Source organism: Capra hircus, chromosome 29 (assembly GCF_001704415.2).
Source record: "Capra hircus breed San Clemente chromosome 29, ASM170441v1, whole genome shotgun sequence".
NCBI classification, from domain to species: domain Eukaryota; kingdom Metazoa; phylum Chordata; class Mammalia; order Artiodactyla; family Bovidae; genus Capra; species Capra hircus.
The window spans coordinates 37,535,116-37,607,204 of NC_030836.1; the positions used below are offsets into that span (position 1 = coordinate 37,535,116).

Sequence of the window (72,089 nt, forward strand, 5' to 3'; positions counted from 1 at the left end):
CCAAATACTCACATCTCTGATGTTTCTCAGTGGGTGGATAGTTAGATTTGAACCACGAAAAGAAATCTGGGACAGTCTGTAAGCATGCTCCTTCAAGACATTGTTCAGCATGTTTTTTCCACGGAGGGTTTTTCTCATGGTCTTCACTCTCCTTACAGGTATTCTTTCATTGAACATTTGACAAAAATACAAAGAAGATGCAACAATTAGCTGTCAGTGTTAATGTATAACTGTCATTGTAATGGATCTGTGTGTTTTCTAATCATTTTTATGAGACAAATTATTTTCAGAATTTTATGCATATACCATGACAAAGACATAGATTTGAATACAGGTTCTTTTCTGCAATATTGGGTAAGCCATATGACCATGTGGTGTCTGTGTCCCCTTTGGCAAAATGGTGGAATGTAACAATACAAACATTCCAAATAGAATATCTTGGGGATAAGTGAAGTGATGGATATAAGGTACCTGATAAATAGGAGTTCTCAACAATGACAGCCATTAGCATTGCTGTTGCTATCCCACTCATTCCCTCTCAAAGAACCTCAAGGAAGGAGATAGAAGGGGGACTCATTCTATTTTACAAGGGAGAAAATTGAAATGCAAGAGGTTTCTGAGTTGGGTGTTGTCACACTGCTTGTCAGATATAAGACAGTTTATCTTTCTCCATGCTGAAAGAGAAGAGAGAGTTGAAAGTAAAATCCATGATATAGGGAACAAGGAAGGGAAATTCAGAGGCTTGAGAAGGAAGGATGGGTAAATTAAAAAATTAAAAGCAAACAACATAAAGAGAAATACACTCCCAGTGACTTCCAAAGAGATGTAGAGATAAATGACAGTGATATAGACATGCAGACATAGGCATATACACACTGAAATAGACAGGGAAAAAGGAGGACATGTTGAAAAAAATGTAGAAAAGTGCTATTCCATAAGACCACATCAAGATCTGCATAGACTGTGCAATGAACAGTTGCAAGGAGTTGCAACTTCAACAGGACATGACATGACTGGACCCCAAGTGTTGTGCAACACAAATCTACACCAGGACCTTGGGATCCACAGTTCTTATAGCAAGTTACTTATAAATAAATCAGAGTTGAACTGTAACACTCTTACAGTAATATTCCTTTCCATTCTAAATCTGATGGTTGGAAGAATAATCAGATGAAAAGAAAAATCCGAGAAAGGAATATTATGTGACATACAGTCCCCATACTTACTTGACTATGCACTCTGTGAAGGCCACCAGCCCGAGGAGCACAAGCCACTTCATGCTTCGTTTCTGGCTCCAAGTACTCAGGGATGTTTAGGTTCTTAGTGTGTAGTGGTGACCAGGAGCCCCTAGTTATATATGCTCTGACCTACCCTAGTTTTCCCCTTCAGGCCACTAAAATATCTGAAAAAAAATAACAACACAAAGGTCTTGACTAAAAACTTTACCTTCATCAGTGTCCTTGGCGAATGGACTTTGAAGCTTTTCAGAATACAGAGAATTGAGCTGTAATCTCTTCCTTGAATCTTGGCTGGAAAATCAAGCTGATCTGCATGGACATCTAAGAAGATGGAAAACCTTGCCTACTTGGAGAAAAAACTGTTAACAACATCATGAACAATGGATATTAGGGGCCATGCTCGACATGTGTGGTTTCATGTCATCTTCCTATGCATTGCCCTCTTTGTTGCCGAGGACATTGCTAGGATGATAAGTTGTCAAATGGCAAAGTGAAGACTTCAGGGACAGCCCAGGGACATACAACTGGCTTTAGGTAGGGGGTCTAATGGCAGACTTAGGGGCACTTATGATGCCAGGCTGCATCAAAGATTTAGGGCAGAGAAGTACTTCAATTGCATGGTTTCTATATTGGAAGAAATGTCAGATGCATCCACAAGATATTTTCTATCATCCAACAACTGTACAAGGAAGAACTGTGTGCTAGGTTCTGGGTTAAAGGCTTCGAAGTCAAAGTTGATCAATACAAAGGTAGTCTTTATCTTAAGAGAGCTAGAAGTCTAGTTCTTACAAAGTCATGGCCCCAGGAGGCAGGAGATATTATACTAGGACTAGGTGGCCGTGTTGGAATCTGGGCAGCACAGGCCTTACCTCTGTTAACAGCCTTTTCTCCACTTCATCCATGCTCGAAAAGCAGGCCAGTTGGCCAAGTTTTGAAGAAAATCAGAAGTTTGGATATTTATGTACAATCTACTGATTTTAATGTTAGCAACTAATTTTATTTTCCCCCCCAAAAAAGTGGGAACAAAATCTCCCCAGCGATGTGCTGGAATCAGCCTTCAGTCTGCATGGTTTTGTTTCTGGCCTAGAGTCGGGAGTGCAGTGGGAACAGAAATGAATTAAATTCATGTTGGTTGATTTTAAAAGAGACTGAATGCATACTAAACATGCTGATTCATTGGAAAAGACCCTGATATTAGGAAAAATTGAAGGCAAGAGGAGAAGTGGAAGACATGATGAGATGGTTGGATAACAACACCAAGTCGATGGACATGAGCTTTAGAAAGCTCCGGGAGTTGGTGATGGATAGGGAAGCCTTGCTTGTTTCAGTCTATGGCGTTGCAATGAGACGGACACAACTGAATTCCTGAACTGAACTAAACAAATTGAGAACAAAGAATAATAAATCTAATTCCATCAAGTTGTTGACTACCTACCTATAACAACACATTACTAAAGTGGCTTTAAAATTCAGACTTATGACTCTACATTCAGAGTGGAATATCTTCTAAGGAAAAACAAAAATCCTGCCCATCAAAACAAAACCGAAGGAAGCCAAAAGAAAAAAAGGAAAGAAATCTGACACTATATTCAACAACTTCAGTTCAGTTAAGTTGCTCAGTCATGTTCAACTCTTGTGAGCCCATGAACGGCAGCACACAAGGCCTCCTTGTCCATCACCAACCTGGAGTCCACACATATTCATGTCTCTTGAGTTGGTGATGCCATCCAACCATCTCATCCTCTGTCATCCCCTTCTCCTCCTGCCCTCAATCTTTCCCAACATAAGGTCCTTTTCAAATGAGTCAGCTCTTTGCTTCAGGTGGCCAAATATTGGAGTTTCAGCTTCAGCATCAGTTCTTCCAGTGAACATTCAGGACTGATTTCCTTTAGGATGACTAGTTGTATCTCCTTGCAGTCCAAGGGACACTCAAGATTCTTCCCCAACACCACCGTTCAAAAGTCCAGTTCTAACTGCTGCCTCCTGACCTGCATACAGGTTTCTCAAGAGGCAATTCAGGTGGTTTTGTATTTCCATCTATTTCAGAATTTTCCACATTTTACTGTGATCCACACAGTCAAACACTTTGGCATAGTCGGTAGAGCAGAAGTAGGTGTTTATCTGGAATTTCTTGCTTTTATAATAATCCATCAGATGTTGGCAATACGATCTTTGGTTCCTCTGCCTTTTCTACAACCAGCTTGATCATCTGGAAGTTCATGATTCACGTATTGCTGAAGCCTGGCTTGGAGAATTTTTAGCATTACTTTACTAGTGTGTGAGATGCGTGCAATGTGTGGTAGTTAGAGCAATCATTGGCAGTGCCTTTCTTTGGGATTGCAACGAAAACTGACCTTGTCCAGACCTGTGACCACTGCTGAGTTTTCCAAATTTGCTAGCATATTGAGTGCAGCATTTTCACAGCATCATCTTTCAGGATTTGAAATAGCTCAACTGGAATTCCATCACCTCCACTGGCTTTGTTCATAGTGATGCTTTCTAAGGCCCATTGACTTCACATTCTAGGATGTCTGGCTCTAGATGAGTGATCACACCATCGTGATTATCTGGGTTGTGAAGATCTTTTCTGTACAGTTCCTCTGTGTATTCTTGCTACCTCTTCTTAATATCTTCTGCTTCTGTTAGGTCCATACCATTTCTGTCCTTTATTGAGCTCATCTTTGCTGGACATATTCCCTTGGTATCTCTACTTTTCTTGAAGTGATCTCTAGTCCTTCCCATTCTGTTGTTTTCCTCTATTTCTTTGCATTGCTCACTAGGGAGTCATTTGTGTCTCTCCTTGCTATTCTTCAGAACTCTGCATTCAAGTGGGTAAATCTTTGCTTTTCTCATTGCTTTTTGCTTTAATTCTTTTCACAGCTATCTGTAAGGCCTCCTCAGACAGCCATTTGGCTTTTTGGATTTCTTTTCCTTGGGGATGGTCTTGATTCCTGTCTCCTGTACAATGTCATGAACCTCTATCCATCGTTCATCAGGCACTCTGTCTATTAGATCTAGTCCCTTAAATCTATTTCTCACTTCCACTGTATAGTTCAAGGGATTTGATTTAGGTCATACCTGAATGGTCTAGTGCTTTGCTCCACTTTCTTCTATTTCACTCTGAATTTGCCAATAAGAAGTTCATGATCTGAGCCACCATCAACTCCCAGTCTTGTTTTTCCTGACTATATAGAGCTTCTCCATCTTGGCTGCAAAGAATATAATCAATCTGATTTTGGTGCCAACCATCTGGTGATGTCCATGTGTAGAGTCTTCTCTTGTGCTGTTGGAAGAGGGTATTTGCTATGACCAGTACGTTCTATTGGCAGAATGCCTTTGCGCTACTTCATTTTGCACTCCAAGTCCAAATTTGCATGTTACTCCTGGTGTTTCTTGACTCCTACTTTTGCATTTCAGTCCCCTACAATGAAAATGACGTCTGTTTTAGGTGTTAGTTCTAGAAGGTCTTATAGGTCTTCATAGAACTCTTGAGCTTCAGCTTCTTCAGCCTTATTGATCAGGGTATAGGCTTGGATTATCGTGGTATTGAATGGCTTGCCTTGGAACAGAGATCATACTCTCGTTTTTGAGACTGCATCCAAGTACTGCATTTCAGACTCTTCTGTTGACCATGATGTCTACTCCATTTCTTCTAAGGGATTCCTGCCCACAGTAGTAGATATAATGGTCATCTGAGTTAAATTGACCCATTCCAGTCCATCTAAGTTCGTTTTCCTAGAATGTCTGTGTTCACTCTTGTCATCTCCTGTTTGACCACTTTCAATTTGCCTTGATTCGTGGACCTAACAATCCAGGTTCCTATGCAGTATTGCTCTCTACAGCATCAAATCTTGCTTCTATCACCAGTCTCACCCACAGCTCTGTGTTGTCTTTGCTTTTCCTTTATTATTTCTGGAGTAATTTCTCCATTGATCTCTAGTAGCATATTGGGCACCTACTGACCTGGGGAGTTCATCTTTCAGTGTTTTATCTTTTTGCTTATCATACTGTTCATGGGGTTCTCAAGGCAAGAATATTGAAATGGTTTGCCATTCCCTTCTCCAGTGGACCACATTCTGTCAGACCTCTCCACCATGACACATCCATCTAGGGTAGCCCCACATGGCATGGCTTAGTTTTACTGAGTTAGACAAGGCTGTGGTCCGTGTGCCAGATTGGCTAGTTTTCTGTGCATGTGATTTCACTCTGTCTGCCCTCTGATGCCCTCTCTCAGCGCCTACCATCTTACTTGGATTTTTCTCACCTTGGACGTGGGGTATCACTTCACTGCTCTCCAAAAAGCACAGCCGCTGTTCTTTACCTTGGAAGTAGGGTAGCTCCTCTTGATTGCTGCCCCTGATTTAGACATGAGGTAGTTCCTCTCTGCCACACTTCTGCGCTGCCGTTGTAGCCGCCATGCATCTGCACTGCCATTGCAGCTGAGGCGAGCAAAAATTCAACCACTTATTGTTCCTCATGTTGTTTCTGTTATTGTGATAGAATCATATGTATGTTAACAGATAAAAGCAAGATGATAATTAAAACTAATGTTTTAAAGCAAGCCTTTTGGTGGCTAGGAAAAAAGGTTCACACATAACAAAGAGGTTTAATTCAAACCCTGCTGTCTTAAATCTTGAACTAAAAGCATAAGTTTGTACCAACTAATTATATTCATTTTAATTTTAATTTTGAAGGAAAATGGGTACTTACTCCTCCAACCATTGTAAAGCCTAGAAGTAGTAACAAATTCATGACAGTGCCTATTCTGTGGTTTAACATGTAGCTTCTAAGTACATTTTCCATCAGAAGATCTTAAAAAGATGGCTAAATTCAGGACTGGGTAGAGAAATGCACAAAATAATCTTGGGAATCATGAAGGACCAGAAAACTGAGGGACTTCAAAGACCAGTGAGGACTGGGCAGAATGTTTAGGAATCCAAATGAAAAGGCCAGACATCTACCAGTCTGTTGGGCAGAATGATGCTTCTGCTTTTCAACACATTGTTTATGTTTCTCATAGCTTTCCTGCCAAGAAACTAATGTCTTCTGATTTCATGGCTGCAGGCACCATCCACAGTGGTTTTAGAAGCTAAGATGAAGAAATCTGTCAGTGCTTCCACATTTTCTCCTTCTATTTGCCATGAAGGATGTGGCTGAATCCCATGATCTTTGTTTTTTAATATTGAATTTCAAGCTGGCTGAACGTGTCCAAATGTTAATAGGAAACATGTAATTTGTCACTGTGATAGACTGCTAGGACACCAACTCACCATTCTGAGCACTGAGAAAGGAAAATAATCATAAATATTTAAGCTATTTTTGTTTCTACTAAGCATAGGTTATGTAACTGCAAGCAGTTCCAGGAAAACAAGCTAGACTTCCCCTTCTGGGGGTGATGAGAAAGTGATGGGGAGCAGCTATAATACAGATGAAGCCTCACTCACTAGACTGCAGCTCACCTCCTTCTGTGGACATCTGTTTCCCAGTAGACCAAGGACTGGTACTGGTCCTGACCCACTGTGCTGGTATTGTGGACTCCTGCTCTAAAACCAATAGTGGGACATTCTGTAAGACAAACCACCATGCTTCCACCCAGCTTCTGAACAAATGAATGGCATTAAAATTGGGAGAAGAACAGTCATTTATTCCTAAGGGAGAACAACCAAATGCAACATGTGACTACATTCTTTCAATAAACTATGAAAAGACATCAGTTTTTTCAGCATCAGGGAAATTTGTACATAGACTGGATATAAAATGTTCATTTTTTTTTTGGGGGGGGGAAAGAACGTTTTTTTCATATCCTAACATTCTACCTCAGATACTCATTATGTAGATTTGGTGAAATATTCATCTTGTCCCTAAAATACTTCAGGGAAAATGAATAAGCATTCAAACAAAGAGAATGAAACGATGGCCTGTCTTGATTTAAAAACTGATAGCTATTATGCTATGCATAGCTGCTATGGATTGTATTGTGTCTACACTTGACTGCCAATGTGATGGTATTAGGAAGTAGGGCATTTGGGAGGTACCCAGGTTGACATGGAGTTTTGATGGGATTAGCCTCTCCCTTTTCTCTCTTATTCTCCTTCTTCTTCCTTCCCTTCTGCCACCACATGTGAGAACATAGCAAGAAGAAAAAGACTGATGCAAGTCAAGAATGTCTTCTCTGGGATCTCAGTTGGCCACGACCTTGATGTTGCATAGTCTTCAGTCTATGACAGCCTGTGGGACTAAGAGAATAGCTTTGTGGTTATTGATGCCAAATGATGAAATATAGGGTTCATGACACTCTTCTTTCTTATATTTGTTATGTTTGAAATTTGTTGCATAAGAGGTTTATGGAAAGTCCATTTTGAAGGTTCTGTCTTAGTGATACCCTGAGGAGTCCAAGAATACAGATTTAGGCAGGTCCCCAATGAATGAGTGGTTGGAGGACCACATGCTCCTTACTCCAACTCATCTCTTGTCATCTGAAAACTGTCCCCCACAACTGACACCCTTACCACCCCCTTCCCCAATCTGCATCTCCATTCCTTTCCTAAGCTCAGTCATCTAGCTGAAGATGTTGATGACTCAGGACAGGGTCTGGAAGCAGAAGGAATGTGGACATTTTTAGGAAGAATGTACTGGGAAGACCCGTCTTGGTTTTCCCTCCTTTAGTGCGATTTGCAGGTAAGGGATTGGGCCTGGGTAGGGAGGGAGCCACAAGTGAGACTGCCTAGATATCTACAAGTGAAGGGCAGAAAAATTCAGAACCCTGTAACCACGAAGTGGGCAGTATGCACAGGACCGAGGAGGGAAGGAAGAAACACTGGGAAAAGAATAGCGCCTACCAGAGGGCCAGACCTTCCTGAGTCTTCTGGTTAAACTTGAAAGTCACATCCTTCCTGCTAGAATTCCTGCTCCAGATGTGGAGGAGAGAGAGCTCTACTCACTCCTAATGAGTCAAAGAGAGAGGGACAGTTTTCCCCAGAGGTCCTTTGATTCCACTCTAACTGTGGGTATCATCCCAAGCCAGAGACCAAATGGAGGGCCATCCAAAAGATGATCTACTTTAAAAAATCTTAAAAGTACTACAAAATTTGTCTAAGAGTCCTGGCATAACTAGTTCCCAGAGTTTTTTTGGAGACGTGATTCATCACCCAAATTTGGGTTTCTGCTGAGAAATCTCCATGCTTCCCCATTGGTAACTCCTGAATTATAACTACCTGATCTCATCCCACAGAACCCAAATGATGGTAAGTTCCAGGGGGCAAGGCCTCTAAGGTCCTCGATGGCACAGCAGCTGTGTGCCAAGTAGTCTACATCTCTCAGTCCTGAGACCAGGACCCATGAACATCACCAGACAGTTACATCCCCCTGCCCACCAGAGGCAACCTCATCATCCTCAGCAACAGCCAACTCTGAGCCACATGTCCACTGATTGGCATTGAGCCTCATTCTGGAACAAGTGTTCTGGAGCATGTCCAGACTCCCTCATCCAAAAAATGGGAAACTGAACCCTGGGGTGTGTGACTCACCTTAGCTGTAGGTAGGTCAGTGAAGATGTGGGACCCAGGAACTCCGGTTCCCAGGCTAGGAGACTTCCAGGAAGGGAACGATGAGAGAAAACTCCATTGTATTCACTTCTGGGTAGCTCTCAGATGTCTGCAAGCACCAGAGTGGAAGTTTCTTTCACGTTGACCATTAAGTCTGGTTCTGATTTTATTAGCAGACCTGCCTCCCTGGAGCAGCAGGAATGCAATATTCAGAGCTGTTTCTTCTAGATTCCAGGCACATTGGGAGAGCCGCAGCTGTAGTGACCCTAGGAGGCTGTCATGCTGGTGGACACTGACTCACTCCCAACTCAGAATCCCCAGAATTCCCAATCCTCACTCAGACAACACAGACCTTTGGTTGACTGGGTAACATGAGCCTGAATTCACGGCGAGAAGCATTCTCTTCTCAGCCTTCTGGCAACTTAGATGTGTGCCTTTTGTTTCCTCAGGGAACCATTGGCTGAGCGAGGTCAGGGTCTGAGACTAGCCTGGATGCAGGGGATATGTTCCCACTTTGATGCTCTAAATAGACCTGGGAGATCCAAAGGCCTTGAGAGAATTACAATCACCCTAATATTTTGTAGGTACTTTGCTTTATGAATCTGGTTGGAGAAAAAGGACAGAACCACAGGACAAGCCTGGACATCTCTGGGTCTCAGCTGACTGTGACTAGAGTTCTAGCCACCAGGCTTCACAGTCAGGTGCTGATGTTATTCACAAGCCACCTTTGAAGAAGCACAAGAGGAGAGAGTTTTGGGCAGAGAGCATTGTTGTCAAAGGACCATGGGAATCACACGGGCAAGATGAAACAAGAATCATTCCTTGTTTCTTTGCTCTATCAGTTCCTTGGCTTTTCTACTCCTGAGAACAAGTACTTGGAGACAGTCAGAGCATTGGTGGTGCTCCTGGCACCTGATGCTCCTGGTGATAACCAGTTTATGGACAAGTCACTGAGTCCAGAGCATATTCAGCCTCATGATAGCCCTAGGTTCTCCCTTCTTGGGAAGGCTGATATGGCTCATCGCTGCTAACTCACAATTGAAGCATGGAATGAGGTCATGGTGATTGACCTGTGTATCAACTTCCCAGCATGGAAGGAAGATTGGCAGTGGAAGGGTAGCCATTTATTAAACTTGTTTACCTTGGTCCTTAGCAGGGTCGTCTTCCCTTATCTAGAAAGTCTTTCTACCACATTTTTGCATGGCCAGGTCCCTCTTCACATTCAGCATCATATCAAATGAGTCTCTCTCAAGCTTGCTTTCCCTGGCCACTCCACTCTCACAAGCACAGACCCTGATCCATAAAGTGCCTATACACACTTCCCTCCATCAAAACAGTAAGTATAATTACCAATGTTGAAAGGTGGCAGAGGGATAAATTGAGAGTTTGAGATTAATATATGTATACTTCTTTATTTAATAGAAAATTAACTATACAGCACAGGAATTCTGCTCAATAGTCAGTAATATCCTGTATGGGAAAAGAATCTAAGAAACAATGGATACATGTGTATGTATAAGGAAATTAATTTCCCATACAACTAAGATTAATGCAATGTTGCAAATCAACTACACTCCTATATAAATTAAAACCTGAATTTTAAAAAAATCCTTACGTGTAGAGACCCATGGAGTTCTTCAGACTCTCAGGAATCCAGATATGATGTTGGGGATGGCAGAAAAGGTGGAGAAATATAGACATTATCTGAGTTTGCATTTTCCTGAGCTTTGGTGCCTTTTGCTTCTAGTGTATTTTTTGATTTGTCTTGGGAGGATCTAATACAAGGGCTTGGAGACACCAGCTGCAGACACTAGTTGAAGGAAGAGAGGGAGGCACTAGTGGGAGTGTGAAATCCCAGCTCCGTAGCCTTGGGTTGGGACATGTTTGAGGCACAACTTATATCCCAAGTTCCCTGTGAAAACAGGCTGTAGCTTCCCTCTCCATGACTTGCTGATATCAGACCCAGCCTGTTTTCATCCTTTTTCATGTCCTGCTTCCCCTGAGACCTCACTGATTTTTCTGGGAGAATCTTTTTTTTTTTTTTTCCTTTTGCCAGCACTAGGTCTTCATTGCAGAGAAAGCAATGGCACCCCACTCCAGTACTCTTGCCTGGAAAATCCCATGAGCGCAGGAGCCTGGAAGCCTGCTGTGCATGGGGTTGCTGAGGATCAGGCAAGAAGGAACGAATTCACTTTCACGCATTGGAGAAGGAAATGACAACCCATACCACTGTTCTTGCCTGGAGAATCCCAGGGACGGGGGAGCCTGGTGGGCTGCCATCTATGGGGACTCACAGAGTCAGACACGACTAAAATGACTTAGCGGCGGCAGCAGGTCTTCATTGCTGCTCAAGACTTCTATATTGTCAGCAAGGAAGGACTACTCTGTAATCGCAGTGCACTGGCTTTTCAATCCTGTGCTTCTCTTAATGTAGATCACAGGCCCTAGGTCACGCAGGCTCAGTAGCTGTGGGTCACCAGCTTAGTTGCCCTGAAGCATTTGAAATCATCCCAAACCAGGTCTCAAACGCACATGTTAAGACTGGATCTAAAGTGAAAACACTCTGGAAGGAATTTGAAATAACTCACTACTACATGAAACTTAGCACCATGGCCTATTTATGAGGAGACTGATAGAGGATTGCCCCTGCTTCAAGCAATCCTCCTGAGATAAGGACTGATTAAGGTTCCCATCCCAAGGGTTCCTACAGGATCATGAATCTCTCCTTTCATGTGGCTTTGTTCTTGCTTCAGTTTCCGAATCCCATGCTAGAGCAAAGCTTCCAGAGGGCAGGGCTGTCACTTGACTCACTTCTAAGTATACATCAGTAGATATTGTCTCATCCAGACCCTAATGTCAAGACAAGGCTAACACAAAGATCAGTTATTCTGACTTTTAGGTTACAAGTTCAACGACTATAATCAAAACCTAAATAACATTGTCTTAAATACAATACAACTTCAATTCTCTGTCATATAATGTTAGTACAGGTCTCTCCACAGAGATGAGGGTCCACTTCTTTCTTGTCACATCTTACACCTGTGCTGCTTACCTTTGTTCTAACATGGCTACTCCAGCTCCTGTCATTATATCCGCATTCCAGCTAGTGGGACAGAAAATAATACTTCCATTTGGAAGTGATATATCAACTCTACTCAAATTCCACTGGCCAAAGTATCTTCCATGGTCATGGCAACCTGGGGGTGATGGGCACATAGAAGGGCAGGGGAATATGATCCTACCACAGAACACTCATGATGAGTAACAAGGGCCACCACCCTTCATTCATGTCTCTGTAATTCATTCTTTTTTGGTTCTCCCCACAGAGCTCTCAGTCTGCTTTACCCTGCAGATATGAATATGGATGAGGTTATAAGAGAGGACATGGCCCAGGCTGTACAATATGGAGAAAACAAGAAAGGACAGAAGATAAGAAAGTATAAAAATCAAAAATCAGAAAGAAAGCATGCTTATAATCATAATTTTGCATTTATACAACTTAGGTATAATGGCTGATGAATCTATTTATAAAATGAAAAATTAGAGAAATGTAGAAGATAAATATATTCACTAAACCGAATAAAATAATAAGGCTATATCGTATTAAACACATAGTAGTATCAGGATTAAGTTTGGATGCACAATGCAAAAAACTAAAACAACTATAACTTTAGCAAGATAAACTTGATTTTTCTCTCCCTCTGAAACAAAGCTGGGGGTGGGCAACCAGAGCTACAGTTGTATCCATCTCCTAGGTTACATGATGGTCCAATAAATCTGCAGTACTTCCAGTCATCACAACTAATATCCAGATATCAGTTAAGAAGAAAGTAAGGAAGAGAAGAGTCCCATCTCTCAGCTAAATCAGCTCCTTGAATGCAGTCTTCCAAGAAATCCCTCTTACAGATCTTCTTGCATCTTTGAGTCACCAGTCATGACTAAGGCACGGGTGTATAGGAAGGGCAGTCCTGTAGCTACTGGGCTCATGGCTATATAACAAACTATTTTCACTTTTGAAAGAGAAGCAGAGAATTGATCATTTTGTAGGTAGCCTGCAGCACCTGCCTTAAAGAACAACAACAACAACATGAATGGAATAGGCTGAACGGTTGGCCACAGTGTCGGAACCAGGAGAAAGGAACAGCAATGAGAAACAGCTAGATGGATCTGAACTGTGCTCCAGAAAATAGAGGCAGACTGGTCAGTAGAAATCTTCTAAGAAATGAAGTTAGGATTACACATACCACATGACCCAAGTTGTTTGGAAAACTGCTTTTCTGACTCAGGCCCCAAATCTCTCTCAATTTTTCAGCTTCTAAATATCTTGTCTTTGTTACCTCACATTCTGACCTACCTGTTTCAACTCCTTATTTTTGTTCGCATCACTTCTGCAATAGTCCACCAGCATTACAAGATCCAGTATTCAAAATTTAGCAACACTTTCTAGAAGTGGGTAGAAACGCAATGACTATTTCTAATTTAGTGTTTGTTTGTCCTGATCAAGGTCTTTTGAAAAGACTGAAATGGCTAGAATTACGGAGATCTCACGTTTCCTCTAAAATCCCAACCAAGAATGTGACTTCCTTGGACTTGGAGGGGAGGCATTCACTTTTGTTATCCACAGATTTTAGCAGAACAAGTCCCCTGTATATGAACAAGTTACACTTGAAAGGTGGGTTCAAAAATCCCAATTTCTTCATAAATCCAGGAAAGATACTTAGGTAGCCAACTAAGACAATTGGCTATATATTACTCTAGTTTAATAGCTTTATGATGCTTTTCACACAAATAATACATTAAAAAAAAACCACACAAACAATTGAAGAAACATTTTAAATTTGTGTACCTGGATAGGTCATGGAAACCCACTCCAGTATTCTTGTCTGGAGAATCCCCATGGCAAGAGGAGCCTGGCGGACTGCAGTCCATATGCTGAAAATTCAGACACAGCTGAGCAACTAAGCACACCTTTAACAATAGAATAGTAGTAGCATCTACATTACCACTGCATTTATGCTTCCTCTCAGACAGTATAGGCTTGAAAGAAAAGTCCTGCACTATTGTACTCCATGCAGTTCTGTACAGTAAAATACACAAATGTACACCAACTTGTCTTGGATGTGCCCACGACAATGTGTGTCATATCTGTGAATTAACTGATGTGATTGCACATGAAAATGCACTTTTACATGTTTGAAAGTTTTCGACTTGAACGTTTGTATGTAACAAACTTGCTACACAGGTTTTCAGTGAATGTATGTAGTGAAGGAACAAGAGAGGAGAGTAAGGAGCTGCCTGTTCTTTCCCTTTTTGCGTGTATTATGGCCACTCTGAATAGGAATTTCATTGGGTGTAACTGAGGCCCAGTGTATGGGAACATGACTGCAAGTGACAGAGGACCAAGATCCCAGGAGGCAGGACAAGAGCTGTGCTTGGTTGAAAAGAGCCAAGGGTGAGAAATAGGAGGAAACAAGTTTTCACCAGTTTATGTGAAAGACGCGGCAAATATCATCAGGCTTTGTGTGTAGTGCTTGAGCTGTGGTTTAGAGGAGCAGTCCCTGTTGCCCAGGATGAGAAAGAGAGGAGACTGTACCGTGAAAATCAAACATATATGTCTAGTATTGTCTATGTATGTCAAGTATGTCTAGTATTGAAGAGATATAATTCCTGTCAATTTATCTGCTCCTTCCTGGGCAGAATTAGTGTTGTAAAAGTGGGAAGGTCTGCACTATGCTAGCACCTTCTTCTTCTGTCCAGTGAACATTGATTTCTAATGCTATTTCTTTATAAACAGAAGTGTACTTTGTATGATTGAAGTCATCTAAATAACTGTTCCTTATAAACTTTTGGTGCTCTTCTGTGCCCAGGCACATGGGGCCCTGGAGCCTGGCAGGCTCTGTTTCAGCTTCACAGTGCAGTGTATGGGGATCTGCTGTTGTCTGGGGCCTGGGTTGTATCTCAGTCTGGGTTCACATCTGAGGGGTTAACTCTATTTGGGTTTAATTCTATCATCTTGCTCTTTATCTTCAGTTTGTCCCATGTTCTTTCTTCCCATGTCTCTTTTAATCCCTGACTTCTTTGTGACTGAGTAGTTTTTATGATTTCCTTTTATAGACTTTGTCACTTTATTAACTGTAACTTTTTTTAAGTAGTTTTAAGATCCATGGTATGCATCATTAACTTTCCAGTCTATCATTATTAATTATGATAATTATTAATAATTATTAAATTGTATATTTATCTATCATTTCTTTGGATGTGTTGGGTCTTAGTGTGGCATGCAGGGTCTTCCTGTGGTAGGGACTCTTTATTTGAGGAGGGCAAGCTCAGTACTTGCAGTTTGTAAACTCTATTTGAGACATGCAGGCCTAGTTGCTCAGTGGCATGTAGGATTTTATTCCTCTGGCAAAGAAACAAACCGGCATCCCCTGCATTGCAAAACAGATCTTTAAGTACTGGACCACTGGAAACTCACTATAATTACCTTTTAATACATATTACATGTTGATCATTTGGCTACTGTTCCTTCATTCTGTATATCCAGATTTCCCCTTCCTTTTAAATTCCTTCTGAATTGAGATCTTTTATAAAACATTTATTACATTGGTCTATTGGTGGTGATGCAGTCTTATAATTGTTGTATGTCTGAGAAAGAATTTTATCTTGTTTTTGATATGTATTTTTCTTGGGTGTGGAATTGGGAGTCAATTCTATTTCTCTCAACACTCTAAGAAGTGGTGCCAGTGTCCTCTGGCTAACATTGCTTCCTATGCCTAATCTGCTGTCATTCCCATTTTTTGTTCTGTTGTGTCTGTTTTTCCTTCTGGTTACATTTCTTTGGTTGATTGTTTTCAGCAATGAATTATGATGTGCCTCTGTATACTTGTCATACTTCTTGTCCTTGAGTTACTTGAGCTTCTGTGTTTGTGGGTTTAAAGCTTTCATCATATCTGGAGATTTTTCAGCCAGTAATTATGAAGTTTTTTCTCTATTCTCCTGTCTCTAACTTCCTGTTGGATTCCATCTACATATATTGTAGTATTCTTAAAGTTGTTTCAAAGTTCTGTGATGGACAATTAATTTTTCCCCACATTTTTTTCCATTACTATTTTCCATGTCTCTATTTAACATACTCAATATTCTTCAGCTTCATGAATATAAGGATTATTGCTGTAGTAAGCATTTTAATGTCCTTCCTTGCTAATTATGTAATGTACATTTTTAACTGTGCTTTTACTAATTGACTTTTCCATCCTTATGAATATTTTCTTGCTTCTTTGGACATCTGGAATTTTTTTCTTTTTAAAATTATTTATCTTAATTTGAGGATAACTACTTTACAATATACTGATGGAACTAGGACATCACTGAAAGTGACAGAGGACCAAGATTCCAGGACGGGGCACAAGAGCCACAGTTGGTTGAAACGAGCCAGAAGTGTAAAAGAGGAGGAAACCATTTTCACTGGTGTATGTGAAAGACTTGACAAATATCATCCGGATTTGTTTGCAGTGATTGAGCATGTTTTTACCAATTGATATTCCCCTCATTTTGGATATTTTCTTGCTTCTTTGGACATCTGGAACTTTTTTCTTTTTAAATTTATATATCTCAGTTAGAGGATAATTATTTTACAATATTGTGAAGGAACTAGGATAAATACTTTCACAATTTATGTGGAAATTTTAAATTGGATGTTGAATGTGGTCACTTTTACTCTTTGGATGCTGAATGTTTTTTAATTATTATAAATTATTCTTGGCACTGTTTGCAAACATTGTTAATTTCTTGGAAACATTCGTACTTTTTGAAGGCTTGCTGTTCAGTTTTTTTAAGTTGAGACCAGACTTGAGACCAGGTTTATTATTCCCCACTAGCATGGCAACCCAATCCAGTGTTCTTACCTGAAGAATCCCCGGGATGGTGGAGCCTGGTGGGCTGCCATCAATGGGGTCGCACAGAGTCGGACACGACTGAAGTGACTTAGCAGCAGCAACAGCAAGGCAATATTGTCTTCAAGGCCCTACGTATGCCATGGGAATTATGAATAATTTCCACTCTGGTGGGTGAGGACACAACTAGACTTGGCTCAATTTCAGGCTCAAGGGTTGTTCCCTATAATTCTTACCATTACTATCAAATCTCCACTGAAAAATCGAGGGATATCATCTTTACCTTCCCTTCTATCTGTGTAGTTTTCTCCTGTGAACTCTTAATTATCTAGAGTCTCAAATCTCTATTCTTGGGGAGACAGTTTGTCTCTGCCTAGATACCCCTTTCATGTATATGTTGGAAAATATTTCTAGAGATGGGGCAATTGTAGAACTCACCTTGCTGGCTCCCCTCCCCGCTACCCCAGGAATCCATTGTTGCTGCCAGATATTTGATGTAAAAAACTAGTCTTTCATTTATCTTTCTATTTTGGAGTTGTTTGTGACAAGAGGATAAATGTATCCTTTGTTCCTCTATGCCTGCAATCAAAACTCACTGAATGCCTTGTGAATGCTAGTCACTGACTTCTGTGCATGGGTGCAGACTTGATTTGGGATAATTGTTGGGGCCTTGGGAGCCCCAGTCTTGCTGGAGAAACATGCCAATTACAAATAGTATTTGCTATGGGGTCTGTTGAATTCAGTTCAGTCGCTCAGTCCTGTCTGACTCTTTGTAACCCCATGGACTGCAGCACGCCGGGCATCCCTGTCCTTCACCAACTTCAGAAGCTTGCTCAAACTCTTGTCCATCAAGTCAGTGATGCCATCCAACCATATCCTCTGTAGTCCTCTTCTCCTCCTGCCTTCAATCTTTCTCAGCAACACGGTGTTTCCTAATAGTCTGATCTTTACAACAGTTGGCCAAAGTATTGGAGCTTCAGGTTCAGATTCAGAGCTTCCATTGAATATACAGGATTGATTTCCTTTAGCATTGACTGGTTGGATCTCCTTGCAGTCCAAGGGTTTCTCAAGAGCCTTGTCCAACACCTCAGTTCAAAAGCTACAATTTTTCTTTCTTTCTTTTTTTTTTTTTTAAAGCAACAATTTTTCATCGCTCACCACTCCTTATGGCGCAGCTGTCACATCCATACACGACAACAGGAAAAATCAGAGCTTTGATTATACTGAACTCTTTTAGCAAAGTAATGTCTCTGCTTTTAAAAATGCTGTCTAGGTTTGTCATAGCTTTCCTTCAAACAAGCAAGCATTTTTTAATTTCATGACTGCAGTCATCTTCTGCAGTGATTTTAGAGCCCCCCAAAATGAAGTCTCTCACTGTTTCCATTGTTTCTCCATCTATTTGTTATGAAGTGATGGGACCAAATGCCATGATATTAATTTTCTGAATGGGGAGTTTGAGCCAGATGTTTCACTCTCCTCTTTCACTTCCATCAAGAGGCTCTTTAGTTCCTCTTCACTTTCTGCCATGAGGGTGGTGTCATCTGATTATGTACAGTTATTGATATTTCTCCCGGATATCTTCATTCAAGTTATTGCTTCATCCAGTTGGGCCTTTCTCATGATGTACTCTGCATATAAGTTAAGTAATCAGGGTGACAATATACAACCTTGACATACTCCTTTCCTGATTTGGAACCAGTCTCTTGTTCCATGTTCAGTTCTTGCTGTTGCTTCCTGACCTGCATACAGATATCTCAGAAGACAGAAAAGATGGTCGGGTATTCCAATCTCTGTAAGTTTTCCACAGTTTGCTGTAATCCACACAGTCAAAGGCTTTTGCAAATTTGATGAAGCAGAGGTAGGTGTTTTTCTGCAATTCTCTTGCTTTTTCTATGAACCAGCAGATGTTGGCAGTTTGATCTCTGGTTCCTCTGCCTTTTTTAAATCCATCTTGAACATCTGGAGTTTCACAGTACATGTACTGTTGAAGACTCGCTTGGATAAATTACTTTGGTAGCATGTGAAATGAGTGCAACTGTGTGGGAGATGTACATTCTCTGAAATCGCCTTTCTTTTGGATTGGAATGAATATGACTTTTCCAGTCCTGTGGCCACTGCTGCGTTTTCAAAATTTGCTAGTATACTGAGTGCAGCAGTTTAACAGCATCATCTATAAAACCTTGAATAACTCAACTGCAATTCCATCACCTCCACTTGCTTTCTCCTAGTGATGCTTGTAAAGGCCCATTCGATGTGCATCTCAGGCTAGCTCCACATGAGTGATCACACCTTCATAGTTATCTAGGTCATTAATGTTTCTTTTGTACAGTTCTTTGTATCCTTTTAACCTCTTTTTAATATCTTCTGATTCTGTTAAGTCCACATCATTTCTGTCCTTTATTGTGCCCATCTTTGCATGAAATATTCCCCCCCATCTCTAATTTTCTTGAAGAGATCTCTGGTTTTGCCATTATGTTGTTTTCCTCTATTTCTTTGCACTGATAACTTAGGAATGTTTTTTTTTAAAATCTCTCCTTGCTTTTCTTTGGCACTCTGCTTTCAGATGGGTATGTCTTTCTTTTCTCCTTTCCGTCCTGCTTCTGTTCTTCTGTAAGTTATTTGTAAGGCCTTCTTAGACAACCTTTTGCATTTCTTCTTCTTAGGGATGGTCTTGATATAGTATGTACAGATCACAAAATCAAATATTATGGCATCCCATCCCATTACTTCATGGCAAATACATGGAGAAACAATGAAAGAAAACAGTGACAAGCTTTGTTTTCCTGGGTTCCAAAATCACTGGAGATAGTGACTGCAGCTGTGAAAAAAGAGATGCTGATCCTTGGAAAATAAAGCTATGAAAAACCTAGACAGCATACTAAAAAGCAGAGACATTGTTTAAAAGCAAAGGTCTGTATAGTCAAAACTGATTTGGCCAGAAGTTGTGATGGATCTGAGAGTTGGATCATAAAGAAACATAAGCACCAAAGGACTGATGTTTTTAAGCTGTGATGTTGGACAAGACTCTTGAGAGCCCCTTGGACTGCAAGGAGATCCAACCAGTCCACCCTAAATGAAATAAGTCTGGAATATTTTTTGGAAGGACCAATGCTGAAGCTCAACATTCAATACTTTAGCCACCTGATGGGAAGAATCAACTTATTAGAAAAGACCCTGATGCCGGGAAAGATTAAAGGCAGAAGGTAAAGGGGAAGACAGAAGATAAAATCGTTGGGTGGCATCACCAACTTGATGAACATGAGTTTGAGCAAGCCCTGGAAGTTGGTGATGGACAGGGAGGCCTGGTGTGCTGCGCCCCATGACATAGCAAGAAGTTACCATGATATAGCAAGTCCACTGAACTGATGTACAGAGGACAATCAAGGAGCAGGCAGAAGTCTTTGGGAAGGAGGAAGGAACAGTTCCTGAATAGCGACCATGTTAGGTTGGTAGGCCTTTTCAAGCAAGGGAAGCTGTAGGGAAGCAATTCTATGCCAAATTGAGAGAATGGTAAGAGAAAGGCAGGGTGGTAGTGCTGGGATTCCCCAGGGGACAATATCCCTGTTCTACTAAACCTTATCAATGCTCAATATTGTTAGGTGATTGGAAATATGAGTTTTGTTTTGGAAGTGGTAGAGCAATATTTAATGCAAAGACTGATACTGAAGATAAAGCTCCAACATTTAGGCCACATGATGTGAAGACCCAGCTCATTGGAAGAGACCCTGATGCTGGGAAACATTGTTGGCAGAAGGAGAGGTATCAAAAAGATGAGACGATGAAACGGTATCCCCGACTCAATGGACATGAGTTTGAGGAAACTCCAAAAAGAGTGAAAGACAAGGAAGCCTGTTTTGCTGCCATACATGTAATCGCAAAGTGTCAGAGAAGACTTAGCAACTGAACAATACCAATGAGGACACAGGGTCCAGTGAAGCCTCTGGCCCTGGTGGAAGTAGAGAAATATTTAGGTGGAAGGGGAAGCTTCCCATCCTCTGGTACAATCCTTGAATCCAAGGCAAGGAGCACAAGATTTTGAATGTGTTACCAAATACTGTATTCTAAAAAATACAAAGCTATCTCCTGCAGAAGTGGGAGCTTTGACTGAGTTTGTTCTCTAGATTTTACTGATGGATGTGGAAGGGATCTGGAGTGGGCTAAGTTTGCAAAAACCAGGTGACCAGCTCCGCAAGGCCAGGCTTATGGTAAACATTCTGCACTAGGTGGAAAATGATTCCAGAGGAAAAGTGTCCCGTCTAGAGTGTACATGCCAATGTATCAGATTGCAGCAGACCACTTCAATATTGTTTTGAGGTAAGCGAGAAATGAACGATGGGTGGTTTGCTTTTGTCAATTCCTCTGGATAGTTAGAGGACTAAATGTCTGGTTCCTTCAATGCATAGTTGGAATCATGCTTGGGAAAGCAAACTAGACCATGTACACATATTTTCTGATAAACAGCAGGCATAGGCAGGTTTCTAAGGCCACTGTAGGTATTTTCACCATGAGGGGCCATATAGGGACAGTTTAATTTAACAGGCTGAGATTGGAATATGCAGGTTGCCATAGTTGTTGCTATGATGTGTAGCCATAACAGCTACTTGTTTGCCTTGCTGGAGATGTGGGAAACCAAAAAGAGACGAAAAGCCTTTCAACTCTCCTTGCAGTTGATTTCAGGCTAGAATTAGTTGGCAAGGAAAGGCTAACTGGTAAGGCTAAGAAAGGGAGTAACCTGAGACAATAATCATTAGGTCTTGTGGGACTCCAGAAAACAGAAGCATCTTCTCAGTCAGAGTTCTGTGTTATGGTTCAGAAATAGATGCCATATGGACTGAATCAGTATTTAACTCTGAGGATGGCAGGCATAACCTCTAAACAGATGATTTCCTTCTCCCCAGGTGGCAAAATAATTCATATTTGTTCCAGAGTCAGGAAACCAGAAAGCCCTCTCAGGGCTACCTGCTCTTTGCAGGCACGTATGCAATCTTAAAGGTTTAAGTATCACCTTGGTGCCTATTTTCCAGATGAGAAATCTGAGTTTAAGGGACTTGATCAAGGTCATAGCTAAGTATGTGAAACGCCAGAACAAACCTAGGATCAGTTCAGTTCAGTCGCTCAGTCATGTCCGACTCTTTGCGACCCTGTGAATCGCAGCATGCCAGGCCTCGCCGTCTGTAATCAACTGCGGAGTTCACTCAAACTCATGTCCATCGAGTCGGTGATGCCATCCAGCCATCTCATCCTCTGTCATCCCATTCTCCTTCTGCCCCAAATCCCTCCCAGCATCAGGGTCTTTTCCAATGAGTCAACTCTTTGCATGAGGTGGCCAAACTATTGGAGTTTCAGCTTTACCATGATGGACTGATTGGATACGTTTGCAGTCCCAGGAACTCACAAGAGTCTTCTCCAACACCACAGTTCAAAATCACCAGTTCTTTGGCACTCAGCTTTCTTCACAGTCCAACTCTCACCTCCATACATGACCACTGGAAAAGCCATAGCCTTGACTAGATAGACCTTTGTTGGCAAAGTGATATCTCTGCTTTTCAATATGCTATCTAGGTTGGTCATAACTTTCCCTCCAAGGAGTAAGTGTCTTTTAATTTCATGGCTGCAATCACCATCTGCAGTGATTTTGGAGCCCCCCAAAATAAAGCCTGGCACTGTTTCCACTGTTTCCCCATCTATTTCCCATGAAGTGATGGGACCAGATGCCATGGTCTTAGTTTTCTGAATGTTGATCTTTAAGCCAACTTTTTAATTCTCCTCTTTCACTTACATCAACTCTCTTTTTAGGTCCTATTCACTTTCTGCCATAATGATGGTGTCATCTGCATATCTGAGGTTATTGATATTTCTCCTGGCAATCTTGATTCCATCTTGTGCTTCTTCCAGCACAGCATATCTCATGATGTACTTTGCATGTAGGTTAAATAAATAGGGTGAGAATATACACCCTTGACGCACTCCTTTTCTTCTTTGGAACCAGTCTGTTGTTCTTTACCAAGTTTTAACTGTTGCTTCCTGACCTGCATACAGGTTTCTCAAGAGGCAGGTCAGGTGGTATGGTATTCCCATTTCTTTCAGAATTTTCCACAGTTTATTTGACCCACACAGTCAAAGGCTTTGTCATAGTCAATAAAGAGGAAAGAGATATTTTTTCTGGAACTCTCTTGCTTTTTCGATGATCCAGCCAATGTTGGCAATTTGATCTCTGGGTCCTCTGCCTTTTCTAAAACCAGCCTGAACATCTGGAAGCTTACAGTTCATGTATTGCTGAAGGCTGGTTTGGAGAATTTTGAGCATTGCTTTACTAGCGTGTGAGATGAGTGCAATTTTGCGGAAGTTTGAGCATTCTTTGGCATTACCTTTCTTTGGGATTGGAATGTAAACTGACTTTTTCCAGTCCTGTGGCCACTGCTGAGTTTCCAAATTTGCTGGCATATTGAGTTCAGCGCTTTGACGGCATCATCTTTCAGAATTTGAGATAGCGCAATTGGAATTCCATCACCTTCACTAGCTTTGTTCAGAGTGATACTTCCTAAGGCCCATTTGACATCACATTCCAGGATGTCTAGCTCTAGGTGAGAGATCACACCACCATGTTTATCTATGTCATGAAGCTCTTTTTTGTACAGTTCTTCTTGATTGCAGCCCCAAAATTAAAAGACACTTGCTCCTTGGAAGGAATAAAAGCTATGAAAATCTGTACAGTGTATTAAAAAGCAGAGACTCACTTTGCTATAGAGGTCTGCAGTGTCAAAGCTATGATTTTTTCAGTAATCATGTACAGATGAGCGATCTGGACCATATGAAATGGTAAATGTCAAAAAATTGAGCTTTTGAACTGTGGTGCTTGAGAAGATTCTTGAGAGTCCCTTATAAAGCAAGGAGACAAACCAGTCAATCTGAAAGGAAATCAACCTCTGATCCTTGCTGTCTTTCTGAGGCATGCACTGAGGGGTCCAGGTGGAAAGAACAGATGCTTCCACTGCAAAGGTGCTTAACCATGGCAGCTCGAAGCAAATAGTTTGTAGCTCCATCCCTGGAGGAAGCTCAGAAAGGCTGAAGGCTCTGTGTACCCTGGGTCCCGCAATACATGCATTGCATACTCCTCAGCAGCATTGGAGGCCAAGGAAGGGGCATTCTGGGCCCTGGAGGAGGGAGATGGCTCAGGGATCCACTGAGACCACCACTTACCAAGAGGGACTGAAAAGGCATAAGTGGCAGAGAGCTGGTGGCTGGGGTGTGGGAACAAGAGGGAACCAGCTCTGCATGAAGTATCTCACCCAAAATCCCAGTAATGTGCCCAGTAATACAATCATCTGAGATGGGATGAAGAGAGTCTATTTCATTACCCCTTATAATTCCTCTGAATGAGGAGGTGGTGGAGTTTGTGGGTCATCACAAACTCTTCCATGGCCCAGACAATCTCCCAGTCTCCATCCTTGGGGCTGCCTCTCCCCAGCTTCACTCATGTAGTTCTGGAGGAAATTGACAATCATGTGTGCTGCTTTGTCAGGTTCAGTGACCATGTAAAGCCAATCATAGGACCACATGGCCCTGCCAGGATGGCTGTTCTCGGACTGTACATGTGAACTGAGGTGGGTCATTCAGGGAACACCCTTGATCTCTAATGGCTCCAAGCTTCTTTCTTTACTAGAAGATACCTTCAGGATATAAAACCCTAGGACAGGTAGCTTAGACTCCCTCACTAGGTATAGAAGCCTTAATGAAGAAAGTTGTCAGGCTAAGACCATCAAAGAAGTGGGAAGGGAAAGACCTAGGGTGAGAAAGAGAGAACTGATGACTTCTGATTTCTTGGGTCCAGTCACTGAGATCTTTGCATTTGCTCTGAGTCTTGTGTCCTTGATTCCCAGAATCATTTCAATGAGTCTCCCTTTTCCTTGAAGCCAGTTGGAGTAGGTCTTCTCTCAATTTTGATTCAGACTTGGTTCTAGATACTTCACTCCCAGTCACAAACAGAGGCAACCATTTGTTTCGGCACCATTAAGAGTGAAACCCTTTATTCTTTACTGAGAATAGGGTGAGCAGACCATCAAACACAGTTTGCCAGCATCCTGGGAGGCAGTGCCCAAAGTGTGAGTGAATGTGTGTTAGCAGCGTCCTTATTGATTCCTGAAGGACTCCAAGTATTTACACTGCCTGTGCCAGGCCAAACCTGTCATTTCCTTGATTAAAGACTGAGAAATACATCCTCAGGAAGATGTCACCCAGGACCCAGGTCTCTGTAGATGGACTCACAGTGTTCTCTTGAAAGGTGGGAAAGCAGTGGCCTCTAGAATCCTGGGGGAGTCAGAGACACACACCAGTCAGCATGAGCCCTTACCAGTGACTCCCCCCAGTATCCAGACCCAACACAAAACTATCTATTATTTCCCTCTTTTGGTAAATATCAAGTGGTTTTCTCAGCAGCATGATATATGAGAGTTCATCCAAAACCAAAGAGGGCCAAGACACGAGGTTGCTATGAGGAAGGGTGTGGTGAGTGGAGGATTGGGAGTTGGAGATACAGAGGAATGAAAAACAACAAAGTCCTACTGTAGAGCGTAAGGAACTATATTCAAATTTCAGTGATAAACCACATGAAAAATAATAATGGAATATATATTTTTTATGTGTATAACTGAGTCACACTGCTGTGCAGCAGAACTTAATGCAACACTGAAAATTAGCCACACTTCAGTATAATTTTTTCAAAAAGAACAAGTGTGTCCATAGCTCTCCTCATTCCCTGTTTCTTTCCTTCTGACTCCTGCTCCTTGTTTTCCCTGCAGAGAATGCTGGTTCTCCTCTTGCATCACACAATCCATACTTAATTAAAAAGTTTATTTTTTGTTGGATTATAGCTGATTAACAGTATTCTGAGTTTCAGGAGGACAGTCAAAGGACTCAACCGCATGTATCCGGGTATCTTGGTCTCAAAGACACTGCTCCCATGCAGACTGTCAAATAACTGAGTGGAGTTCCCTGTGCTATACAGCAACTTGTTTTTGGTTATCCATCTTAAATAGAGCAGTGCCCACAACACTTTATTGAATACTTAACTCTAGAACTCTGCAAAGCCTCCTTTAGCCCACACTCACTCTCTTCAGCCACTCCAGGCTTGGTTGGGTAAAGTACTCTTGTTCCCCATCCCCACTGGTCAGTCCATAGACCTTCTCACTCCCAGTAAGTCCCCAGAGCCACAGTGCAGACCACCTTGAGATGTCATTTGCATGGAATCCAGTGCAGTTTTGCCTAGAACCAAGCAACCCTCCATATGGTTTAATGAGTTTGTGGTTTTAGAATTCCTGAAATTCACTTCCTTCCTCAAAGCCTTCCTAGAGTCCATCAGCCTGCTCTGAACTCCCACTGGGAGCTGGCATGAAGCCTCCACCCAGTGCCAGGGCTGAGCAGTCACAGTGAACTCTTTATTCACATTGGCATCCATCCTCCCCACAGAGGGGTCTGGTACCCCAACTCACAAAGGATGCACCTGGCTGGAGCAAGGGGAAGATGCAGCCAAGAACTAGGCTGATCATGTAATTTATCATCCAAATCAGGAAAACTTTGAGAAGGGAAGAGAGCCTGTTAACTTATGCTGGGACATCACACTGGGACTGTCCCCAGCCAGTCTCCTTGTAACATGGCCTATTTCAGGGAATGCTAGAGCTGAATTTCATGTTCATGCACCTAAGTGTTCAGATTGAATTGAAGCTCTTTGAGGACTGAGGACCTCAGTGTTTCCCTCTCCCTGACTCCCACCATGCCATATGGTGAGACCTCTCCACATTTATTTCAAGAAGTTCAGTGTCCCACATGGCCCTTTACTCTCAAGTGATTGGTTTAGTGTGAGACACTGGCTCAGCCACAGGGCTCAGCATCATCTGTAGTGGTTTGACATGGCCTCCAGAGGGTGTGCTCCTCTGAGTAGCAGCCCAAGGGTTCCTGCAAGCTCCAGTCTGAGAACCAACCCTCAGCATTGTCCCCTCACCTTGAGAATGTAGCCTCAAGTTGGCACTGGGTAGTTGATGCCATTGATGGTGAAGATAATAGAGGGCAGAGTATTGACCACAGAACAATAAACGTAGTGCTGTTAGAGAGAGAGGGTGAGAGGTTGGTCCTGGTTATCCTTGTTGTGTGTGGAGACTGGGAGTGACCCTGAGGCATGACCCTTCACCTTGGAACCCCGTGGCTTGGAGCCGATGAGATTCTGTATGGTATCAGCCAGAGTTTCTGGGCCTTTGATGCATGTTGCCCTGGTGTCAACAACGGCCTTGCAGCCTCCAGAACAAGCAATAATCTTTCTTTTCAAGAAGATGCTGAGAGACAAAGGAAGAAAGCGGCCATCAGGGTCACTCTGAGCCTCCCCAGACTTGTCCCCTTCCTGACTGTTTCTTAAATCGCCCTTCGTCTCTCGCTCGTTTTCCTTTGCTCTTGACACAGCACTGTTCTTGACATCCTCAAATGCAGTACTTGAATACACCAGGATGTTTTGTACCGTGACACAAGCTGGTCTTCCTTCCTAGAAGACTCCACTCCACTTTGACTAGCAAATTTCTTCTCATCTTCCAGATTCCAGCTTAATTGTATTATTTTCAGGAAGACTTACCCCTGGTGTTTATCAGTCTCCTGTCTTGGTCACTCCCTGTAGACCCTTCCTCATGTCTTCTGCTGCTGCTGCTGCTAACTCACTTCAGTCTTGTCTGACTCTGTGCGACCTCATAGAGGGCAGCCCACCAGGCTCTGCTGTCCCTGGGATTGTCCAGGCAAGAGACTGGAGTGGGTTGCCAGTGCCTTCTCCTCTTCATGTCTAGCATGTAGCAAAGTCAAAATTCACTATGTGGGTGTGTCACTGAATTTACATCTGCCTTCTTAGATGTGAGGGCGAGTTTTATTCTCCTTGCCTCCCTCAAGTGCCTGGTACACAGTGGATGCTCAATGCTTGTCTGTTCAATGAGTTAAAGAAGACTCAGAAAACAATAAGAAACATCCAGAGAGTTGTATCTTGTGGGGAACAAATAACGGGTCGCACACAGAATGAAGATGGAGATTTGCAGGGACAGTAGATTCTCATAGTAGCGGGAGAGACACCTCTGGGAGAGGGTGTCTCCCAGCACTGCTCCTACAATCAGCTCAGACCCTGAGATCCTGGCCAGGAAATACATGACTAGCTCACAGAAACTCCCAAAGGGCAGGTGAGCTTTTGTCTGAGGGTATGACACAGAATCCTATCAATTACGCCTCTTGTCCTCAGGTCACTCCTAGATCCCACCTTCCTGATTCTCTTTAATAGCCCCTGTTCCACTGTGTGCCCAAGAACTTGGCATGTCTATTTTTTAGTTGCTTTCACGTCTTAAGACTGCAGCCAACCTCTCTCCACTGCTGGGTAGTTGCTCCCTAAGAAGACTAGTTTTCCCCATTTTCTCAGGACTGTCCCTGTTTTTTAACTGACATTTATCTGTACTGAGAACTTCCCATGTCCTAGGTATCCCTGGACAGTTGGTCATCTTATCATAACTCTGTTCTCAATGGAGATATTCTCCCTGATCCTCTGTTCACCACACTGTAGAGTCCTCTAACCATGATAACCACCGCAAAGGGCAGTGGGTGTAGCCTTCTCAGAGCTACACAGACCTCTCTGGTGCCTTTTAGGACCGTGGTCAGAGCCAGGCTCAGAAGGCCTGGGGATTATGAACGCATGGGTTGCTTGTGTATATATGTGCTTGTGTCTTTGTTTGTATGTGTGTTTGCATGTGTCTCTGTGTGTAGTTGTGTGTCTCTGACTAGCTATGCATGTTTTTATATGTCTCTGTGTAGGTTTATATGTGTCTGCTTGTGTGTTTCCATGTGTCTGTGTGTCTGTCTCTGTCGTTGAAGGTGGTGTATATGTCTGTGTGACTGTGTGTCTGAGAATGCATTTGTGTGTGTCTGCCTTTGTCCACATACAGTAGTGGGAGCATCACTTAGGTTGACCCTCAGAGGGAGAGGCTTACCGGTCTGTGCATACAATCCAGTCAACCTCTTGGATCAGTGGTACCCAGCTGATCTCTCCCTTGTAGTAGCAGTGGTCCACCCCACCAAACATCACCACACTGCCCTCCCACTTGTCTCTGTAGAGAGAACTGAGGGTGGGACCCTTGGAGGACAGAAACAACAGCACTGCCTGAGAGCTGTGCTTGTCCAACCATCAACGTCCTAATAATATCCCCATATACAGATGCAGAAATAGCATCTAGAAGAGATAGAGATCCAGATTGAGGTCTTTTACTGTCTCATCTGTGGCACAGAGGAGGTTAAAAGCTGAATCACTTGTCTGAGCTCCACCCACTATGTCTTCTGAAGAAGCCCTGGACCTCCTGTGACCTGAGTGCTCAAACACCCTCAGAGGACATGGTGCTGAAGTATTAGGCTTTCCCCTTGTCCATCTTGTCATTTTTCAGGAAAATCAAGGCCTGGGAGTTCTAAGGCTGTGGGTTCAGTTCACCCAGACTTGGCTCCACTGGCCTGTGACCTCGACTGTCCAAAGGACCGCACACTCAGAAGGAACCCCACCTCTGCTCTCCCTGTATTGAAATGCCTAATATTTCTTGAACAAGGCGTCCCACACTTTTGTGTCTCACACTTTCATTTCTCACTGGCTTAACAAATTGGGGAGCTGATATAGGGGTCTCTTTTAAATGCTAATGAGGAAGGAAAGATGTCCACCATCCTTCTCCTTCCTTTCTTATCAAACTCATAAGCAAATCGTATTGCTTTTTCCTCCAACTCTTTTCTTGTTGCCTTCCATTAGCCTCCCTCATAACTCACACAGCTACACAAAGTTACTGGTCTTGAGCCCAGGAGTAGGGTTGTATTCCAATAAAATTTTATTTATAAAATCCAGCGGTGAAGCCAGGTAGGGCCCTGGGACCATAGTCATCCTTAGTTCTATTACTCTCAGGATACTTCTTTATCAAGTGTTCTATAATTTTTGTGCAACTGAGAGCATCTTACAACTAATTTGGAGAAAGCAATTGTCCATCTCAGACTTACTTGCTCAAGTAGAAAGCAAAAACAGGCTCAGAAGTGGCACCTTCATTCTTCAGCTTGTCAAAGATGGGGATGGCTCCAGAGAAGGATATATTGGGATAGTTCAAGCCCAGGACACCATCAAATCGTCTGCCCTCAAACTCGTTCTGCCACACTTAGACCAAATGGCTGGTCAGTACTTACAAGGTCCCCAGTCTGTGGGAGAGAAGAGTGTTCCCACTTACAGATACATGAAGTGGAGTTAGGACTGGGCTGGGGTGCATTGCTGTTAGATCCTTAGAGAAGAATTGAGGCTGGGCTCTGTCTTTGAACGAACAGAGTCGGTTAGAGCAAGGTGGAAGGGGAACTTGGGTTCCATTTGAGAGAGGCTATGAATTTTAAAACATCTGCCCCTCTGGAAAACACCACCTGAGTGAGTCAAAGTGGCCTCGTGGCTTCTGTCCAAGTGGGGCAACCAAGAGTCAGGCCAGGTCTCACTGATGCCACCTTATGGATAAAAATGTCAAGAATAAGAGAGCCTTCTCTTTGGCATCACTGTGACCCAATGACAGGAATGGACTGTATTCTTTGTTATGTACTGTGGATTGTACATCTGTCCAAGAAGACAAGCCAAAAACACTATCTTGCTTACAGGGTTCTATGAAATTACTGCCTGGGTTATTTACTTTTGGGGATATGTGTATATTTCTGTGAGTATGTATGAGAAAGAGAGAGAGGCAAATCACTCAAGTATTTTGGGGGAGGCAGGCCATAGGTTTATTAGACTCTCAAGTGTCCTCTAGAGTGAGAACTCATTTATCAGGCCCCTTGACTTCTGAGGCCTCCAGTTTCCCACTCTGGATACCTGAAGCCCTTGACTGCCACCTGGGTCCCCAGATCAGTTTTATCCTGTCCCCAAACACCCCACAGCAATTTCAGTCCTGAAAAGCCAGCGTAACTCCACCTTTCCAACATGTATGCTCTCAGCAAGGCCCTTGCTGTCTGGACCTCAGTTTCCTCATACGTCTCATGAGCTAATCAGAGTAGCTGCTGTGTGGGGTTGTTGCAGAATTAAACCAGTTATCACCTGAAAATGGCTGAAACAGTCTATGAATATAAATATGGGTGCTTTTTTACTGTCTTCTTGCTCCCAACAAAATGAATCTTGAACTGCTCATGGGCAGAGGAGCTGCAAGTCCACACCTCAAGACACTCTGTTTGTTAGCTTATCCATTTACTCGTGTGTCACCATGGGCACTGCTTCGCCAGGGACAGGATCCTGTGGGTAAGATGACCAATATCTATGGGAGTTAGGCCAGGCAAGGTCCTGCCAAATGGTACTGCATCAGTTTTGCAAGCAGATATCACTCCATATCCCGTCCTGACTCAGCTTCTCTTTACATATTACCAGAATAGTGTCATAAGCAAGAAATCCCTTCATGCTCCCGGATCCATAGGCGATCTTGAAGGTCTTTTGGGTAGGCTGGAAGGTGGAAGACTTGTAATATCTGAAGCTAAATGGTGTAGCTTCAGACTCAAGAGATGAGTGTCATCAGGTGCCAAGGTTGGAAACCGGGCAGCAGGGCAAGTGAAGGATGGCCCGGGTACGGGGTGTGTGTACTCACAGCAGGCTGGACTGGGGCAAAAGAGGGAGGGCACCCACAAGTCAGATGAGCTTGTGTCAAAGATAACCTGCAATTCCTGAGAGGGTGTTCCAATGGTGATTTTACCTATGTATAGCATCTATATGGAGAAGGAGAGAGTGGGTTAGTGCAGAACTGGTTACCGTCTGTTTCCACACTGATGTCTCCCTCTGGTTCATATATCTTTGAGATCATTTTCCAATCACTGTGAAGCTCACAGCCTTTTTGTCACAGAGGTGCTTGCATTTTATTTTATTTTTCCTGTGCTACATTGTATGCAGGATATTGATTCTATGACCAGGCGTTGAAATGGTACCTCTTGCATTGTAAGCGCATAACCACTGGACCTCCAGGAACTTTGGACACCCAGGGAAGTCCTGGTGCCTTCATTTGAGAAATTCTGTAGTCTTTTCAAATGCAGCCTTGGCACCCCCTTCTCCAGGAGAACCTTCTTGATCAACCCCAGGCACTAACACTAAACTGAGACCACATTTGAGCAACACCACACAAGTGACCCTTTCATTTGACATGTATTTACTGTTTCCCTATCTCTCAGGCTGACATGGGTATTCTTGAAGACAAATAAGCCCTTTTTCTAATCTAAAAACAGTAAGCATTGTGTTAGATTCTTATGGCCTTACACGGAATACGGGTTCAGTAACTTTTTCCTGCAATGGTTCTTGCATCTGAGGAAACTGAATTCCTCTGCCTGGTTATTCACAATTGCTTTGCAGTTGGTTCTACCTTCAGATCAGAGATGGTTCATTCTTCATCTGTAACTAGACTTCTTGACTCCCTTAGATCAGAAGGAGCTGCTGCTGCTGCTGCTGCTACAGCTAAATCACTTCAGTCGTGTCCAATTCTGTGCAACCCCATAAACAGCAACCCACCATGCTACACCATCCCTGGAATTTTCCAGGCAAGAACACTTGAGTGGCTTGCCATTTCCTTCTCCAATTCAGGGAAGTGAAAGTGAAAGTGAAGTTGCTCAGTCGTGTCCAACTCTTAGCTACCCCATGGACTGCAACCTACCAGGCCTCCCCATTTTGGGGGTTTTCCAGGCAAGAGTACTGTAGTGGGTCATCATTGCCTTCTGCTCAGAAGGAACAATCTCCCTCAAACTAATGACATCTCTTTGACATAGAAATGGATGTTTTCCTGCCACATGGTAATTTCTGGGCCCAGTCATCAAAACCAACAGTTGAGGATGAGAGTGCATTCTCCTATGCGTGGGCCCCCTTTTGTTCACTGTTTCTGCCTCCTGCAGTATCCCCAACCCCAACATCACATGGGGCATCTCCAGATGAGCCCCAGTGCTAGGCTAGAGCATCACGTGGTGCTGGGGAGTACCATCCTCTCAAAACACTCACATCCATGATGTTCCTCAAAGGGTGAATATCTTAGATATATTCTTTCACTGAACTTTTGAGAAAGAAAACAAAAAAGATGCTACAATTAGCTATCAGTTTTAAGATATAACTGTCTTAGTAATGGCACTGTACTTTCCACTCATTTTTATGAGTTACCTTATTATAAGAATTTTATGCATAATCCATGGCAAATACATAGGTTTGAATAAAGATTCTCTTCTGTAATTTTGGGTAAGCCATGTAACCATGTGTGGTCTCTCTCAGTCTCCCCTTTGGTATAATGGTGGAATATAATGATTCAAACCCTTCAAATATGATATCTTGTGGATAAGGGAAGTGATGGATATAAGGTGCCTGATAAATAGGAAGTCTCAACAATGACAACCACTAGCATTGCTGTTGCCACCCCACTGTACCCTTGTCACAGAAGCTCAGGGAAAAAGGTAGAAGGGGGATTCCTATCCTCTTTTACAAGGGAGGAATTTGAAATGCAAGAGGCTTGTGAATGGCTGTGGTCACACTGATTGTCAGATATAAAACAGTGTATAAATAGCTCTCCCCATCTTTCTCCAAGTTGAAAGAGAAGGAGAGTTAAAGGAAGAATCCAGGAGATAGGGCACAAGTTCAGGAAATGTAGAAAATTACAAGAAAAGTTAAAAGAAAACACCACAGAGAGAAATACACTCAGACTTCCAAAGGGATGGAGAGATAAGTGATAGTGATACAGAGATGCAGACATAGAGATATACACATGGAAGTAAAGAGGGAACAAAGAACATGCTAAATAAAACCTAGAAAAGTGCTATTCCCCCTGACCACACCTACATCTGCATTGACTGTGCACTCAACAATTGCAAGGAGTTCCAATTTCAATAGGTCATGCCATGACTGGACCCCAGAGTTGTGCAACTATGCAAATCTACACCAAGAATCTTGGGTCCCACAGTTCCTATAGCAAGGTACTTATCAATGTTTAAGGGCTGAACTTTAAGATTGTCAGGGAAATACTGCATTCCATTCTAAACTTGATGAGTAGAATAATAATCAGATGAAAAGAAAAGCCACAGAAAGGAAGATGATGTGGCTTACAGTCTCCATACTTACATGACTCTGCAATCTGAGACAGCCACCAGGTAGAGGAGCACAGGCCACTTCATGCTTCTTTCCTGGCTCCAAGAACTCAGGGAAGTTCAGGTTCTTAGCATGTAGTGGTGACTGGGAGCCGCTAGTAATATATATGCTCTAACATGCCCTAGTTTAGCCCTTTAGGCCAATAATAGGTCTGAAAAAAACAAAAGTTCTCAATAAAATCTTTATCATCATCAGTGTCCTTGGTGAGTGGATTTTGAAGCTTCACAGAATACAGAGAATTGAACTGTAATCTCTTCCTTGAAGGTTGGCTGGAAAATCATACTGATCTGCATGGACATCTCAGAAAATGGATAACCTTGCCTAGTTGGAAAAAATACTGTTAAGAACATGATAAAAATTGATATTAAGGGCCATGCTCAACATTCTTGGTTTCATGTCATCTTCCTAGCCACTTCATGAGATATGCATTGCTGTCTTCATTGGCGAGGATATTGCTAGGAAGATAAGTTGTCAAATGGCAAAGCGAAGACTTCAGGGACAGCCCAGGGACATACAATTGGCTTTAGGTAATGGCTCTGATGGCAGACATCACAGGTGCCTATGATGCCAGGCTGCATCAAAGATTTAGGGCAGAGCAGTACTTCAATTGCGTGGTTTCAATTTTGGAAGAAATGTCATATGCATCCAAAAGATAATTTATAGCATCCAACAAACATAAAAGGAAGAACTGTGTGCTAGGTTCTGGGTTAAAGACTTCAAAGTCAAAGTTGATGAAGACAAAGTAGTCTTTATCTTAAGAGACCTAGCAGTCTAGTTCTCACAAAGTCCTGGCCCCAGCAGGCAGAGATATGATACCAGGAGTAGGTGGCCATGTTGAACCCTGGGCCACACAGGCCTTACCACTGGGAGCAGCCATTCCTCCACTTCACCCATTCTGGAAAGCAGGCCAGTTGGCCATGTTTTCAAGAGAATTTGAAGTTTGGATATTTATGTATAATCTACTTATTTTAATGTTAGCAACTAATTTTTTTCCTAAAAAACAGTGGTAACGAAATCTCCACAGTGATGTGCTGGAATCAGGCTTCAGTCTCTGCAGGTTTTTATTTCTCGCCTAGAGTTGGGAGTGCACTGGGGTCAGAGAGAAATTTAATTCATGTTGGTTGATTTACAAAGAGACTGAATGCATACTGAACATGTGTATTTCCTTTCTATTTATAAAGAAAGATCACCAGGGACATGCAAATCAACAAAATATAACTGCTGAAGACAAATGGATATATATCGGAAATGATTTCCCCCTAGGGTCTATGTAATGAAAAATTTTGTCTGCCAAACCAAACATACAAAAAATAATTTTGAAATGTCTTCCCAACCAAAGAAGACAAAACTACTGTGGCAGTCAAAGTAATGACAATCATGTTTACTGACTCAGCCAGCCCTCCAGGGCCTACTCTTACATGAAATCTATCCATGGCTGTCCTTTGAATACAATAGGAACCTCTCCTTTGGCCAGGTGTGTTTAGATGGGGCACTGTGACTTAATCCTCATTTTTGCATGTTGTTTAAATTCAGTTCTGGTGGTTAAATCCCAACAGGGGGAATGTGACATCACTAACAAATGACACACATATATGCCCTTAGAACTATGGTGTTGAAGAAGACGAGAGTCCCTTGGACTGCAAGGAGATCAAAGCAGTCCATCCTAAAAAAAAATAAAATAAAATCAGTCCTGAATATTCACTGGAAAGACTGATGCTGAAGCTGAAGCTCCAATTATTTGCCCACCTGATAGGAACACCTGACTCATTGGAAAATACCCTGATGTTAGGAAAGCTTGAAGGCAGAAAGAGAAGTGGAAGACAGAATGAGATGGTTGGATGGCATCACCAAGACGATGGACATGAGCTTGAGTAAGCTCCGAGAGTTGGTGATGTTGGGAAGCCTGGCATGCTGCAATCCATGGCGTTGCAAAGAGACGGACACCGCTGAAAGGACTGAACTGAACTGAACAAATGAGAACAAAGAGACTGATAAATCTAATTGCAGCAAGTTGGTGACTAGCTGCCCATAACAACACATTACTTAAGTATCTTTAAAATTCAGAATTATGACTACATTCAGAGTGGAATATCTTCTAAGGAAAAACAAAAATACTGCCCATCCAAAACAAAACCAAAGAAAATCAAAAGAAAAACAGGAAAGAAATCTGAAGGTCCCCAGTGAATAAGTGGTTGGAGGACCACATGCTCCTTACTCCAACTCATCTCTTGTCATCTGAAAACCGTCCCCCACACCTTACAAACTTACCATCCCCTTCCGCCCCCCAACCCCCCCCCCCCGGCCCCCACCATCTGCATCTCCATTACCCTGCTAAGCTGAGTCAACTAGCTGGAGATGTTAGTGATTCAGGACAGGTTCTAGAAGCAGAAGCAATGTGGGCATTTTTAGAAAGAATGAACTGGGCAGACCCGTCCTTGGTTTTCCCTTCTGTAGTGCCATCTGCATGTGAGGGATTGGGCCTGGGTAGAGAGGAAGCCACAAGTGGGACTGCATGGATATTTCCAAGAGAAAGGAGGAATTCAGAACCCAGGAACCAGGATGTGGGCAGCTTGCACAGGAAGCAGAAGGGAAGAAAGAAGCACTGGGAAAAGAATAGGGCCTACCTGAGGGCCAGACCTACCTGAGTCTTCTGCTTAAACTTGGAGGTCACATGCTTCCTGTTGGAATTCCTGCTACAGATGTGGAGGGGAGAGAGCTGAGTCACAGGGAGAGGTACACCTTCCCCAGAGCCCTTTGATTCCACTCTAAGTGTGGGTATCATCCCAAGCCAGAGAGCAAATGGCAGGTCATCCAAAAGATGACCTACTTTAAATAGTATCTAAAACACTACAAGATTTGTCGAAGAGTCCTGGCATATCTAGTTCCCCGAGTTTTTTAGCAGAGATGATTCATCAGCTTAATTTGGGTTTCTGCTGAGAAATCTACAAACGTCCCCATGGGTGACTTCTGACTTTTAAGTACCTGATCTCATCCCACAGAACCTAAATGATGGTAAGTTCCTGTAGGCAAGGCCTCTAAGGTCGTCGGTGTCATAGCAGTTGTGTGCCAAGTGGTCTACCACTCCCAGTTCTGATCCCAGGACCCATGAACATCACCAGACAGTAACAGGCTGCTACCCAAAGAGGCAGCCTCAGCATCCTCAGCAACAGGCACCTCTGAGTCTCTTGTCCACTGATTGGCACTGAGCTTCAGCCTGGAACAAGTGTTCTGGAGCAAGTCCAGTCTTCCTCATCCAAGAGGTGGGAAACTGAACCCTGGGTTGTATGACTCACTCTAAAGCTGCATATATGTTAGTGAAGACTTGGGACCCAGGAACTCTGGTTCTTAGACTAGGAGACTTATAGGAAGGTTAAGATGAGAGAAAACGCCATTGCATTCACTGCTGGACAGCTCTCAGATATATGCAGGCACCAGAATGGAAATTCCTTTCCCGTTGCCCCTCAAGTCTGGTTCTGAATTTATCAGCAGACCTACCTTCTTGTAGGAGCAGGAAAGCAATACTGCATACTGTTTCTTCTGGGTTCCAGGCACAGTGGAGAGCCCCAGCTGTAGTGACCCAAGGAGGCCATCGTGCAGGTGGTGACTGACTCACTCCCAACTTAGAATCCCCAGAGCTACCCCTCCTCATTTAGACAACACAGACATTTGGGTGACTGGATAACATGAACCTCCATTCACAGTGAGAAGCATCCTCTTCTCAGCCTTCTGGCAACTTAGATAAGTGTCGTATTTTTCCTCAGGGAACCATTGGCTGAGGGAGGCTGAGGTCTGAGACTAGCCTGGATGCAGGGGAATATGTTCTCTCTTTGATGCCCCAAATAGACCTTGGAGATTCAAAGGCCTTGAGAGAATTACAATTACCCTTATGTTTCTTAGGAACCTTATGAATCTGGTTGGAGAACAAGGACAGAAACTCAGGACAAGGCTGGGCATCTCTGGGTCCCAGCTGACTGTGAGTTGAGTTCCAACCACGAGGCTTCACAGTCAGGTGCTGATGTTATTCACAAGCCACCTTTGAAGAAGCAAAAGAGGAAAGAATTTTTGGTCAGAGTGCAGTGTGGTTAAAGGGGCATGGGAATCACACAGGGCAAGATGAAACAAGAGGCATTATTTGTTTCTTTGCTCTATCAGTTACTTTACATTTCTAGTTCTGAGAACAAGTACATGGAGATAGTCAGAGGCATTTGATGGTGCCCGTGGCACGTGATGCTCCTGGTGATAACCAGTTTGTGAACACATCCCTGAGTCCTGAGCACATTCAGACTCGTGATAACCCAGGTTCTCCCTTCTTGGGAAGGCTGGCATGGCTCATTGCTGCTAACTCACAACTGAAGCATGGGATGAGGTCATGGTGGTTGACCTGTAGGCTTAGTTCCAAGGATGGAAGGAAGATTGGCAGTGGAACGGTAGCCATTCATTAAACTTGGTTACACTGGTCCTTCAGTTCAGTCTCTCAGTCGTGTCCAACTCTTCGACCCCATGAGTTGCAGCATGCCAGGCCTCCCTGCCCATCACCAACTCCCGGAGTTCACTCAGACTCACGTCCATCGAGTCCGTGATGCCATTCAGCCATCTCATCCTCGGTCGTCCCCTTCTTCTCCTGCCCCCAATCCCTCCCAGCATCAGAGTCTTTTCCAACGAGTCAACTCTTCGCATGAGTTGTCCTAAGTACTGGAGCTTCAGCTTTAGCATTATTCCTTCAAAAGAAATCCCAGGATTGATCTCCAACAGAATGGACTGGTTGGATCTCCTTGCAGTCCAAGGGACTCTCAAGAGTCTTCTCCAACACCACAGTTTAAACGCATCAATTCTTCGGTGCTCAGCCTTCTTCACAGTCCAACTCTCACATCCATACATGACCACAGGAAAAACCATAGTCTTGACTAGACTGACCTTAGCCGGCAAAGTAATGTCTCTGCTTTTGAATATACTATTTAGGTTGGTCATAACTTTTCTTCCAAGGAATAAGTGTCTTTTAATTTCATGGCTGCAGTCACCATTTGCAGTGATTTTGGAGCCCCCAAAAATAAAGTCTGACACTGTTTGTACTGTTTCCCCATCTATTTCCCATGAAGTGAAGGGATCGGATGCCATGATCTTCGTGTTCTGCATGTTGAGGTTTAAGCCAACTTTTTCACTCTCCTCTTTCACTTTCATCAATAGGCTTTTTAGCTCCTCTTCACTTTCTGCCTTAAGGGTGGTGTCATCTGCATATCTGAGGTTACTGATATTTCTCCTAGCAATCTTGATTCCAGCTTGTGTTTCTTCCAGCCCAGTGTTTCTCACGATGTCCTCTTCATATAAGTTAAATAAGCCGGGTGACAATATACAGCCTTGATGTACTCCTTTTCTTATTTGGAACCAGTCTGTTGTTCCATATGCAGTTCTAACTGTTGCTTCCTGACCTGCATACAGATTTCTCAAGAGGCAGGTTAGGTGGTCTGGTATTCCCATCTCTTTCAGAATTTTCCACAGTTTATTGTGATCCACATAGTCAAATGCTTTGGCATAGTCAATAAAGCAGAAATAGATGTTTTTCTGGAACTCTCTTGCTTTTTCCATGATCCAGCAGATGTTGGCAATTTGGTCTCTGGTTCCTCTGCCTTTTCTAAAACCAGCTTGAACATCAGGGAGTTCACGGTTCACGTATTGCTGAAATTGGCCCTTAGCAGGGGCTATTTCCCACATCTCGAATGTTTTTCTCCCAGCTTTTTGCATGGCCAGGTCCTTCTCAACATGAAGCATCATCTCAAATGAGTCTTTCCCATGCTTGCTTTCCCTGGCCACTCCACTCTCACAAGCACTGACCCTGAACCAAAAAGTGCCTAGACACTTCCCTCCATCAAAACAATAATTATAGTTACCAACGGTGAAAGGTGAGAGAGGGATAAATGGAGAGTTTGAGATTAATATATGTATACTACTTTATTTAATAGATAATCAACAAAGACCTACTCTACAGCATAGGAATTCTGCTCAATAGTCTGTAATATCCTGTATGGGAAAAGAATCTAGGAAAGAATGGATACATGTCTGTATAAGGTAATTAATTTCTCATAGAACAAATGTTAATATGATGCTGTAAATCAAATATACTACTATATAGATTAAAAGCTGATTGATTTCTAACACAACTGATATTAATACAATGCTGTAAATCAGCTATACTATTATATAGATTAAAAGCTGAGGTTTTTTTTTTTTTTTTTTTTTAATGCTTACATGTAGAGACCCATGGATTTATTTAGACTTTCAGGATTTCAGATATGATGCTGGAGATGGCAGAAATCAGGACATTTTCTGAGGTTTCATTTTCCTGAGCTTTGGAGTCTTTTGTTTCTAGTGTTACCTTTGATTTCTCTTTGGAGGATCTAATACAAGGGCTTGGAGACACCAGCTGGGTGTTAGTTGAAGGATGAGAGGGTGGTGCTAGTGGGAGAGTGAAATCCCAGCTCACTAGGATTGGGGCACATTTGAGGCACAACTTACATCCCAAGTTCCTTGTGAAAACAGGCTCTTGCTTCCCTTTCCATGACTTACATGATATCAGACTCAGACTGGTTTCATCCTTTTTCATGCCCTGCTTTCCCTGAAACCTCACTGGTTTCTCTGCCAGATTTTTGTTTTAATTTTTTTAAATTTTGGCTGCACTCTGTCTTTTTTGCTTCTCAGGTCTTCTGTATTTGCAGCGAGTGGGGGCTACTCTGCAATTGCAGTGCACTGGCTTTTCAATCCTGTGCTTCTCCTGATGTAGATCAGTCTCTAGGGCACTCAGGCTCAGTAGTTTTGGCCTACTGGGTTAGTTGCCCTGGGGCATTTGCCATCTTCCCAAACAAGGCCTCAAACGCATATCTTAAGCACTGGCTCAGAAGGGAAAACCCTCTGGAAGGAATTTGAAATAAATCACTTTTACATGAAACTTGGCACCATGCCCTATTTATGAGGAGAATGAGAGAGGATTGTCCCTGCTTCAAGCCACCTCCTGAGTTCAGGACTGATTGAAGTTCCCCTCCCAATGGTTCCTACAGGATCTTGAAGCTGTCCTGACATATGGTTTGTTCTTTCTTCAGTTTCTGAATCCCACACTAGAGCACAGCTTCCAGAGGGCAGGGCTGTCACTTGACTCACTTCTAAGTATACATCAGTAGATACTGTCTCATTCAGACCCTAATGTCAAGACAAGACTAACACAAAGTTCAGTTATTCTATTATGAGTGTTAGGTTACAGGTTCAATGAGTGTAATCAAACCCTAAATAACATTATTTTAAATACAATACCACTTCAACTCTCTTTCATATAATGTTGTGCAGGTCTCTCCACAGAGATGAGGTACTTCTTTCTTGTCATATCTTCCACCTGTGCTATTTACTTCTCATCTAACGTGGCTGCTCCAGGTGCTGTCATTACATCTGCATTCCAGCTAGTGGGACAGAAATAAATACTTCAATTTGGAAGTGACATATCAACTCTACTCAAATTCCACTGGCCAAGGTATCTTCCATGTTCATGGAAAACTTGGGGGTTGTGGGCATACAGAAGGGCAGGGGAATGTGATCCTACTTCAGAACAGTCATGAGGAGTAACAAGGGCCATCACCCTTCATTCATATCCCTGTATTCATTCTTGTTTGATTCTCCCCACAGAGTTCTTGGTCTGTTTTGGCCTGCAGATATGGTTATGGATGAGGTTATAAGAGAAGACATGATCCAGGCTGTACCAATATGGAGAAAACAAGAAAGGAAAGAAGATAAGAAAGTATAAAAATTTAAAATCTAAAAGAAAGCATGCTTATAATCATAATTTTGCATTTATACAATTTAAGTATAATGGTTGATGAATCAATTTATAAAACAATAAATTGGAGAAATGTAAAACATAAATTTATTCACTAAACCCCCCAAAATTATAAGGCTATATCATATTAAACACATAGCAGTATCAGGATTAAGTTTGGATGCACATTGCAAAAAACTAAAGGAATTACAACTTTAGCAAGATAAACCTGATTTTTCTCTGCCACTGAAACAAAGCTGGAGGTGAGCCAGCCAGAGCTTGGGTGGTATCCATCTCCTAGGTTACATGATTGTCCAATACAATTGCAAGAGGTCCAGCCATCACAACTAAAATCCAGACAACAGTTAGGAAAAAAGTAGGGAAAGGAAGAGTCCCATTTCTCAGCTAAATCAGCTCTTTGAAAGAAATCTTTAAAGAAATCCCTCTTAAAGATCTGCTTGTATCTCATTCAGCAGTCATGACTAAGATCCCGGCTGGGTAGGAAATGCAGTCCTGTAGGTACTGGGCTCATGGCTATATAACAAACTATTTTCAGTTTTGAAAGAGAAGCAGAGAATAGATCATTTTGTAGATAGCCTGCATCGCCTGCTTAAAAGAACAAACTTTTTCTGAATGGATTAGGCTGAACGGCTGGGCACAGTGTGGAAGCCAGGAGAAAGGAACAGCAATGAGAAACAGCTAGATGGACCTGAACTGTGCTCCAGAAAAAAAGAGGCTGACTGGTCAATAGAGATCTTCTAAGGACTAAAGTGAGGATTATACACACCACATGACCCAATTTGGTTTGTAAACTGCTTTTCCAACTCAGGTCCCAAATCTCTCTCAATTTCAGCTTCTATATATCCCTGTCTTTGTTACCTCACATTCTGACCTACCAGTCTCACTTTCCTTATTTCTGTTCACATCACTTCTCCATCTATTCCACCAGCATTGCAACCTCCAGGACTGAGGAGTTAGCAATACTTTCTTGAAGTGGGTAGAAACACAATGACTATTTCTACTTTAATATTTGACCTTATCAAGGTCTTTTGAAGGACTGAGATGGCTAGAATTATGGAGATCTCACGTTTGAGGCCTGGTAAAAAAACATTTATTGTTACATTGGTTGTTGGTTGTGATGCAGTATACATTGTTTCACATGCCTAACCAGCTCTCTTTCCAATTTTTGTTCTATTGTGTCTGATTTTCCTTCGGGTTACATTTCTTTTATTAATTGTCTTAAACAATGAATTATCATGCACCATTGAATAGTTGTCCTGTTTCTTGTCCTTGAATTAATTGAACTTCTATGTTAATGGGTTTAAAGCTTTCATCATATCTGGAAAATTTTCAGCCAGGAATTATGAAGTTCTCTTCTCTATTCTCCTTCTTTCACTTCCTGTGGGATTCCATTTACATATATTTCAGTATTCTTAAAGTTGTTTCGCATGTTTGTGGTGCACAACTAATTGTCTCCCAGAGGCTTTTCATTCCTATTTTCCATGTCTCTATTTAACATACTCAATATTCTTCAGCTTCATGAATTTAGATTATTATTCTAGGAAGCATTTTAATGTTCTTCCCTCCTAATAATGTAATGTATATTTTAACAGTGTTTTTACTAATTGATTTTTCCGTCATTTTGGATATTTTCTTTATTATTATTATTATTATTATTACTCTATTTTACTTTACAATACTGTATTGGTTTTGCCATACATTGACATGAGTCCACCACGGGTGTACATGCGTTCCCAAACATGAACTCCCCTCCCACCTCCCTCCCCATAACATCTCTCTGGGTCATCACCATGCAACAGCCCCAAGCATGCTGTATCCTGTGTCGGACATAGACTGGCGATTCGATTCTTACATGATAGTATACATGTTACAATGCCATTCTCCCAAATCATCCCACCCTCTCCCTCTCCCTCTGAATCCAAAAGTCTGTTATACACATCTGTGTCTTTTTTGCTGTCTTGCATACAGGGTCGTCACTGCCATCTTTCTAAATTCCATATATATGTGTTAGTATACTGTATTGGTGTTTTTCTTTCTGGCTTACTTCACTCTGTATAATCGGCTCCAGTTTCATCCATCTCATCAGAACTGATTCAAACGTATTCTTTTTAACAGCTGAGTAATACTCCATTGTGTATATGTACCACCGCTTTCTTATCCATTCATCTGCTGATGGACATCTAGGTTGTTTCCATGTCCTGGCTATTATAAACAGTGCTGCAATGAACATTGGGGTACATGTGTCTCTTTCAATTCTGGTTTCCTTGGTGTGTATGCCCAGAAGTGGGATTGCTGGGTCATAAGGTAGTTCTATTTGCAATTTTTAAAGGAATCTCCACACTGTTCTCCATAGTGGCTGTATTAGTTTGCATTCCCACCAACAGTGTAGGAGGGTTCCCTTTTCTCCACACCCTCTCCAGAATTTATTGCTTGCAGATTTTTGGATCACAGACATTCTGACTGGTGTGAAGTGGTACCTCATTGTGGTTTTGATTTGCATTTCTCTAATAATGAGTGATGTTGAGCATCTTTTCATGTGTTTGTTAGCCATCCGTATGTCTTCTTTGGAGAAATGTCTATTTAGTTCTTTGGCCCATTTTTTGATTGGATTGTTTATTTTTCTGGAATTGAGCTGCATAAGTTGCTTGTATATTTTTTGAGATTAGTTGTTTGTCAGTTGCTTCATTTGCTATTATTTTCTCCCATTCAGAAGGCTGTCTTTTCACTTTGCTTATATTTTCCTTTGTTGTGCAGAAGCTTTTAATTTTAATTAGATCCCATTTGTTTATTTTTGCTTTTATTTCCAGTATTCTGGGAGGTGGATCATAGAGGATCCTGCTGTGATTTATGTCAGAGAGTGCTTTGCCTATATTCTCCTCTAGGAGTTTTATAGTTTCTGGTCTTACATTTAGATCTTTAATCCATTTTGAGTTTATTTTTGTGCATGGTATTAGAAAGTGATCTAGTTTCTAGATTCTTTTACAAGTGGTTGACCAGTTTTCCCAACACCACTTGTTAAAGAGATTGTCTTTACTCCATTGTATATTCTTGCCTCCTTTGTCAAAGATAAGGTGTCCATATGTGTGTGGATTTATCTCCGGGCTTTCTATTTTGTTCCATTGATCTATATTTCTGTCTTTGTGCCTGAACCATACTGTCTTGATGACTGTGGCTTTGTAGTAGAGCCTGAAGTCAGGCAAGTTGATTCCTCCAGTTCCATTCTTCTTTCTCAAGATTGCTTTGGCTATTCGAGGTTTTTTGTGTTTCCATACAAATCTTGAAATTATTTGTTTTAGTTCTGTGAAAAATATGGCTGGTAGCTTAATAGGGATTGCGTTGAATTTGTAAATTGTTTTGGGTAGTATACTCATTTTCACTATATTGATTCTTCCGATCCATGAACATGGTATATTTCTCCATCTATTAGTGTCCTCTTTAATTTCTTTCACCAGTGTTTTATAGTTTTCTATGTATAGGTCTTTAGTTTCTTTAGGTTGATATATTCCTAAGTATTTTATTCTTTTCATTGCAATGGTGAATGGAATTGTTTCCTTAATTTCTTTTTCTACTTCCTCATTATTAGGATATAGGAATGCAAGGGATTTCTGTGTGTTGATTTTATATCCTGCAACTTTACTATATTCATTGATTAGCTCTAGTAATTTTCTGGTGGAGTCTTTAGGGTTTTCTATGTAGAGGATCATGTCATCTGCAAACAGTGAAAGTTTTACTACTTCTTTTCCAATTTGGATTCCTTTTATTTCTTTTTCTGCTCTGATTGCTGTGGCCAAAACTTCCAAAACTATGTTGAATAGTAGCGGTGAAAGTGGGCACCCTTGTCTTGTTCCTGACTTTAGGGGAAATGCTTTCAATTTTTCACCATTGAGGATAATGTTTGCTGTGGGTTTGTCATATATAGCTTTTATTATGTTGAGGTATGTTCCTTCTATTCCTGCTTTCTGGAGAGTTTTTATCATAAATGGATGTTGAATTTTGTCAAAGGCCTTCTCTGCATCTATTGAGATAATCATATGATTTTTATTTTTCAATTTGTTAATGTGGTAAATTACATTGATTGATTTGCGGATATTGAAGAATCCTTGCATCCCTGGGATAAAGCCCATTTGGTCATGGTGGATGATCTTTTTAATGTGTTGTTGGATTCTGATTGCTAGAATTTTGTTGAGGATTTTTGAATCTATGTTCATCAGTGATATTGGCCTGTAGTTTTCTTTTTTTGTAGTATCTTTGTTAGGTTTTGGTATTAGGGTGATGGTGGCCTCATAGAATGATTTTGGAAGTTTACCTTCCTCTGCAATTTTCTGGAAGAGTTTGAGGAGGATAGGTGTTAGCTCTTCTCGAAATTTTTGGTAGAATTCAGCTATGAAGCCGTTTGGACCTGGGCTTTTGTTTGCTGGAAGATTTCTGATTACAGTTTTAATTTCCGTGCTTGTGATGGGTCTGTTAAGATTTTCTATTTCTTCCTGGTTCAGTTTTGGAAAATTGTAATTTTCTAAGAATTTGTCCATTTCTTCCACGTTGTCCATTTTATTGGCATACAATTGCTGATAGTAGTCTCTTATGATCCTTTGTATTTCTGTGTTGTCTGTTGTGATCTCTCCATTTTCATTTCTAATTTTATTGATTTGATTTTTTCTCTCTTTGCTTCTTGATGAGTCTGGCTAATGGTTTGTCAATTTTATTTATCCTTTCAAAGAACCAGCTTTTGGCTTTGTTGATTTTTGCTATGGTCTCTTTTGCATTTATTTCTGCCCTAATTTTTAAGATTTCTTTCCTTCTACTAACTCTGGGGTTCTCCAATTCTTCCTTTTCTAGTTGTTTTAGTTGTAGAGTTAGGTTATTTATTTGACTTTTTTCTTGTTTCTTGAGGTATGCCTGTATTGCTATGAACTTTCCTCTTAGCACTGCTTTTATAGTGTCCCACAGGTTTTGGGTTGTTGTGTTTTCATTTTCATTCGTTTCTATGCATATTTTGATTTCTTTTTTGATTTCTTCTGTGATTTATCGGTTATTCAGAAGTGTGTTGTTCAACCTCCATATGTTGGAACTTTTAATAGTTTTTCTCCTGTAATTGAGATCTAATCTTAATGCATTATGGTCAGAAAAGATGCTTGGAATGATTTCGATTTTTTTGAATTTATCAAGTTTAGATTTATGGCCCAGGATGTGATCTATCCTGGAGAATGTTCCATGAGCACTTGAGAAAAAGGTGAAATTCATTGTTTTGGGGTGAAATGTCCTATAGAGATCAATTAGGTCTAACTGGTCTAATGTATCATTTAAAGTTTGCGTTTCTTTGTTGATTTTCTGTTTAGTTGATCTGTCCATAGGTGTGAGTGGGGTATTAAAGTCTCCCACTATTATTGTGTTATTGTTGATTTCCCCTTTCATACTAGTTATCATTTCTCTTACATATTGCAGTGCTCCCATATTGGGTGCATATATATTTATAATTGTTATATCTTCTTCTTGGATTGATCCTTTGATCATTATGTAGTGGCCTTCTTTGTCTCTTTTCACAGCCTTTGTTTTAAAGTCTATTTTATCGGAAATGAGTATTGCCACTCCTGCTTTCTTTTGGTCTCTATTTGCATGGTATATCTTTTTCCAGCCCTTCACTTTCAGTCTGTATGTGTCCCTTGTTTTGAGGTGGGTCTCTTGTAAGCAGCATATAGAGGGGTCTTGTTTTTGTATCCATTTGGCCAGCCTTTGTCTTTTGGTTGGGGCATTCAACCCATTTACATTTAAGGTAATTATTGATAAGTATGATCCTGTTACCATTGACTTTATTGTTTTGGGTTTGGGTTTATACACCCTTTTTGTGTTTCCTGTGTAGAGAATATCCTTTAGAATTTGTTGGAGAGCTGGTTTGGTGGTGCTGAATTCTCTCAGCTTTTGCTTGTCTGTAAAGCTTTTGATTTCTCCTTCGTATTTGAATGAGATCCTTGCTGGGTACAGTAATCTGGGCTGTAGGTTATTTTCTTTCATCCCTTTAAGTATGTCTTGCCATTCCCTCCTGGCCTGAAGAATTTCTATTGAAAGATCAGCTGTTATCCTTATGGGAATCCCCTTGTGTGTTTTTTGTTGTTTTTCCCTTGCTGCTTTTAATATTTGTTCTTTGTGTTTGACCTTTGTTAATTTGATTAATATGTGTCTTGGGGTGTTTCGCCTTGGGTTTATCCTATTTGGAACTCTCTGTGTTTCTTGGACTTGGGTGATTATTTCCTTCCCCATTTTAGGGAAGTTTTCAACTATTATCTCCTCAAGGATTTTCGCATGGTCTTTCTTTTTGTCTTCTTATTCTGGGACTCCTATAATTCGAATGTTGGAGCATTTCATATTGTCCTGGAGGTCTCTGAGATTGTCCTCATTTCTTTTAATTCGTTTTTCTTGTTTCCTCTCTGATTCATTTATTTCTACCATTCTATCTTCTATTTCACTAATCCTATCTTCTGCCTCCGTTATTCTGCTATTTGTTGCTTCCAGAGTGTTTCTGATCTCATTTATTGTGTTATTCATTATATCTTGACTCTTTTTTATTTCTTCTAGGTCCTTGTTAAAGCTTTCTTGCATCTTTTCAATGCTTGTCTCTAGGCTATTTATCTGTGATTCCATTTTGATTTCAAGATTTTGGATCATTTTCACTATCAATATCTGGAATTCTTTCTCAGGTAGATTCCCTATCTCTTCCTCTTTTGTTTGGTTTGGTGGGCAATCCTCCTGTTCCTTTACCTGCTGAGTATTCCTCTGTCTCTTCATCTTGATTATATTGCTGCTTTTGAGGTGGCCTTTTTATATTCTGGTAATTTGTGGTAATTTTCTCTTTATTATGGAGCTTCCTCACTGTGGGTGGGGTTGTATCAGTGGCTTGTCTAGTTTTCCTGGTTAGGGAGGCTTGTGTTGGAGTTCTGGTGGGTGGAGCTGGGTTTCTTTTCTCTGGAGTGCAGTGGAGTGATCAGTAATGGGTTCTGAGACGTCAAAGGTTTTGGAGTAACTTTGAGCTGCCTGTATATTGAAGCTCAGGAGTGTGTTCCTGTGTTGCTGGAGAATTTGTGTGGTATGTCTTGTTCTGGAACTTGTTGGTCCTTGGGTGGAGCTTGGTTTCAGTGTAGGTATGGAGGCATTTGATGAGCTCCTATTGCTTAATGTTCCCTGAATTCAGGAGTTCTCTGATGTTTTCAGGCTTTGGACTTAAGCCTCCTGCTTCTGGTTTTCAGTTTTATTTTTACAGTAGCCTCTAGACCTCTCCATCTATACAGCACAGATGATAAAACATCTAGGTTAAAGATGAAAAGTTTCTCCACATTGAGGGACACCCAGAGAGGTTCACTGAGTTACAAGGAGAAGAGAAGAGGGAGGGGGTAGTTAGAGGTGACTGGATTGAGATGCGATGAGATCAAAAGAGGAGAGAGCAAACTAGCCAGTAGTCACTTCCTTATGTGCGCTCCATAGTCTGGGCCGCTCAGAGGTATTTACAGAATTATACAGGGAAGAGGAGAGGGAGGAAGTAGACAGAGGTGGCCAGGAGGATAAGAGAGATGAATGAGAAGGAGAGAGACAAATCCTGCCAGTAACCAGTTCCTTAGGTGTTCTCCACCGTCTGGAACATACAGAAATTCACAGAGTTGGATAGAGAAGAGATGGGAGAGAAAAGAGACAGAGGCCACCTGATGGAGAAAAAGGAGAGTCCAAAGGAGGAGAGAGTGGTCAAGCCTGTAATCTCGCTCTCAGGTAAAATTGGGTAGTGAAGTTTGGGTTTTTAAATGTACAAAATTGACCACAAAAACCGAAGAGCAAAGATTAAAAATCTAGAGAAGAGGTTGGATTTTCAAAAATACAATATTAAAGAAAAGAAGCAGAAGGAAAAAGAAAAAAAGAAAAAGCCACAAGAATTATTAAAAAAAAAAAACAATAACTACCCAAAGACTATATATGGTGTTTGCCTTTAAAAAAAAAAAAGTCTTTTTTTAATAGTAATAATAGGTTATAGAAATAAAAATTAGAGGAGAAATAGAAGACTTAACTATTAAAAAATGTCAGAAAAAAGAAAAAAGAAAAAAAGAAAAAAAAAAGGAATGATTTTAAAAATAGTAAAAATATATCTGGCCCTTCTCGGATATTGTGGGCATTGCAGCATTAATTCCAAGGTGGTTCCCTCTGTTTAACTTCTTCTTTATACTGGTTTCTTAGGCTCACTAGTTCAGTCGCGCTGTGGGGAGGGGGGATGCTGCAAACAAATAGCACTGTCATGTGCACGCAGTGTCTCAGCCCTGCTGGACCCATCCCTTCTCGCGGCGTACAAACCGCTCTGGCTCTAGGATGCTCATCCGGGAACCGTCTGAGGCCGGCCCTAGGCTGCGTGCACTTCCCTGGTCTAAGCCGCTCAGGTTCTGCGCTCAGGCAGCCCTCAGAGGCACAGATTCGGTTGGGACTGCGCTTTGTGCCCTTCCCAGGTCCGAGTAGCTCAGGAGTTTGGCGAGCGCGATCACTGTGACTTGTCGCCTTTTCTGCCTCTGCTGCTCGGTTTTCTGGGTGGACCGCTGGCGCCCCTTGTGAGGCAGACGGTGACTGTCCAGCACCCCCAGAAGTCTTAGCAAAGAAGCCTGCTTGCAGTTTGGTAAGAGAAGTCTCTCTGGGTCTGCAATTGCCCTTTTCCAGCCCTTACGGCTCTGGCTGCCTGTCCCCGGCGGGGGATGGTCTGCAGCCGGCTTTTTCCGTTCCGTCCTTTGTTCTGTGCTCGGTCCTGGCGGTGTCTTATGTTCGAGTTTTTCGCGTGGTAGCTATCCCACAGTCTGGTTTGCTAGCCCAAGTTAGATCATTCTGGTTGCGCGTGGGGCGTTCCTGCCCGATTCTTACAAAGCTCTGCAGCCCGCGCCTCCCGCGCGTCCCTGCCCTGCCCCCACTTCCCAATGGCGGATGCAGGCGTCTGTGCTGCTTTTCCGCTGGGGGAGTTACTGTTGGGCTTGTAATCTCTTGGTTTTAATTATTTCTTTATTTTTCCCTTCCTGTTATATTGCCCTCTGTGTTTCCAAGGCTCGCCACAGACTCGGCAGGGAGAGTGTTTCCTGGTGTTTGGAAACCTCTCTTTTTAAAGTTCCCTTCCCGGGACGGGCTTCCCTTCCTGGGACAGAGCTCCCTCCCCACCTCCTTTGTCTCCTTTTCCGTCTTTTATATTTTTCCCTACCTGTTTTTGAAGACAATGGTCTGCTTTTCTGGTTGCCTGATGTCCTCTGCCAGCCTACAGAAGTTGTTTTGTGGAGTTTTCTCAGTGTTGAAATGTACTTTTGAGGAATTTGTGAGGGAGAAAGTGGTCTTCACGTCTTATTCCTCCGCCATCTTAGGACCGCCCCTCTGGATATTTTCTTGCTTCTTTACATATTGGAATTTTTTTCTTTTTAAATTTATTTATTTATCTTAATTAGAGGATAATTAATTTACAATATTATGATTGATGTAGGACAAATATTTTCACAATTGATATGGAAATTTTAAGTTATATATTAGATATGGCAATTTTTACCCTTTGGATACTGGACATGCTTAATTAAAAAAATTTTTCATGGCACTGTTTGCAGACACTGTTAATTTCTTGGAAACAATTGTATTTATTGAGGGCTGTTCAGGTTCTTTAGCTGATATAAGACCAGCCTTTAGACCAGGTTTGCTACTCCCCAATAGTAAGGCAATATTGTCTTCAGGGCTATACTGATGTCATGGGAATTATGAGTAATTTCCATGCTGGTGGGTGAGGACACCATTAGACTTGGTGCAATTTGAGACTCAAGGATTGTTTTCTTTAATCCTGACCAGTACTATTAACTCTCTGCTGTAAACTGAAGGGGTATCACATGTAGACTCACACAGTTATCTGTGTGTAGCTCTCTCCAGTGAACTGTAACTATCTAGAGTCTCAAAACTTTCCTCTTGGGAGACCGTTTGACTCTGCCTAGATAGGCCTTCCATGTATGTGTTAGAAACTATTTCTAGAGTTGTGGCAATTGTAGAACTCACCTTCCTTGCTCCCTGCCTCAGAAATCCATTCTCTGCTGCCTGACATTGGATGTAAAAAACTGCTCTTTCATTTATCTCTTCTATTTTCAAGTTGTTTGAGACAGGAGAATAAATATGTCCTTTGCTCCTCTATGTCTAGCAAAATGGAGGTGCCCCTTCAATCAGAACTTCCTGAATGCCTTGCAAATGCTAGGCAGTGACTTCTGTGCGTGGGTGCAGACTAACTAGGGATATGGGGCTTTGGGGAGCTCCATCTTGCTGGAGAAACTTGACAGTTACAAATAGCATTTGCTAAGGGGTATGCTCAGTTCAGTTCAGTCGCTCAGTCATGTTTAACTCTTTGCAACCCCATGGGCTGCAGTACTCCAGGCTTCTCGGCCCATCACCAACTCCTGGATCCTGCTCAAACTCATGTCATCAAGTTGGTGATGCCATCCAACCATCTCATCCTCTGTCATCCTCTTCTCCTCCTGCCTTCAATCTTTCCCAGTAATAGGGTCTTTTCTAATGAGTACGTTCTTCACATCAGTTGGCCAAAGTATTGGAGTTTCAGCTTCAGCATCTGTCCTTCCAATGAATATTCAAGATTGATTTCCTTTAGTATGGACTTGTTGGATCTCCTGGTAGTCCAAGGGACTCTGAAGATTCTTGTCCAACACCACAGTTCGAAACCTTCAATTCTTCATTAACATTCTTTATGCTCCAACTGTCACATCCATACATGACAACTGGAAAAACAGCTTTGATTATACTGAACTTTTTCAGCAAAGTAATGTCTTTGCTTTTAAAAATGCTGCTAGGCTTGTCTTAACTTTTCTTCAAACAAGCAAGCATTTTTTAATTTCATGGCTGCAATCATCATCTGCAGTGATTTTGAAGCCCCTAAAAATAAACTCTCTTACTGTTTCCATTGTTTCCCCTTCTATTTGCCATGAAGAGATGGGATGAAATGTAATGATGTTCATTTTTTGAATGTGGAATTTAAGCCAGATGTTTCACTCTCCCCTTTCACTGTCATCAAGAGGCTCATTAGTTTCTCTTCACGTTCTGCCATGAGAGTGGTCTCTTCTGCATATCTGAGGTTATTGATATTTCTCCCAGCAACCATGAGTCCAGCTTGTGCTTCATCCATTTGGGCATTTCGCATGATGTACTCAGCATATAATTTAAATAAGCAGGGTGACAATATACAGCCTTAATAACTCCTTTCTTGATTTGGAACCAGTCTGCTGTTCCATGTTCAGTTGTAACTATTGCTTCTTGACCTGCATACAGATATCTCAGAAGGCAGGCAAGATGGTCTGGTATGCCAATCTCAGTAAGTTTTCCACAGTTTGTTGTGATCCAGTTTGTTGTGTCAAAGGCTTTTACGTGGTCAACAAAGCAGAAGTAGGTATATTTCTGGAATTATCTTGCTTTTTCTATGATCCAATGGATGATGGCAATTTGATCTCTGGTTCTTCTGCCTTTTCTAAATCCAGCTTGAACATATGGGATTTCACAGTTCATGTACTGTTGCAGACTTGCTTGGAGAAATTACTTTGGTAGCATGTGAGACGAGTGCAAGTGTGTGGTAGTTTAACATTCTCTGAAATTGCTCTTCTTTGGGATTGCAATGAAAACAACATTTCCAATCCTGTGGCCACTGATGAGTTTTCCAAATTTGCTAGCATATTAAGTAAGCACTTTAACAGCATCATCTTTTAAGATTTGAAATAGCTCAACTCCAATTCCATCACAACCACTAGCTTTACTCGTAGTGATACTTCTTAAGGCCCTCTTGACTTCAAATTTCAGGATGTCTAGCTCTAGGTGAGTGATCACACCATCGTGGTTATCTGGGTTATTAATATCCTTTTTGTATAGCTCTTCTATATATTCTTTTAACCTTTTCTTAATATATTCTGCTTCTCTTAGGTCCATGATATTTTTGTATTTTATTTGGCACATCTTTGCATGAAGTGATCCTTCCCTACCTCTAATTTTCATGAGCAGATCTCTGGTCTTTCCCATTCTATTGTATTCCTCTATATCTCTGCACTGATCACTTAGGAATGCTTTTTAAAAATATTTTCTTGCTATCTTTGGAACTGCATTCAGATTTGTATGTGTTTCTTTTCCCTCTTGCGTTTTGCTTCTCTTCTTTTCTAAGTTATTTCTAAGGCATCATCGGACAACCATTTTGCCTTGTTGCATTTTATTCTATTGGTGATGTTCTTGATTAGGTACGTACAGATCAAAAAACTAAGATTACTGCATCCAGCTCCATTATTTCATGGAAAATGCATGGAAAACAATGAAAGCAGTGACAGAGTTTATTTCCCTGGTCTCCAAAATAACTGCAGATAGTGACTGCAGCTGTAGGGAAAACAAACAAACAAACAAACAAACTTGGTCCTTGGAAGCAAAGCTATGAAAAACCTTGACAGAATAGTAAAAAGCATAGACATAGCTTTACAAGCAAAGATCTGTAGAGTCAAAGCTATGATTTTCCAGAAGTCATGAGTGGATGAGAGAGTTGAACAGTAAAGAAAGCTGAGCACCAAAGAATTGATGCTTTTGCACTGTGTGCTTAACAAGACTCTTGAGAGTCCCTTGAACTGCAAGGAGATCCAACCAGTCCATATTAAAGAAATCAGTCTTGAATATTCATTGGAAGGACCGATGCTGAAGCTGAACCTCTATTATTTTGGCCAATTGATGGGTAGAACTGACTAATTTTAAAAGACCCTGATGGTAGGACAGATTAAAAGCAGGAGGCAAAGGAGAAGACAGAAGACGAAATTGTTGGGTGGCATCATCAACTTGATAAACATGAGTTCAAGGTCTGGGAGTTGGCGATGGACAGGGAGGCCTGGCATGCTGCACCCCATGATATAGCAAAGAGTGGACATGACTGAAAGACTGAACTGAACTGATGTAAAGAGGACAATCAGAGAGCAGGCAGAAGTCTTTAAGGAAGGAGGAAGGAACAAGTCCTGGATAGCTGACAATTTTGGGTCAGCAGGCCATTTCAAGCTGGAGAAGCTGTAGGGAAGCAATTCTATGCCAGGTGGAGAGGATGGTAAGAGAAAGGCAGGGCGGCAGTGCTGGGATTTCATAGAGGACCAGATCCCACTTCTATTAAACTTTATCAATGTTCAATATGTTAGGTGATTGGGAACATGAGTTTTGTTTTGGAAGTGGTAGAGCAATATTCAATGGAAGGGCTGATGATGAAGATGAAGCTCCAACACTTAGGCCAATGATGTCAAGACCCAGCTCTTTGGAAGAGACCCTGATGCTGGGAAAGATTGTGGGCAAAAGGAGAGAGATGAGAGTATGAGATGGCATCACCTACTCAAAAGACTTGAGTTTGAGGAAACTACATGAAACAGTGAAAGCCAGGGAGGCCTGTTTTGTTACTGAACATGTAATCACAAAGAGTCAGACATGGCTTAGCAACTGAACGATACCAATCAGGACACAGGGTCCAGGGAAGGCTCTGGTCCTGGTTGGAGTGGAGAAAGATTTAGTTGGAAGGGGAGGCTTCCCAGCCTCTGGTACAGGTCCTTGAATCCAAGGCAAGGAGCACAAGATTTTGAATGTGTTACCAAAAGTTGTTCTCTAAAAAAACAAACAAACTATTTTCTGCAGGAGAGAGAGTTTTGACTGAGTTTGTTCTCTAGATTTTACTGAGGGATGTCGAAGGGATCTGGAATGGGCTGAGTCTGCAAAAACCAGGTGACAGCTGCTGGAGAGCAAGGCTTGTTGTAGACACCTGGCACTAGGTGTAAAACGGATCCAGAAAAAGTGTCCCTTCTAGAGTGTGCATGCCAATGTATCACATTGTTTCAGCAGATCACTTCAAAGTTGTTTTGGGGCAAGCAAGAAACGGATGGGTGGTTTGCTTTTGTCAATTTCTGTGGGTAGTTAGATGACTAAATGTCTGGTTACTTCATTGCATGGTTGGAATCATACTTGGGAAAGAAAACTAGATCAAGTCCACACATATTTGGTCGTTAAACAACAAGCATAGGAAGGTTTCTAAGGCAACTGTAGGTAATTTAAACGTGAGGCGCCAAATGGGGACAGTTACATTTAACAGGCTGAGATTGGACTGTACAGGTTGCCATAGCTGTTGCTATGACAAGTAGCCATAACAGCAACTTCTTGCTATGCTGGAGATGTGGGAAATTGAAAAGAGAACCACAGCTTTACAACTCTCCTTGCAGTGTGATTTCAGGCTAGAAGTAGTTGACAAGGAAAGGCTGACTGGTAAGCCTGGGAAGGGAGCAATCTGAGCCAGTAATGATTAGCTCTTGTTGGGGCCCAGAAAACAGAAGCATCGGCTCAGTCAGAGTTCTGGGTCAGGTTAGAGATAGATGTCATTCGGATTGAATCAGTATTTAGCCTTGGGGATGGCAGCCATAACCTCTTAACAGAAGATTTCCATTTCCCCAGGTGGCAAAATGATTCATACTTTTTCCAGACTCAGGAACCCAGGAAGCCCTCTCAGGGCCACCTCTTCTTAGCAGGCACACATGCATCTGGAGGTGGAATTATCATCAAAGTGCCCATTGACCAGGTGAGAAAACTGAAGTTAAGGGACTTGATAAAGGTCATACACCTAAGCACATGAAAGCCAAGCACAAACCCAAGGTAACAGTCCTCAAATTGTGTGTTTTTACTCCGCAACAACTGGGAGTGGTCAGTGGTGATCTAGCAACAATGTTTAGGCAGAAGCAAGCAGTATTCAGGCTTTAATTGAAGTAAGTAAGGAAAACCAGTAGAACATTCAGCTATGACCTAAATCAAATACCTTATGATTTTATAGTGGAGATGAAAAATAGATTCAAGGGATTAGGTCTGGAAGCCTGAAGATCTATGGATGGAGGTTTGTAACATTTTATGGGATGTGGTCACCAAAATCATCCCCAAGAAAAACAAATGTGAGAAGGTAAAGGGATTGCCTGAGGAGGCCTTAAAACCAGCAGAGAAATAAGAGAAGTGAAAGGCAAAGGAGAAAGGGAAAGATATACTAAATGGAATGCAGATTTCCAGAGAATAGCAAGGAGATATAAGAAAGTCTTCATAAGTGAACACTGCAAGAATTAGAGGAAAAGAATAGAATTGTAAAGAGTATAGATCGCTTCAGGAAAATTGGAGCCACCAGAGGAACACTTCATGCAAAGATGGGCACAATAAAGGGCAGAAAAGTCAAAGACCTAACAGAAGCAGATGAGATTAAGTAGAGGTAGCCAGAATGCACAGAAGAACTGTACAAAAATGGTCATAAAGACCGGGATAGGGACGATGCTTGTGTCACTCAAGTAAAGCCAGATATACTGGAGTATGAAGTCAAGTGGGCCTTAGTAAGCATCACTACAAGCAATGAAAGGAGAGGTTATGGAATTTCAGCTGAGCTATTTAAAAATCCTAAAGAATGAGGCTGCAAAAGTGCTGCATTCAATATGTCAGCAAATTTGGAAAACTCAGTAATGGACACAATGCTGGAAAAGGTAAATTTTCTTTCCAATCCAAAAGAAAGGCAATTCCAATGAATGATCAACCTATCATGCAATTGTGCTCATCTCACTTGCTAGCAAGGTAATGCTCAAAATCCTTCAAGGTAAGCTTCAACACTACATGAACTGAGAACTTCCAGATGTACAAACTGGTTTGAGGAACCAGAGATCAAACTGCTAACATCCATTGGATCATAGAGAAAGCAAGGGAATTCGAGAAAACATTTCCGTCTGCTTCACTGATTATGCTAGAGCCTTTCATATAAAGGACCACAACAAACTGTGGAAAATACTTAACGAAATGGGAGTACCAGATCAGCTTACCTGTCTCCTGGAAATTCTGTATGTATGTCAAAAACCTGCAGTTAGAATCAGACACGGAACAACTAAAAGATTTAAAACTCGGAAAGAAGCATGACAAGGTGTACATTCTCACTCTTGTTATTTAACATTTATATAGGATACATCATTCGATATGATGGACTGCATAAATCCCAAGCTGGAATAAAGATTGCTGGGAGAAATATCAACATCCACAGATATGAAGATGACACTGCCCTAATGGCAAAAAGCAAAGAAGAACTAAAGAACCTCTTGATGAGGAGAGGAGACGCAAAAACTGGCTTAAAACTCGACATTCAAAATACTATTCACAAAAATATGCTCAACATAGATGGCATCCAGTCCAAAAACATCATGGCATATAGATGAGGGAACCATAGAAACAGTGGCAGATTTTATTTCCTTGGGCTCCAAAACGACAATGGACCTTGACTGCAGCCCCAAATTAAGAGACACTTCCTTCTTGGAAGGAAGAAAGGCTTTGAAAAACCTGCACAGTGTATTAAGAAGCCGAGACTCACTTTGCCACAGAGGTCTGTATTGTCAAAGCTATGATATTTCCAGTAATCATGTACAGATGAGTGATCTGGGCCATACAAAAGGGTAAATGCCAAAGAACTGAACTCTTGAACTGTGGTGCTTGAGAAGATTCTTGAGAGTCTCTTATAAAGCAAGGAGATCAAACCAGTCAATCTGAAAGAAAATCAACATCTGATCCCTGCTCTTATCTGAGGAATGTACTGAGGGGTACAGGTGGAAAGAACGGATGCTTCCACTGCAAAGATGCCTAACCATGGCAGCTCTAAGCAAATAGTTTGTAGCTCCATCCCTGGAGGAAGCTCAGAAAGGTTGAAGATTCTGTGTACACTGGGTCCCCTGATACATGAATTACATTCTCCCCAGCAGCATTAGAGGCCAAGGGAGGGGCATTCTTGGCCCTGGAGGAAGGAGATGGCTCAGGGATCCACTGGGGCCACCACTTACCAAGTAGGACTGGAAAGGACAGGGCAGGCATATGTGGCAGAGAGCTGATGACTGGGTTGTGAGAACAAGAGGGAACCATCTCTGCATGAAGCACCTCACCCAAAAATCCCCTGGAGGACAAGCCCAGTGATAAGTTTATATGAGATGGGATGAATAAAGTCTATTTTATTACCCCTTATAATTCCTCTGAATGAGGAGGTGGTGGAGTTTGTGGGTCATCACATTCTCTTCCATGGCATAGACAATCTGCCAGTTTATATCCTTGGGGCTGCCTCTCCCCAGCTTCAGTCATGTAGTTCTGGAGGAAATTGACAATCATGTGTGCTGCTGAGTCAGGGCCAAAGATCATGTAAAGCCAGTCATAAGACCGCATGTCCCTGCCAGGATGGCTGATCTAGGGCTGTACATGTGAACTGAGGTGGGTCATTCAGAGAACACCCTTGAATTCTGATGCCTGGAAAAATTTTTCCTTACTAGGTGATGCCTTCGGGATTTAAAACCCTAGGGAGTTAGCTTGAACTCCCTCACTGGGTGTAGAAGCCTTAAGGAAAACTGTTGCCAGGCTAAGACCATCAAAGTAGACCGAAGGGAAATAGCGAGGGTGAAAGAGAATGGATGACTTCTGATTTCTTGGTTCCAGCCACTGAGATCTTTGTATTTGCTCCGATTCTTGTATCCTGGATTCCCAGAATCATTTCAATGAGTCTCCCCTTTCCTTGAAGCCAGTTGGAGTAGGGCTCCTCTCAATTTTGATTCAGATTTGGCTCTAGATCCTTCACATCCAGACACAAACAGAGTCAACATTTATTTCAGCACCATTAAGAGTGAAACTCTTTATTCTTTACTGAGCATAGGGTATACAGAACACCAAATACAGTTCACCAGCATCCTGGGTAGGACTGCCCTAGTGTGAGTGAGTGTTAGGAGAGGCCTTACTGATTTCTGAACCACTCCAAGCAATCACACTGCCGGTGCCAGGCCAATCCTGTCATTTCCTCGATCAAAAACCGAGAAATACAGCCTCAGAAAGACGTCACCGAGTAACCAGCCCTCTGTAGATCCCCTCACTCTTTTCTCTTTAAAGGTGGTATAGCAGTAGCCTCTAGAATCCTGGGGAAGTCAGAGACACACACCAGTCAGCATGAGCTCCTACCGGTGACTCCCCCCAGTATCCATACCCAGCAAAATTCTTTATTTCCCTCTTTTAGTAATTATAAAGGGGTTTTCTCAGCAGCAGGATATATGAGAGTCCATCCAAAACCAAAAAGGGCCAAGACATGAGGTTGCCATGAGGAAGGGTGTGGTGAGTGAAGGATTGGGAGTGGGGAAACAGAGGAACAAAAAACAACAAAGTCCTATTGTAGAGCGTCAGGTATATATTCAATATTCAGTGATAAACCACATGAAAAAGAATAAGAAAAAATATATATTTTATGTGTATAACTGAGTCACATCGTTGTTCAGTAGAACTTAACGCAACACTGAAGATTAGCCACACTTCAAAATAATTATTTAGCAAAGAACAAGTGTGTCCAAAGTTCCCCTCACTCCCTGTTTCTTTCCTTCTGACTCCTACTCCTTGTTTTCTCTGCAGAGAATGCTGGTTTTCCTCCTGCATCCCCACAATCCGTACTTTATTAAAAAACTTTATTTTGTATTGGAGTATAGCTGATTAACAATATTCTGAGTTTCAGGTGGATAGTAAAGGGACTCAACCGTATGTATCTGAGAATCCTGGTCCCAAAGACACCCCTCCCATCCAGGCTGTCATATAACTGAGTGGAGTTCCTTCTGCTACAAAGTACCTCGATGTTGGTTATCCATTTTAAATAGAGCAGTGCCCACAACATGTTCTTGAACACTTAACTCAGGAACTCTGAGAAGCCTCCTTTGGCCCACGCTCATCCTCTTTGGCCACTCCAGGCGTGTGTGGGTAACGTACTCTGGTTCCCCATCCCCACTGGTCAGTCTGTAGCCCTCATCAGCCCTAGTAAGTCCCCAGTGCCTTAGTGCAGGCCACCTTGTGATGCCATTTGCTTAGAATCCAGTGCACTTTTGCCTAGAACCAAGCAACCCTCAAAATGGCTCAATGAGTTTGTCATTTTAGAATTCCTGATATTCCCTCTCTTCCTCAAAGCCTTCTTTGAGTCCATCAGCCTGCTATGAACTCTCACAGGGAGCTGACAGGATGCCTCCACCCTGTGCTGGGGCTGAGCAGTCACTGTGCACACTTTATACAACTTATTATTCAACCTCCCGACAGAGAGGTTGGCTATCTCAACTGACAAAGGAGGCGCCTGTCCAGAGCAAGGGGAAGATGCAGGCGAGGACTAGGCTGACCATGTAATTTATCATCCAGACCAGAAAAATCTTGAGAAGGGAAGGCAGACTGTTAAATTATGCTGTGACATCACACTGGGACTGTCCCCAGCCATTCTCCTTGTAACATGGCCTATTTCAGGGACTGCTAGAGCTGAATTTCATGTTCATGCACCTAAGGGTTCAGATTGAATTGAAGCTCTTTGAGGACTGAGGACGTTAGTATTCCCCTCTCCCTGACTCCAACCATTCCATATGGTGTGGCCTCTCCACACTTTTTTCAGGAAGATCACTGTCCCACACAGCCCTTTTCTTTCAAGTGATTGGATTTGTGGGAGGCACTGGCCCAGCCAAAGGGCTCAGCAGGATCTGCAATGGTGTGACATGGCCTCCAGAGGGCGCCCTCCTCCCAGCAGCAGCCCGAGGGTTCCTGTCAACTCCAGTTTGAGAACCAACCATCAGTATTTTCCCCTCACCTTGAGGATGTAAGCTTGAGCTGGCACTGGGTAGTTGATGCCACTGATGGTGAGGATAATAGAGGTCAGGGTATTGACCACAGAACATGAAACGTAATGCTGTTAGAGAGAGAGGAGGAGTGGTTGAGTATGGTGATCCTTGTGTGTGGAAACTGGGAGTGACCCTGGAGCATGACCCTTCACCTTGGAACCCCGAAGCTTGGCACCAATCAGCGTATGTATTTTATTGACTAGTCTTCCTGGGCCTTGGATAAGTGTTGTCCCAGTGTCCACAAGGGCCGAGCAGCCATCAGAACAAGCAATAACCTCTCTTTTCATGATGATGCTGAGAGACAATGGAAGAAAGCGAGCATCAAGGTCACTGAGTTTCCCCAGAACTGCCCCCTTCCCGACTGTCTCCTAAACAGCGCCTCGTCTCTTTCCCTCTTTTCCTTTGCTCTCGACACAACACCTTTCCTGACATCCTCAAATGTAGTAGTTGAATACACCAGAATCTTTTGTACCTTGACACAAGCTGGTCTTCCCTCCTAGAAGACTCCACTCTCCTTTGACTAGCAAATTTCTTCTCATCTTCCAGATTCCCGCTTAATTGTATTATTTTCGGAAAGTCTTTCCCCTGGTGTTTATCAATCTCCTGTCTTGGTCACTCTCTGTAGACCCTTCCTCATGACTGCTGCTACTGCTGCTGCTGCTAATGCACTTCAGTCGTGTCTGACTCTGTGTGACCTCATAGAGAGCAGCCCACCAGGCTCTGCTGTCCCTGGGATTTTCCAGGCAAAGTACTTTAGTGGGTTTCCATTGCCTTCTCCTCCTCATGTCTAGCATGTACCAAAGTCACAATTCACTATGTGGGTGAGTCACTTCATGTACATCTGCCTTCTTAGATGTTAGGGTGAGTTTTATTCTTATTGAGAGGGTAACAGGCAGGAAGGCCAGGGGTCTCCAAACGGAGGAAGTAGCCTGCAAGTGTCAGGCATTTTTATCTCTCTTAAGGGGCAGGAGGAAACAAACTAGCAATATTTTTTTCCTTCTCTATACAAATTTAACAGGAGTTTTCTCTTAAAATACTGTGTTGCCTTAATGACACCCGGTTTCACCTGAAGTTAACTATTCTCAAACCTAGAGATAACCAACGTCTTTTCTTATGGAAATGTTTATCTTAAGCTGTGCTAATGTACTATACATTTACCGCAACTCTGTCTTCAAGTTGGGTCCGCCTTTGGCTCAGAACCTACTTGACAAACCCGCATGTTATACTTAGATATTGTTCCCCCAATCTATGTAAATGAAACTATTTGTATGGTGATCTGACCTTCTTCAAGATTAAAGTTAATCATTTTATGGCCCAGGATGAACCATTTGGTGCCAAGATTATCCCAAAATGCGTCTTATGGGTGAGGGGCCTGGTGCCATTCTGAGTTTTAAGACATTCCTTTCTTTCACTAACAGAATGCTATTGACTATGTAACATCCAGGTAAAGACTAGCAGCGGGGCACTCTTTCTGCCCCCTTCTGATGCCTATGTCAGAAGCTTTCTCTATTTATTTTACACTTTAATAAAACTTTATTACACAAACGCTCTGAGTGATTAAGCCTCGTCTATGGCCCCGGATTGAATTCTTCTCCTTCAGGGCCAAGAATTCCAGCGTCTTTGCGTGATTCAAAAACAACCTTTCATTGCCTCCCTAAAGTGCCTGACACACAGTGGATGTCCAATGCTTATCTGTTCAATGACTGAATGAAGACTGAGAAAACAATAAAAAACTTCAAAAGAGCTGAATCTGGTGGGGAACAAATAACGGGTTGCACACAGAGTGAAGATGGAGATTCGCAGGGGCAGCAGATTCCTATTGTAGGGGGAGAAAGGGGTTCCTCTGGGAGAGGGTGTCTCCCAGAACTGCTACTACAACCAGATCAGACCCTGAGACCCTGGCCAGGAAATACATGACTAGCCCACAGAAACTCCAAAGGAAAGGTCAGATTTTATCTGAGGGTATCACACGGAATCCTATCAATTATGCCGCTTGTACTCAGGTCACTCCTGGATCCCACCTTCCTGTTTCTCTGTAATAGCCCCTGTTTCACTGTGTGTCCAAGAACTTGGTGTGTGGTTTTTTTTTTTTTTTTTTTTTTTTAGTTGCTTTCACGTCTTAAGACTTCAGGCAATCTCTCTCCACTGCTGGGTAGCTGTTCCCTAAGAAGACCAGTTTTCCCCATTTTCTCAGGACTCTCCTTGTTTTTAAAATGACATTTATCTGTACTGAGAAATTCCTATATCTTGGTAACCCTGGACAGTTGGTCATCTTATAACTCTATTCAGGCTGCTGAAATTCTGCCTGATCCTATGTTCACCACACTGTAGAGTCCTCTAACCATGTTCCCCACCTCAAAGGGCAATGGGTACAGCCCTCTCCCAGCTGCACAGACCTTGCTGGACCCTTTTAGGACCCTGGTCAGAGCCTTCCTCAGAAGGCCTGGGGATGATAAACCCATAGGTTGTTTGTGTATCTATGTGCTTGTGTCTTTGTTTGTATGTGTGTTTGTATATGTCTGTGTGTGCTTGTGTGTCTCTGACTAGCTATGCATGTTTTCATATGTCTCTGTGTAAGTTTATATGTGTCTGCTTGTACGTTTCCAAGTGTCTGTGTGTCTGTCTGTGTCATTGTGGGTGGTGTATATTTCTGTGTGACTGTGTGTCTGAGAATGCGTTTGTCTGTGTCTGCCTGTGTCCATGTACAGCAGTTGGAACATCACTTCGGCTGACCCTCAGAGGGAGAGGCTTACCGGTCCATGTGTACACTCGAGTCGCCTGCTCTGATCAATGGTACCCAGTTGAGCTCTCCCGTGTAGTAGCGGTGGTCCACCACACCAAACATCACCACACTGCCCTCCTGCTTGTCTCTGTAGAGAGAAGTGAGGGTGAGATCCTTGGAGGACAGTAACAACAGCACTATCTGAAAGCTGTGCTTGTCCACCCATCAAGGCCCTAATAAGGTCCCCATGTACATATGCAGAAATGGTGTCTAGGAGAGATAGAGATCCACCCTGAGGTCTGTTACTGTCTCATGAGTGGCAGAGAGGAGGTTAGAAGACGAATCACTTGTCTGAGCTCCACCCACTATGTCTTCTGAAGAAGCCCTGGAGGTCCAGCGACCTGAGTGCTCAGACACACTCAGAGGACATGGTGCTGAAGTATTTGGCTTTCCCATTGTCCATCTTGTCATATTCAGGAAAATCAAGGCCTGGGAGTTCTAAGGGTGTGGGTTCAGTTCACCCAGAGTTGGCTCTACTGGCCTGTGTCCTCCACTCTCCAAAGGGCCCCACACTCAGAAGGGACTCCACCTCTGCTCTCCCTGTTTTGAAATGCCTAATATTTCTCGAACAAGGCGTCCCACGCTTTTGTGTCTCACACTTTCATTTCTCACTGGCTCCACAAATTGGGGAGCTGGTCCAGGGGTCTAATTTAAATGCTAATGAGGAAGGAAAGATATCCACCATCCTTCTCCTTCCTTCCTTATGACATTCATAAGCAAATCGTATTGCTTTTTCCTCCAGCTTTTTTCTTGTTGCCTTCCATTAGCCTACCTCATAACTCACCCAGCTAGACCAAGTTACTGGTCTTGAGCCCAGGAGTAGGGTTGTGTTCCAAAATTATTTTATTTATAAAAGCCAGTGCTAAAGCCAAGTAGGGCCCTGGGGCCATAGTTATCCTTGGTTATATTATCTCAGGATACTTCTTTATCAAGTATTCTATAATTTTTGTGCAATTGAAAGCATCTTACAGCTAACTTGGAGAAAGGAATTGTTCATCTCAGACTTACTTGCTCAAGTAGAAGGCAAAAACAGGCTCAGAAATGGCACCTTGATTCTTCAGCTTGTCAAAGATGGGGATGGCCCCAGAGCGGGATAGGTTGGGGTAGTTCAAGCCCAAGACACCATCAAATCTCCAGCACCCCAACCTGTATTCTGCCACGCTTAGACCGAACGGCTGGTCAATACTTACAAGGTCCCCAATCTGTGGGAGAGCAGAGTGTTCCCACTTACAGATATGTGAAGTGGGGCTAGGACTGGGCTGGGGTGCATTGCCATTAGATACTTAGAGAAGAATTGAAGCTGGGCTGTGTCTTTGGTTGCACAAAGATGGTTAGAGTAAGGTGGAAGGGGAATTTGGGTTCCATTTGAGAGAGACTGTGAATTTTAAAACATCTGCCCCTCTGAAAAACACCACTTGAGTGAGTCAAATTGGCTTTGTGGTTTCTGTCCAGGTGGGGCAACCAAGAGTAAGGCCAGGTCCCATTGGTGTCACCTTATGGACAAAACAATCGAGAGCAAGATAGCCTTCTCTTTGACATCACTGTGACCTAATGACAGGAATGGACTGAATTCTCTGTAATGTACTGTGGATTCTACATCTGTCCAGGAAGACAGAAGTCAAAAACACAATCTTGCTTGCAGGGTTCTATGAAATTACTGCCTGGGGAATTCACTTTTGGGGATATGTGTATATTTCTGTGAGTGTGTATGAAAGAGAAAGAGAGAGAGGGGAACTATTCAAGTATTTTCGGGGGAGGCAGGCCATAGGTTTATTAGACTCTCAAGGGTCCTCTAGAGTGAGAACTCATTTATCAGGCTCCTTGAATTCTCAGGCCTCCAGTTTCCCACTCTGGATACCTGAAGCCCTTGACTGGCCCCAGGGTCCCCAGATCAGTTTTATCCTCTCCCCAAACACCCCACAGCCACTTCAGTCCTGAAAAGACAGCCTAAGTCCACCTTTTATCACATGTGTGCTCTCAGCAAGGCCCTTGCTGTCTGGACCTCAGTTTCCTCATATGTCTCATGAGCTAATCAGAGTAACTTCTGTGTGGGGTTGTTTCAGAATTAAACTAGTTATCAGCGGAAAGTGGTGGGAATAGTCTGTTAATACAAAAGTGGGTGCATTTATCCCTTCTCACTCCCAGCTAAATGAACCTTGAACTGCTCATGGGCAGAAAAGCTACAAGTCCACACCTCAAGCCACTCTGTGGGTTAGCTAATTTGTTTGCTCGTGTGGCACTGCCACCCCAGAGACATGATCCTGTGGATAAGATGGCCAATATCTATTGGAGTTAGACTAGGAAGTGTCCTGGCGGATGGTCCTGCATCTGTTTCACAAGCCTTGGTCACCTTATATCCAGTCCTGACTTAGCATTTTTTACACTGTTACCCGAACTGTGTCATGAGCAACAACTCCTTTCATTCTCCCAGATTCATAGGCGATCCTGAAGGTCTTATTGGTAGGCCGGAAGGTGGAAGACTGAAGATGTCTGAACATAATCTTTGTAGCTGCAGATACAAGAGATGAGTGTCATCAGGTGCCACGGGTGGAAAACAAGGTGGCAGCGCAAGTGAAGGATGGTCCAGGTATGGGGTTTCTCTACTCACAACAGGCTGGACTGGTGCAAAAGTCAGAGGGCACCCACAAGTCAGATGAGCCTGTGTCAAAGACAACCTGGAATTCCTGAGGGGGTGTTCCAATGGTGATGTTACCCATGTAGACCAACTACAGGGAGAAGGAGGGAGTGGGTTAGTGCTGAACTGCCTACCCTCAGTTCCCCACACTGATGCCTCCCTCTGGGTGTCACATATCTCTTGAGACAACTTTCTAACCACCGTGCAGCTCACAGACTTTGGTCACAGAGGTATCTGCATTTGATGTATTATTTTCCTGTGCTACATTGTATGCAGAATATTGACTCTATGACCAAGCATTGAAGTGGTATCTCCTGCATGGGAAGCCCAGAGGCATAACCGGTGGGCCTCCAGGACCGCTGGACACCCAGGGAAGTCCTGGTTCCTTCATCTGAGATGCTATGTAGTCTCTCTTCAAACCAAGCCTTAACACTCCGATTTCCAGGAGACCCTTCTTGATCAACCCCCGCCACTCCCTCTATACTCAGACTACATCCAATCAACACCGCACAGGTGAGCCTTTCATTTGACATGTATTTACTCTTTGCCTATCTCTCAGGCTGGCATGGGCATTTTTGAAGACAGTCTTTTTCTAATCTAGAAACACAGTAAGCACTGTGTTAGATTCTTATGGCCATACACATAATACAGGTTCAGTAATTTTTTCCTGCTGTCATTCTTGCATCTGTGGAAACTGAATTCCTCTACCTGGGGGTTCACAATTGCTTTGCGATTGGTTCTGCAGTTTTATCAGTGATGGTTCACTCTTCATCTGTAACTGAGGTGCTCACTTAGTTCAGAAGGAACAATCACTCTCAAACTAATGACACGTTTGACACAGAAATGGATATTTACCTGCCACATGGTAATTGCCAGGTCCAGTCACAAAGACCAACAGTTGAGGATGAGAGTGCCTTCTCCTCTGGTTGGGGTCCCTGTTTTCCAGTGTCTCGGCCTCCTGCAGGAACCCCAACCCCAACATCCCACCTGGAACCTCCAGATGAGCTCCATGCTAAACTAGAGCACCAGGGGGCGCTGTGGAGTGCCATCCTCCCAAATACATCTCTGATGTTTCTCAGTGGGTGAATAGTTAGATTTGAGCCACGAAAAGAAATCTGGGACAGTCTGTAAGGATGCTTCTTCAGGAGATTTTTCAGCATGTTTTTTCCACTGAGGGTTTTTCTCATGGTCTTCACTCTCCTTAGAGGTATTCTTTCACCGAGCATTTGACAAAGAAAACAAACAAGATGCCACAATTAGCTGTCAGTGTTAAGGTATAACTGTCATTGTAATGGCCCTGTGTATTTTCTAATCATTTTTATGAGGCACATTATTATCAGAATTTTATGCATATACTATAGCAAAGACATAGATTTGAATACAGGTTCTTTTCTGCAATATTGGGTAAGCCATATGACCATGTGGTGTCTCAGTGTCCCCTTCGGCAAAATGGTGGAATGTAACAGTACAAACCCTCCAAATAGAATATCTTGGGGATAAGCGAAGTGACGGATATAAGGTACCTGATAAACAGGAAGTGTCAACAATGACAGCCATTAGCATTGCTGTTGCCATCCCACTCATTCCTTCTCAAAGGACCTCAAGGAAGGAGGACTCTTATTCTCTTTTACAAGGGAGAAATTTGAAATGCAAGAGGTTTTTGAGTTGGCTATGGTCACACTGCTTGTCAGATATAAGACAGTTTATCTTTCTCCAAGTTGAAAGAAAAGAGAGATTTGAAAGAATACATGATATAGGGAACAAGGAAGGGAAGTTCAAAGGTTTGAGAAGGAAGAGTCAAATGAAAACTTAAAAGCAAACAATACAAAGAAAAATACATTCCCAGTGACTTCCAAAGAGATGGAGAGATAAATGACAGTGATACAGAGATACAGACATGGGCATATATACACTGAAATAGACAGGGTAAAAAGAGAACGTGTTAAACAAATGTAGAAATCTGCTATTCCACAGGACCACATCAACATCTGCATAGACTGTGCACTGAACAGTAGCAAGGAGTTGCCTTTTCAACAAGTCATGACATGACTGGACCCCAAGATTTGTGCAACCCAAATCTAAACTAAGACCTTGGGATCCACAGTTCCTATAGCAAGTTACTTATCAATAAGTCAGATTTGATTTTTAAGTCTCTTAGGGAAATATTACATTCCCTTCTAAACCTGATGGCTGGAAGAATAATCAGATTTTAAAAATCCGAGAAAGGAATATTATGTGACATACAGTCCCCATACTTACTTGACTATGCACTCTGAGAAGGCCACCAGCCCGAGGAGCACAAGCCACTTCATGCTGCTTTCCTGGCTCCAAGTACTCAGGAAAGTTTGGGTTCTTAGCATGTAGTGCTGACTGAGAGCCCCTAGTTATATATGCTCTGACCTACCCTAGTTTTCCCCTTCAGGCCACTAAAAGATCTGAAAAAAACACAAAGGTCTCGAAAAAAACTTTACCTTCATCAGTGACCTTGATGAATGGACTTTGAAGCTTTTCAGAATACAGAGAATTGAACTGTAATCTCTTCCTTGAATCTTGGCTGGAAAAACAAACTGATCTGCATAGACATCTAAGAAGATGGAAAACCTTGACTACTTGGAGAAAAAACTAACAATATCATGAAAATGGATATTTGGGGCCATGCTCGACAGGTGTGGTTTCATGTCATCTTCCTAGCCACTTTGTGAGATATGCATTGGTGTCTCTGTTGGTGAGGACATTGCCAAGATATAAGTTGTCAAATGGCAAAGTGAAGACGTCAGGGACAGCCCAGGGATATACAACTGGCTTTAGGTAGTGGGCCTAATGGCAGACATCAGGGGCACCTATGATGCCAGGCTACATCAAAGATTTAGGGCAGAGCAGTACTTCAATTGCATGGTTTCAGTATTGGAAGAAATGTCATATGCATCCACAAGATATTTTCTATCATCCAACAACTGTACAAGGAAGAACTGTGTGCTCGGTTCTGGGTTAAAGGCTTCAAAGTCAAAGTTCATCAAGACAAAAGTAGCCTTTATCTTACGAGAGCTAGAAGTCTAGTTCTCACAAACTCATGGCCCCAGGAGGCAGGAGATATACTAGGACTAGGTGGCATTATTGGAATCTGGGCAGCACAGGCCTTACCTCTGGAAGCAGCCTTTCCTCCACTTCACTCATGCTGGAAAGCAGGCCATTTGGCCATGTTTTGAAAAGAATCAGAATTTTGGATATTTATGTATAATATACTTATTTTAATGTTAGCAACTAATTTTATTTTTCCGAAATAAAAGTGGGAACATAATCTCCACAGCGATGTGCTGGAATCACCCTTCAGTCTCTGCAGTTTTTTGTTTCTGGCCTAGAGTTGGGAGTGCAGTGGGGACAGAGAAGAATTAAATTCATGTTGGTTGATTTTTAAAGAGACTCAATGCATAGTAAACATGCTGACTCATTGGAAAAGACCCTGATATTAGGAAAGATTGAAGGCAAGAGGAGAAGCGGAAGACAGATGATGAGATGTTTGGATAGCATCACCAAGTTGATGGACATGAGCTTATTGTTCCTCGTATTGTTTCTGTTATTGTGAAACTAATGTTTTGATGTAAGCCTTTCACTGGCTAGCAAAAGAGGTTCACACATAACATAAAGAAATTTAATTCAAACCTTGCTGTCTTAAATCTTGAACTGAAAGCATAAGTTTGTACCAACTAACTATATACATTTTAATTTTAATTTTAAGGAAAATGTGTACCTCCTCCTCTGACCACTGTAAAGCCTAGAAGCAGTGACAACTTGATGACAGTGACTATTTTGAGGTCTAACGTGTAGCTTCTAAATACATTTCCCATCAGACGATCTTAAAGAGATGGCTGATTTCAGGACTGGGTAAAGAAATGCACAAAATAATCTTTGGAATCGTGAAGGACCAGAAAAGTGAGGGACTTCAAAGACCAGTGGGGACTGGGCATAATGTTTATGAATCCAAATGAAAAGCCCAAATATCTACCAGTTTGTTGCACAGGAGGATGTTTCTGCTTCTCAACACACTGTTTATGTTTCTCATAACTTTCCTGCCAAGAAGTTATTGTCTTCTGATTTCGTGGCTGCAGGCACCATCCACAGTGGTTTTAGAGGCTAAAATGAAGAAATCTGTCAGTGTTTCCACTTCTTCTCTTTCTATTTGCCATGAAGGATGGTGCTGGATCCCATGATCTTAGTTTTTTAATATTGAATTTTAAACTGGGTGAATGTGTCCAAATGTTAATAGGCAACATCGAATTTGTCAGTGTGATAGACTTCTAGGACATCAACTCAACATTCTGAGCACTGAGAAAGGAAAATAATCATCAATATTTAAGCTACTTTTTTTTTTCAATTAAACATAGGTTACGTAACTACAAACAGTTCCAGGAAAACAAGCTAGACTCCCCCTTCTGGGAGTGATGAGAGAGTGACGGGGAGCAGCTATAATACAGATGAAGTCTCACTCACTGGCCTGCAGCTCACCTCCTTCTGTGGAGGTCTGGTTCCTAATAGACCAAGGACTGGTACTGGTCCTGACCCACTGTGCTGGTATTGTGGACTCCTGCTCTAAAACCAATAGTGCAGCATTCTGTAAGACAAACCAACCTGCTTCCTCCTGTTTCTGAACAAATAAATGGCATTAAATTTGGGAGAGGAACATTTATTTAGTCCTAAATGAGAACAACCAAGTACAATGTGTGACTACATTCTTTCAATAAACTGAAAAGACACATGCTTTTTGAGCATCAGGGAAATTTACACATGGACTGGATATAAAATGTTCATTTTGGGGGGAACAAAAGAGCGTTTTTTTCATATCCTATCATTCTGCCACAAATACTCATTATGTACATTTGGTGAAATGTTCATCTTGTCCCTAAAATACTTCAGAGAAAATGAATAAGCATTAAAACAGAGAGAATAAAATGATGGTCTGTCTTGATTTAAAAACAGAAAGCTGCTATGCTATGCTATGGATTGAATTATGTCCACCCTTGACTGCCAATGTGATGGTATTAGGAAGTAGGGACTTTGACAGGTACCCTGTTGATATGGGATTTTGATGGTGGTCTCTCATGATGGGATTAGCCTCTCCTTTTTCTCTCTTATTCTCCCTCTTCTTCCTTCCATTCAAACACCACATGTGAGAGCATAGCAAGAAGAGAAAGACTTATGTAAGTCAAGAATGTCTTCATTGGGAACTCAATTGGCCACCACCTTGATGTTGCGTAGTCTCCGGTCTATGACAACCAGTGGGACTAAGAAGTTAGTTTTGTAGTTATTGATGCCTAATGATGGAATATAGGGTTCAT

At 42.3% G+C, this 72,089-nt stretch overlaps 2 protein-coding genes and 1 pseudogene across 3 annotated transcripts in view; all 3 read right to left on the minus strand.

Annotated features, from left to right (window-relative positions):
- LOC102177045 (pregnancy-associated glycoprotein 4-like) overlaps nt 1-1,324 on the minus strand; it is a 9,028-nt gene extending 7,704 nt beyond the window's left edge. The window contains exons 1-2 of one of the 2 annotated variants that reach the window (XM_005701174.2): nt 1,227-1,324; nt 13-163 (exon numbers count right to left, since the gene is read on the minus strand). In XM_005701174.2, the coding sequence (XP_005701231.1) occupies nt 13-163; nt 1,227-1,279 (204 nt within the window). In that variant the 5' untranslated portion in view covers nt 1,280-1,324. The remainder of the gene's footprint in view (nt 1-12; nt 164-1,226) is intronic. The other variant, XM_005701175.3, reaches the window with a different exon arrangement.
- On the minus strand, nt 24,832-34,709 carry LOC102181109 (annotated as a pseudogene).
- On the minus strand, nt 59,474-69,068 carry LOC102177512 (pregnancy-associated glycoprotein 1-like). Its single transcript, XM_018042735.1, has 9 exons — nt 69,016-69,068; nt 67,818-67,968; nt 66,730-66,847; nt 66,512-66,630; nt 65,130-65,323; nt 64,093-64,209; nt 61,492-61,633; nt 61,309-61,407; nt 59,474-59,623 (listed from the first exon to the last, which is right to left on the minus strand). The coding sequence occupies exons 1-9, from the start codon at nt 69,066-69,068 to the stop codon at nt 59,474-59,476; spliced, it is 1,143 nt and encodes a 380-aa protein (XP_017898224.1).

Coding starts and splice junctions, on each gene's coding strand:
- LOC102177512 (XM_018042735.1), bottom strand. CDS start 69,068: ATGAAGTGGCTTGTGCTCCTCGGGCTGGTGGCCTTCTCAGAGTGCATA. Junction 61,408..61,491: donor CCAAGCTTCGGGGTTCCAAG/GTGAAGGGTCAT, acceptor TCTCTCTAACAG/CATTACGTTTCATGTTCTGT. Junction 59,624..61,308: donor CTCAAGCTTACATCCTCAAG/GTGAGGGGAAAA, acceptor TGACTTCCCCAG/GATTCTAGAGGCTACTGCTA.